This window comes from Lontra canadensis, unplaced genomic scaffold, assembly GCF_010015895.1.
Source record: "Lontra canadensis isolate GAN:19392208 unplaced genomic scaffold, GSC_riverotter_1.0 scaffold36, whole genome shotgun sequence".
Lineage (NCBI taxonomy): Eukaryota > Metazoa > Chordata > Mammalia > Carnivora > Mustelidae > Lontra > Lontra canadensis.
In genome coordinates this window covers 3355393-3426011 of record NW_022631030.1, presented here as the reverse complement: position 1 = coordinate 3426011, position 70619 = coordinate 3355393, and the positions used below count along the sequence as shown (strand labels likewise).

At 43.7% G+C, this 70619-nt stretch overlaps 3 protein-coding genes across 4 annotated transcripts in view; 2 read left to right on the top strand and 1 right to left on the bottom strand.

Annotated features, from left to right (window-relative positions):
• CD3E (CD3e molecule) overlaps window positions 1-6024 on the bottom strand; it is an 11757-nt gene extending 5733 nt beyond the window's left edge. Inside the window, exons 1-3 of the mRNA XM_032868620.1 lie at window positions 5914-6024; window positions 5691-5802; window positions 3648-3671 (exon numbers count right to left, since the gene is read on the bottom strand). Coding sequence (XP_032724511.1) covers window positions 3648-3671; window positions 5691-5739 — 73 coding nt within the window. The 5' untranslated portion in view covers window positions 5740-5802; window positions 5914-6024. The remainder of the gene's footprint in view (window positions 1-3647; window positions 3672-5690; window positions 5803-5913) is intronic.
• Window positions 6025-33657: 27633 nt separating this feature from the next.
• MPZL2 (myelin protein zero like 2) lies at window positions 33658-46109 on the top strand. The gene is made up of 6 exons (XM_032868618.1): window positions 33658-34076; window positions 35103-35269; window positions 35701-35911; window positions 39098-39245; window positions 42412-42487; window positions 44269-46109. The coding sequence occupies exons 1-5, from the start codon at window positions 34019-34021 to the stop codon at window positions 42473-42475; spliced, it is 648 nt and encodes a 215-aa protein (XP_032724509.1). The 5' UTR covers window positions 33658-34018; the 3' UTR covers window positions 42476-42487; window positions 44269-46109.
• Window positions 46110-47390: 1281 nt separating this feature from the next.
• Window positions 47391-68826, top strand: MPZL3 (myelin protein zero like 3). 2 transcript variants are annotated; one of them, XM_032868616.1, is made up of 6 exons: window positions 47391-47517; window positions 56166-56332; window positions 59453-59663; window positions 60990-61155; window positions 63080-63143; window positions 67197-68826. In XM_032868616.1, the coding sequence occupies exons 1-6, from the start codon at window positions 47445-47447 to the stop codon at window positions 67221-67223; spliced, it is 708 nt and encodes a 235-aa protein (XP_032724507.1). In that variant the 5' UTR covers window positions 47391-47444; the 3' UTR covers window positions 67224-68826. The 2 variants fall into 2 exon arrangements, with proteins under 2 accessions (XP_032724507.1, XP_032724508.1); XM_032868617.1 differs by lacking the exon at window positions 63080-63143.
• Window positions 68827-70619: the final 1793 nt, after the last annotated feature.

Genomic DNA, 70619 nt, shown 5'->3' with positions numbered 1-70619 from the left:
GGTTCAGGTCATGATCCCAGGGTCCTGGGATTGAGTCCCGCATTGGGCTCTCTGCTCAGCGGGGAGCCTGCTTCCTCCTCTCTCTCTCTGCCTGCCTCTCTGCCTACTTGTGATCTCTGTCTGTCAAATGAATAAATAAAATCTTTTTTAAAAAAAAAGTAAATAGACATTTCACTCTGCTTGGTGTGTTTGTTTGAAAAAGAAATGCAAAGAATGCAAAGAAAATTGCTCAGGAGTTTTATCAGCACAGAATTTGGTAGCGAAGCTTAGACATACATATTCAGACGAGGGCCTGGATGTCTGTGCCTAGAAGTAGTTCGAAAGCTCACAAAGACTTGATACACATCCAGAGACAGAGATTTATGATGGTTAAGAAAATGAACTTCAGGAGCACCTGGGTGGCTCAGTGGGTTAAAGCCTCTGCCTTTGGTTCAGGTCATGATCCCAGGGTCCTGGGATCAAGGCCCGCATTGGGCTCTCTGCTCAGCGGAAAGCCTGCTTCCCCCTCTCTCTTTCTGCCTGCCTCTCTGCCTACTTGTGATCTCTCTCTCTCTGTGTCAAATAAATAAATAAAATCTAAAAAAAAAAAAAAAAAGAAAATGAACTTCAGTATCAACTAAATCTGCATTTATATTTATCTCGGTGTTTGGACTATTTATTTTCTAAATCTTGGTTTCCTTGTCTGTAATATAGGGACATTAGGAGAATTAAATGAGAAATTTCAGGTAAAATATTCAGGGCAATAAATACCTAGAATATGCATGCTTAATAAACTCTACTGCTTATTACCTAGTCGGTATGCTTCCCATATAATAATAACGAAAATTTACCCATTGCTTCTATATGTCAGATCATGTTCTAAGTGAATCACTTACTCCATCCTTAACACAACCTTACAAGCTAGGTGTCATTATCATTTCCATTTTATACACAGTGATGTTATAGCACAGAAGAATGAAGTAAGTTATTCAGATACTCAACAAATAAGAAGTTGATCCAGGATTCAAGTACGGCTGTCTAGCTTCTTAACCTTACACTACACAGCCTTAGCTCCTCTGCCTAAAATATCCTTCCTTCTAAAATACAAGTTTATCCTTTATTATTATTATTATTTAGAGAGAGATAGAGAGAGAGAGTGCATGTGAGCGGGGAGGGACCCTGATATAAGCCTCGATCTCATGACCCTGGAGTCATGGCCCAAGCTGAAATCAAGAGTCAGACACTCGGGGCGCCTGGGTGGCTCAGTGGGTTGAGCCTCTGCCTTCGGCTCAGGTCATGATCTCAGGGTCCTGGGATCAAGCCCCACATCGTGCTCTCTGCTCGGCGGGGAGCCTGCTTCCCCTCTCTCTCTCTGCCTGGCTCTCTGCTTACTTGTGATCTCTGTCTGTCAAATAAATAAATAAAATCTTAAAAAAAAAAAAAAAAGAGAGACACTTAACTGACTGAGCCACTCCAGCATCCCAAAGCTTATCCTTTAACACTCAGCTCAAGAATCACCTCTGGGGAGGCTTCCCCAGCCCTCCTCCGTAGAGCTGTCCACTGCTATTTTTATAGCTTGTTTTACCCATGTCACAGCACGCAACACACTGTGTTATTGGTTATTTGTCTCTCGCACAAGACCATCAGCTTCTTGAAGAAAGGGAATTAGTGATCACTTACTCATTCAAAAAATGTTTGCTGGGCACCTACTATGTGCCAGGCCCTGGGCCAGGTAAATAAGACACCATCTGTGCCTTCAATGAACTCGTGATTTGCATGAAAATTCAGTGGTGGCTCCCACCACACCCACATATGTTTTCTTCCCTGAAAGCATGCTCAGGGATCCATGATAGAGACAGACATAGGCACATTTCATACAGATCCTACCGATAGACAATTGTATTTTTCCTCTGGTAGTTCTGGTTCTCAGTGTTTATTACTATGATTGCCCTCCATACCATTTTGTTCCACACTTGAAAAGGGATGGTGTAGAGTGAAAATCTTCTTACCAGAAGGTTCCTCCATATCTGAAAAGGAAATGATAAGCCACTATTAGCTACACTTATGTCAGCTCCTGAGACCAGACCCTGCTCCCTTGGGTTAGGACCTTCTGAAACTAATGCAACACTGTGTGTCAACTCTATTCTAATAAAAATAGAGAAAGAAAAAGAAAAAAGGCTGCATTGTGGCACTGGATCAGCCTGTCAGCAATGTTTATGACAGCTGAAATGATTATGGACAAGTTTATATTAACTTTCAAACTCTCTTACAGTATTAAAATGTGATTTTCTGGGGATCCTGGCTGGCTTGGTTGATAGAATGTGGGACTCTTGATCTTGGGGTTGTAAGTTTGAGCCCCACATTGGGTGTGGAGGTTTCTTTAAAAAAAATCTTGGGGTGCCTCTGTGGCTCAGTGGGTTAAGCCTCTGCCTTCGGCTCGGGTCGTGATCTCAGGGTCCTGCGATCGAGCCCCGCATCGGGTTCTCTGCTCAGGCAGGGAGCCTGCTTCCTCCTCTTTCTCTGCCTGCTTCTCTGCCTACTTGTGATCTCTGTCTGTCAAATAAATAAATAAAATCTTAAGAAAAAAAATCCTAAAAAATTAAAAAAATAAAATGTAATTTTCTAAATTAACAAAAAAGAGGAAAACAATGGATATCCAAATTCCTTCCAGTTGTATAGGAAAAGCCATTTGGGGCCCCTACACCCTACCTTAAACAACTAATGGCAATTTACAAAAATGGATCCTAAGTAGTAAGTTTGCAATATCAATGATTACATCATACACCTTAAACTTACATTGAGTTATATGTCAATTATATCTCAATAAACCCGGGGAAACAAGAAGATACGTACTGCATGTAAATCAATGATGAAGAAAAATCAATTCTAACTGGCAGAAGCATGCAGAAGAGATTAGTTACCCTTAAGCACACGAGTGTTCTACCCTTAAGCATGCAGAAGAGATTAGTTACCTTAATAAGGTAACATTAAAGCATGCTGCAGGATAAAAAAGGAAAAAAAAAAGGATTCTAAAAACATTGCCAGTGGGGCAGTGTCCCAGTGTGTAGACGGGCCCGGTGGCCGCCTTTAAACACAAAACTGGGTCACTCAGCTCAGAGGAGCTGATTGAACAGAAAGGCTTCCAATGTTGGGACACTCCTGCCTCTACCTCTCTGATCGGGAAGTCTGTCCAGACCAGGCACACTCACACTCGTGTGCACACACGAGTGTACATGCACACACATCCAGAGCATTTGGACAAGTGACTCTAAAAGGTGCACCTAGATGATGCCCCAGAGGCTTAGTTCCCACATCCCCACACATACGTTCATACCCTCTACAAAAGCCCACATCAAATACGAAATGTAAGCAAAAAGAACTTTTGGCACATTCAACTCAACAGTCTCGATTTTTTCCTTTTGAATGGGTAAGACTTGTATTTCCTGTGATCTCCATTGCTTATCCTCTTCTGGGCTGGAACTAACTCTAGACTGATCAGGAAAAGGCAAAAGAGAACGTGGTAGAAACTCTTTTTATGGGTGTCTGGGCAAGCTCTGTGTGTGTGTGTGTGTGTGTGTGTGTGGGTGGGTGGTCTTAGAGAAAGTTCCGTTCATAAAAACAAAGAATGCCAGGTTGATTTCATAACAAGGAAAGAAAGCATATCTTACCTTCTTCCTGTCCCCAAGAGCCAACTAGAAAATTAAAAAAAAAAAAAAAAAGGAGTTAGTAAATGTGGGCCCCTGAAATTCCAAGCAGAGAAAGTGATGTGGTCTGGTCTCACCATTTCTGAACAGCGAGAGCCTTTCCCAACCATCCCCTGATCATACTCATTCCTGTACCCCAGGTAAGTGACCCGTACTGGGGTTCCCAATCAGCTGGGACGAAACAAAACAAAGCATCTAGCATTAAACATGAACACTTAATATTTGACACACAGGAGTTAGAAAAAGTTAAGGCTACTTTTTGAGCCACTGGAGAAACAGCAAAAGAATTTTGCAGCCAAGCCTCCATTTTGAAAATCAGACTGTGGAAGAAAACAAGCTCTCAGTTAGGCACACACATTGAGATTCTCACTCTGTCTCAGGCTCCAGCTGGCCTGATTGTTCAGTTTTTCCATTTGTTTTCTGCTTGACTCAGAGACGAAGATATTTGACATTCCCCTTACTCATCAAGTAGAGCCTGTGTGTGGAAAAGCCTGGGCTCCTCACTCAGCAATACCTTGGATTCATTGTGATGACCAGTTTCCCTGATGTTGCCTCGAAGTTTTCCGTATACCTGGACCTCCCTTTTATCAACAGCCTCTACATGGAGTGAGACCCCTCTACCCGCCCAGCGCCCATCCATTTCCAGAGCAGAGGGGGCACATCTCATGATGCCAGATCTTGAGGGGTGCTTGGGACTTTGATATGTGGTCTTTGTCTCTCCACCTTCCTCACCCACTCTGCCCTGGGAAAGCATAGTTGATGTTATAAGCCTCTAAGAAAATGCCTGACCACTCCTTGCAGGGGTCACATCCTGCCCCTTGACAACCTCAGAATGTTTTCCTTGGACCAGTCGCAGACAGAGAATCCCGAGAGCTTGTTAGCAATGCGATTTGTAAGCCCCATCATTCCAGTCCTGCTGAGGTAGAAGCCGCAGGATGCTGGGAGATGTGTGTGAGGCTTCCCTCCTGAGAGACGCCACAGCCAGGCAGGAAGTGGAGACATCGGTGCCCTGGCTCTGAGAGAGGAACAACAGCGATAGGAGGGTTGCCTTGCCTAAGCTGCTGAAATAAAACCATCCCGAGCCATTTTATACCATGTTAGCCACGTGTAGACAGACGGTGCTCCCCAGGTCAGCTTTTGCTCTTACTAGCTGTGTGGCTTTAAACAAGTTATTTACTATCTTTGTGTGTCAGTTTCTTTGTCTGTGAAGTAAGGGATGGAACGTTTACCTTCCAAGATGGAGGTAAGAATTCAATTAGTTGACAAATGCAAAGAATTTTTTTCTTTATACAGTCTCTGGCACTTAATAAACGGCAACTTTTTTAAAAAAACTCATCTCCTGGGGTGCCTGGGTGGCTCAGTGGGTTAGGGCCTCTGCCTTCGGCTCAGGTCATGGTCTCAGGGTCCTGGGATCGAGCCCCGCATTGGGCTCTCTGCCTGCTTGTGATCTCTCTCTGTCAAATAAATAAATAAAATCTTAAAAAAAAATCTTATCTCCTTTGGGATGTGGAATTGCTTTTGGTTATTTATCAACTTATACTCTCTCTTGCTTCAAAAGGACTAACTAAATTAATTGAAAGCTCTTAGTCATCAGAAAGGGACTGAGGGTTACGAGGTGTGTATAGTCTCAGGGATCAACCCCTGCACGGTTCGAGTCCAACGATCTGCTCTCCTTACAAGGAGGGGTGGAGATTAGCTCTTCTAATCTCTTTTGTGTTAGTTCTTAAAGCCTGGGTTGATGAACGAACTTGTTCTTGGACGCAGAGAGACTTCTCTGATTTCAAAAGCTATGATCCCAAATGTTTTACTTTGCTCCCTGAAGACCCTCTCGTGCATCTTTCTCATTAGCCTGCAGTCTTAGATGCCAGAGCCCTAACGTCGCACAAAACATTCCTTACATCTTCTGGTAAATGAGCCTCTGTGGGACCACTGGGCAGCATCAAGGTTGGCTGTGAGCCTTCCCACAGTCTGGAAAAATATCACCCTTTCTCCTTTCATCCTACTTACCTAATAAGAGACAGAGTCCCAGAATTCTCCAGAGGCTCCCCGGCTGCATCCTTCTCTCACTGGACGGACCCTTGCTCTACTTAAGATGGCGGAGGCCGGCGGCTTATTACTTCTGAAAAAGAAACCAGAGGACTTTCCCAAAACCCCTGCTGAAGGTGAGGACCCTGAGGTCATTGTTCCCAAAGCCGGGATGAAAAAGGGGACCCGTTAGAGGGAGACTCACCATTTTCCGAAGCAGGCATCTAAGGCTGGGAGGGGAGGCGAGGTTCTGAACCCCACACAGGAAGTGTGGAGGGGCCTCTGGGCCTGTAGGGTTCTACGTCACTTGGAAACGTTCGAGGCAGAGGCAGCCACCTGGGTTGGCTGGGGAGCGATGGGCCCCATATCTTCCCATAGCACAAGCGATGGGGCTGTGACAAAACCTGGAGGGAGGATGAGAAATACCGGCAATTTCTCTGTGCGGGGCCTGGTACGGTGATAATGCCATGGCTGGGACTCCCTTCGCCAATATCCCGCCCCCCAAATAAATTGTGACAAGGAGGGGGAGCACTTAATATTTGCTTTTTTTTTTCTTTTTTATTTATTCATTTGAGAGACAGAGAGACAGACACAGAATGCACAAGCAGGGGAGGGACAGAGGGAGAAGCAGACTCCCCACTGGCCAGGGACCCTGGACACGGGACTCAGTTCCAGGACCCTGAGGTCATGACCTGAGCCCAACGCAGACTCTCAACCATCTGAGCCACCCAGACACCGGATATTTGTTTGTTTGTTTGTTTAAAGATTTTATTTTATTTATTTTTAAAGATTTTATTTATTTATTTGAGAGAGTGAAAGGGTGTGAGAAGGCAAGCATGAGCAGGGGAGAGATGCAAAGGGAGAGGGAGAAACAGACTCTCCGCTGAGCAGGGAGCCCACCTCTGGGCTCTAAACCAGGACGCCAGATCCAGACCTGAGCCAAAGGCAGATGCTTAACTGACTGAGCCACCCACGTGCCCCTACAGATCTTATTTTTAAGTAGTCTCCACACACAACGTGGGGCTCGAACATACAGCCCTGATACCAAGATTTGCCTGCTCCAAGGGCTGAGCCAGACGGGGGCCCCCTGGCTTTCTTTGTGGTGTGCGCATCATGGAATGGCAAGGTGCAGATGTCTCATTAACAAAGCCCATTGACTTGAAAGTACACGTTGGCTTAAAACCATGAGATCCCCCCGGCTTTCTGGCCTATAATATTTACAAAAATATATATGCCTTTTTACAAAAATATTTTAAAACACAACATTCAGTGTTGGAAAGGGTAAAAGGTGACAGTATCAAAATCCGGTGATTTCAGTGTATATTGATACATTTCTTTATTTTTTTTCTAAGATTTTATTTATTTATTTGACACAGAGAGAGAGATCACAAGTAGGCAGAGAGGCAGGCAGAGAGAAAGGGGGAAGCAGGCTCCCTGCTGAGCAGAGAGCCTGATGCGGGGCTCGATCCCAGAACTCTAAAATCATGACCTGAGCTGAAGGCAGAGGCTTAACCCGCTGAGCCACCCAGGCGCCACTAATTTCTCATTATTTTAAGTACGCTCCCACTTTGCAAACTATTTTAAGATCTACTGGATCCAGTGTCAGGTGCATTCCTACAGGTGCTGTGGGAATGATAAACAGTTTGAGGGGCCGCGAAGTTCTCCTTGAGAAACTGACACCCAAGTAGAAATCTGATGGCCGGAAGAGGAGTGAACCAGGTGGAGGGAGGATGGCTAATACATTCAGGCAGAGCCAGGTGTGTTTGAAGCCCAGGTTAGGAAGATAGGCCCATTTGAGAAAGTACGAGTCCAGAAGGGCGCTAACAGAGAGAGTGAGGTAGGAAAGTCCACAAGCGCCAGTAGGGGAGGGATTGTGAGCCATGTTAACAATTCTCAAGGGTTATTCTAGATGCAATGGGAAACAATGGAGAGGTTTAGAACAGGAGAACGATAATATCAAATTCTTTAAATTAAAAACATCTGGGGGCACCTGGGTGGCTCAGTGGGTTAAAGCCTGGGCCTTTGCCTCAGGTCATGATCGCAGGGTCCTGGGATCAAGTTCCGCATTGGGCTCTCTGCTCAGCAGGGAGCCTGCTTCCCCCACCCACCTGCCCGCCTCTCTGCCTGCTTGTGATCTCTGTCAAATAAAAAATAAATAAATAATTTTAAAAACATCTGGGGCGCCTGGATTGCTCAGTTGTTAAGTGTTAAGTGTCTGCCTTTGGCTCAGGTCGTGATCCCGGGGTCCTGGGATCGAGCCCCTCATCAGGCTCCCTGCTTGGTGGTGGGAAGCCTGTTTCTCCCTCTCCCACTCCCCCTGCTTGTGTTCCCTTTCACTGTGTCTCTCTGTCAAATAAATAAAATCTTAAGAAAAAACCAAAACATTTAAGTGAACAAAGATTTTAATGACAGAAGGGCATAGAAGGGGATATAACGACCAGTCTCCTGCCCCTCCTCGCCTTGCCCTGTTCCTCTCCAGAGAGAAAACCACTCTTAACTTTGTGAACTGGTTTCTTCTGGTGGTTCCCTTCTTATCTCTGAACACACACTGCCACCGTTTGGGTTCTCTGGGAAACAAACTTTGAAGATTTGTGTGTAGGAGGCCCACCAAGGGGGTGCAGGGACAGCACCTAGAAGGGCAGGAAGCAGGATTGGGGGCTGCGGAGTGGGGGAAAGGTGAACTAAGTCAGGGTAGCAGCAGAGAGCTCGGCCAATCCCACAGAGAGCTTTCAGGCTGGGATGACCTCCCAGGATGGTACGGAATTGAGGCAACGGGCCCATCGTCTGGTCTTGGATATGAATCATTCTCAGGAAGGGGGTAAGGACTTGGGCAAGGCAGAGGCTTCTGTTGAGAACTGCTGAGCTGTGAAAGAGCTCAGCTGAGAGCCCCCAGGGGACACAAGGCCCCAGAAGCAGTGAGCAGTCCTCAAGGGAGAGCCTGTTCACCCCTTGCCCTGCCCTGGCCCACTTGCTGTCCGATCATTTCACTCTATCCTTAAACAGCCTTCACAGGACCCTGCTTGATCTCCTCCCAGAGAAGCTTGTATATAAACGGGAAGTTAATGGGCCTCATTAGGGTTCCACTATATGGCGGTTCTGGAGCCCCATCTGGTAGTCCTCACCCTCCTTTATCACCCATTCCAGAGTGCTCCCAGCCTCAGCTAGCGCTTCTGCTAACCTAGGGGAAGACGTAGCTTGAGGAATCTGAGCCCCAAGAGCCTGGTGACCTGGCCTTCTCAGGCTGTGAACCCTGGGGTTTTGTATGAAGTCTTCCTGCTCCCTACAGCCCTGACTCCTCCTGATGATAAGGCAAGATTCCTTTTGCTGGGACAGTGAATCTTCTTTAAAATTTTTTTAAAAAATTTTATTTATTTATTTGACAGAGAGCGCAAGAGAACACAAGCAGAGGGAAAAGTAGAGGGAGAGGGAGAACTGCTCAACAGGGAGCCTGATATGGGGCTTGATCCCAGCACCCTGGGATCATGACCTGAACTGAAGGCAGATACTTAACAAGCTGAGCCAACCAGGCGTCTCCCACATTTTTTTTTTTTTTAAAGTAAGTGCTACGCCCAATGTGGGGCTTGGACTCAAAACCCAACCCCAAGATTAAGAGTCACATGCTCTACTGAGTGAATCTTTTTTTTTTTTTTTGGTCTCGGGATCTCTTGGCCATGATAGTGAGCAGGTGTAGCTTAATTCAATAGAACGCTTGCTGTGTAATGCTGGTGGAAGCATTCTGCTTCTGGAAACCATGACCTCTAGAAACTCAAGAGTCTAGAGTTATGGGGACAGGAAGGATGCATTTCCTGAATGGTTCCCTGGGAGTAACGGTAAGCGTGGATGCTCGTACTAACAACTCTTAGTTCCTGGATGCATGTGTTATACTTCTTAAGGACACAGTACCGCATTCTAGTCATTGATCTAAAATGTATACGCATAGTGCTCCAGACTGCAGGGTGTCATCTCTGAGCTGATACCTTACCTATGTTGTCAAAAGGTTTTTCCATTGATCCATAAGCTGGCAGCTCCAGGGAGGTGAGGGATATGAGAGTACCAGTGCATCCCACGGTGACATGTCCATATACTTTAGTTATAAAGTGGGTCCCGTGGTCCCTAGTGATTCTATGCAAGATTTAGAGCTGATGTGACAGTATGTGAACTCTCTGATAGTAGCCTTTGCAGGCAAGAAACTCAAAACTCAAACCCACGCCCAGAATATGTATCAATTCCTATGAAATGAATCAAGCCTCTTCCAGGTCTGGTTTGGAGGGGACCCAATATAATTAACTTGCCAAGACGTGGCTGATGGGTTTCCTCGAGGGATGATCCCAAACCAGAGCCTCAGCGTTGGACTGTTTTGGCAGCAACTGTGGCTAGATCAGCCCCAGCGAGAGGGAGCACCTAGTGTTGTATCCAGGTGTAACCTCCTCCATTGTCCCCGTAGTGACTACATTTATAACCTCATTGTCCCTGTTTTGGGATGGCTAAGGTCAGAGGCTAGTTGACTCTAGCTGGCTTAGTCATTGTCTTCTACTTGGTGTTGTAGTGCCTCTTCCATGATGGATGTCCTCTGGTGGGTGTTCTTTGACACAAAGACCTTCACATTTTATGATTCCCATAGGTTTGTATACACACACCTCTTCTCCATACTTCCTTGTCCCCAAGCTTCTAATCTTACTCATTCAAGGGGCCCTGGCCAATACATTAAGCCATTCACCACTGTCCATGAATCTCTTTATGTTGTAACACCAGGCCACTTCTCTTTCCACTGAAAGGAAGGAGCATGGACAGTGCCAGAAGCTCTGCTTTTGGGGAGGATTTCCCCTCACTACTGTCTCTCAAGGGCACTTCTGAGTGCACTCAGGGCTGCAACAATTCATTCGGGTTTGCACGCCATACGGAGCTGACTGACATCTGCCCTACCCCACTGTTCCTCTTTCAGCTGTTTCCCTGGTACCATTGGAATTCCGCAGTAAAGAGAGTGCCTGAAATCCTCAACCTCTTCATACAATGCTTTTCCCCATACCTCTAATCTTGCAGAAAGCTTGGTTCCTCTTCTCTCTCCTTCCTCAGGACATTTCTTTTCTTGCTTTTCCTCCAAATGTCCTTATCTCTTGGAGGACAAGAATCAAAAGTTTGCCTCCTTGTTCTTCATCGTCTCTTCTGGCCCATTGAATTTCCACTCTCCAGCACAAACAGAAAACCCTTGCGCAGATGCTTTTGGTGTCTAATGCCACATCCCCTTAGCCATCTATGACTGCAGGCGCCCCTCTGTGGTCACTTCTGATGCTCACTGATGTCCCATCCTGAAAGCCTGTGTGGGCAGGCACGGTTCTGAATGGGCAGGAGAGGGGAGGGGCTTATTGCTCCTAGAGGCAGCCCTGAACTAATAATGGGAGAGGAGATAGTGGATTATCACCTAACCTTCTATCTGTCAGAAGATTGATTCCTTTCTGAAAGGCATTCTACATGGTTTCTCGGAGGATCTCTTAAGATACTTTGAATCACAGGTGCCCAGAGTAGTAACCAGCTCAGGGAAACACTCTTCATCTGCTCTTTCCTTTCTTGTCTTCCTCTCCCTGCAAACTCATTTTGGCTTGATTGGATCAATTCTGTAATAAACAGCCAGTTCTTAAGTCCTGCCTCTGGCTTTCTCCCCTTCCTCTTTTGAGGTTTTGCCAACCTACCCCTCCAGCATTCATTCACATTCACTAGTGACTTAAGCACTTGGTTTGTACCTTTTCTCTCTGCCTTCAACATTTGAGTTACACCCAAGGGGCCATCATCCTTCCCACTCTGGCTTCACACGTTCTTGACTTCCCCTGATTCTCTGGCCTTTATCTCCACCCCACTTCAAGTCCTCCCCAAGACACACTTGTGATTTCTTGACATCTGGAATCTCAAATTTTCTAGCTTCTTATTTTTTCTTTGTACTGTTTGCAAGATGTTCCATTGACTAGAGGTACTGTTATTTATTTAACCAATCCTCTCCTGGTCGTTTAGGTTGTAGATACCTTTTATTGTTATTTTTTCAAATAATGCTGCAAAAATTTCATGTTTGCATATCTCTCAGCAAGTATATCTATAGAATAGGCTCCAAGAAGAGAGATCACTGGACCAAGGGATATGTGCCGTTAAATTTTGACAGATATTTTCAAATTGCCCTCCCAAAAAGTATATTAATGTTATTTTTCATCATATTTTTGTTAATGCTTGGACTCTCTATTTTTTAATTAAAAAAAAGATTTTATTTATTTATTTGACAGAGAGAAACACAGCGAGAACAGGAACAGAAGCAGGGGCAAAGGAAGAGGGAGCAGTAGGCTTCCCACCAAGCAGGGAGCCCCACACAAGGCTCGATCCCAGGACCCTGGGATTATGACCCGAGCTGAAGGCAGATGCTTAACGACTGAACCACCCAGGTGCCCCGAACTTATTTTCTCTTAAAAATTTTATTTATATTTTATTTATATATATTTTTTTAAAGATTTTATTTATTTATTTGACAGAGAGAGATCACAAGTAGACAGAGAGGCAGGCAGAGAGAGAGAGAGGTAAGCAGGCTCCCTGCTGAGCAGGGAGCCCGATGCGGGACTCCATCCCAGGACCCTGAGATCATGACCTGAGCTGAAGGCAGAGGCTTAACCCACTGAGCCACCCAGGCACCCCAAAATTTTATTTACATTTTAAAAATGAATCTATATTTTTAATCTAAATAACACAACAAATTAGTACTGAAAGACTCATAATGGAAAACAATAATCTCTTGCCTGCCTCTTCCACCCCTTAAACCATTTGGAGATTTTTGTATACGGTGTAAACTAGGAATTTATCATTCCTCCACAACTGTCCACTCTTCAACAAATGTTGCCTAAAATACTGAGGTCTGTTTCTTCGAGTTTGCATTTCCTTGTGAAGGCTCCCGTGTCACATAAAACTTAAATAAATCTGTAGGGTTTTTCTCTTGTTCATATGTCTTTGTCAGTTTTGTTTTCAGACTCAGCCAGGAACTGACAGGAGCTTTTGCTCACCTACACTCTGTTGTAGGAACCAAGGGGAAGAATTTCAGGCTATAGCTGGAGCTTGCAAATTACCATGATGGACAGCTTTGGATTTTAGCTGAAGATCTTAGACAGAAGACACAGAGTGCCACTGGGGCTCCTGGGTGGCTCAGTGGGTTAAAGCCTCTGCCTTCAGCCCAGGTCATGATCCCAGGGTCCTGGTATCGAGCCCCACATTGGGCTCTCTGCTTGACGGGGAGCCTGTTTCCTCCTCTCTCTGCTTGCCTCTCTGCCTACTTGTGATCTCTGTCAAATAAATAAATAAAATCTTAAAAAAAAATAATAAGAAGAAGACACAGAGTGCCAGAGAGGAGCACAGAAGGATAGCTGATTTAAGATCTTATCAATATTGAGTGTCTCATAAATGCTTGGTGTTTCGTGTGCCTTGTGACCATTCAATGCTGACCTAGTTGGTCCATCTCTTCGTATCAGCAGATACCTGTTCTACTCATCAAGGTCTAGTTTGTACAAGCTCTCTGCTTCTCCACTTAATGTCATCTATCTTCCTTATTTGTTTCATTCTCTTATTTTCTATAGCAGAATTGAATATTCTTAACAGTCTTAAGTGATAATAGCAAACACGTATTACAAGCTATGTAATGTTTGAATGTTGGTGAAGTCTGGAGCCAACAGCCAAGGAAGAATTCTTGAGACATCTTTGGTGCAAAAAGGTGATTTTATTAAAGCACAGCGACTGGACCCGTGGCAGAAAGTGCAGCTGCTCCAGGGCTGTGAAATGTAACTGATTTTATACTTGGGAGTTGGGGGAGGTAAGGAGAAAGGGAGGTTTTCAAAAGAACTTTCCTATGCTAAAGAGGACCTACAAGATCTCAGAGGTTGTGCCAGTGTCAAGTTCAGGTGGTTTTTCTCTCTAGCATTAACATTAAGACAGTTGGGAGTTTCCTTCTGGAAGTTGGGTTATTCATAAGAATGCTTTTTATCTTGTAAATCAGCGACATTTGTAAACTGAGGGAGAGTCCTGTCTTGCAGGACTGTAACCTCTGTAAATTAGCCATTTGTTTGTCCTTCCCTTTGTTTTATGGCTCCTGAGAGTGCCTGAAGAATGTCACCCATATCCCATCTGGGGGGTGGGGATTTGGGGGGGGGGTGTCAGATTGTGCTTTGCCCCAGCTTGCCCTCTTTTTCTTCTTCTTCTTTTTAAAAAGATTTTATTTATTTGTGAGAGAGAGAGATCACATGTGAACACGAGGTTGCACACACACACATAAGTTGGGGGAGGGACAGAGGGAGAAACAGGCTCCCCGCTCAGCAAGGAACCCCAGGTGGGACTTGATCCCAGGACCCCAGGATCATGACCTGAGCTGAAGGCAGAAGCTTAGCTGACTGAGCCACCCAGGTGCCCCTCGGCTTACCTTCTGCTCCTTCATCACAAGGATTCAGCAGCCTGTTTGAAGACGGTCCCACTGGTCAAAGATGGCGTGATTTGAGAATCAATAAGGATAATAATTATAATGGTTGATATGCATCAAAGATGTTTGATGACATGAGTTTATAATGGCACTACAGATAAACAAGGACAAAAACAAATCTTTAGCTGGTAACCATTGGACGATGTCAGCAAACCAACTCATGCTCAAAATGGGTCTTTCCTATAAGAACTATCCCACTGGGTGACTTTTAGAAGATGAGGAAGTTTCCCTTCCTAGGAGTCGTCTAGCTAGGACAGGGAAGCAGGAATGATTGAATATCACCATTTTGCAAGACCAAATGAATGACTAGATCCAGGCGCTAAGCACCCAAGACCATTAATATCACAAAAAGACAACCACACATTATGTACCTCTTTTTCAGAATTGAAATTCAATTAATTAACATATAATGTGTTACTAGTTTCAGAGGCAGAGTTCAGTGATTCATCAGTCACATAGAACACCCAGGGCGATAGGCACTTCTGGACAGAACAACACATTACCAGGTGAGGTAGTCTACCACACAAAAAGTTAATTCTGAATCTGAATGAGCCCCAGCTGTCGTTTACATCATTGGTTCTGGGTGTGGTCAGCATCGCCTGAAATGCAAATTTGCAGGACTGCCCCAGCCCAAGGTGGGGCCCCAACAATCTGTCTTAACAAGCCATTCAGATGACTCTGATCCTGTTGGGAAGGACTGAGAATCACTGATTTAAATACAATGCTGATTTATAGTTAATACAAAGGAACATACTACACAACGTTGTGCTGATGGGGCAGAGAAATCCAGACTGTGGAAAACAAGTGACCCAGTTTCTTTACATTTAAATTGTATGGAAATAAAAAGATATGAAGGGGAACCTATATATTAAAAGAGGGCTGGGGAGGACATGTGAACCAATGGCAAATTTTGGACCTGATTTGGACCCTAATTCAAATAAACAGAATGTAAGATTTTAAAAAAGATTTTATTTACTTATTTGACAGAGAGAGAGAGGCAGGCAGGCAGGGGGAGAGGGAGTAGCAAGCTCCCCGCTGAGCAGAGAGCCCAATGTGGGGCTTGATTCCACGACCCTGGGATCATGACCTAACTTGAAGGCAGCCGCTTAATCGACTGAGCCACCCAGGTGCCCCCAAATTATAAATTTTTAAGTAACATTTATGAGATCATTGGAAATTTAAAAACTGGGTATTTGATATTTAGGAAATGTTAATTCTTCTTAGGCATGGTGGTGGTATTGAAGTTATATTTATGGGTGAAATGATGTCTTCAATTTGTTCAAAATCATATTGGATGGTTGGGTGGAGATATAAATGGAAAAAGGTTGACCATAGGTGGATGATAAGTGGGCCCAGGTGAGAGGTACCTAGGGTTCATTATACTATTTTGTCTAATTTTGTATATGTTTGAAAATTTACATAGTAAAAACTTAAGGAAAGAATTGCCTTTGACCTTGTGAGTCTTTGGGTGAATCTCTTCATGTCTGTTATCCTCATTTTCTTTATCTGTAAAATAGAGTAGTGAGAATTACATGATACAGTGTGTTCAAATAGAGCTTTGGGAAGGTTCTAGTATTCATTGACTGAATTCTTTGAAGCCAAAGTGGCATCTTCTAATATTTTTTTTCAGTGTTAATAATATAACAGGTGCTTTCTAAGCATTTAGTTTCAGTATTCTTATTCAATTAAATCATTATTTATCAAATGAATGAATATATAGGTCCATCCCAGATTCTAGGTTTCAGACCCCTAGATAATTTATTTAGTAATTGTTGACCATTCATTCAATAATTAAGACATTAGGGGCATCTGGGTGGCTCAGTGGGTTAAAGACTCTGACTTTGGCTCAGGTCATGATCCCAGAGTCCTGGGATCGAGCCCCACATCGGGCTCTCCGCTCCGCGGGGAGCCTATTTCCTCCTCTCTCCCTGCCTGCTTCTCTGCCTACTTGTGATCTCTGTCTGACAAATAAATAAATAAAATCTTTTAAAAAAATAATTAAGACATTTAATGGATGACTGAAAGTAGGAGACACCTTCTGACAATTATTGTTTAATGTTACATTATACATATTCAAATAGAATCTATTTTATATATGTATCATATATTTATATCTATTCTATATTATAGATTATATTTGTTCCTCCTATATCATGATGGATCCTAGGCTGAAAACAGTGGAAGATGGGAAGCTCTCGTGCAGTGTATTTTTCTGACTTGACAATGTTCTTCGTAGAAATAAGCAAAGTTTAAGCTGGGGCTGATTTAAGGTCGTTACTCTTGGTGCTTCCTTGGGTTCCACCAGAGGGCGCTCCATACTGCTTAGCTTCCCAGGAAACTATACAGTAGTGCTAACTACGTGCCTAGCAGTTTTAGGTGCTGGGTTGCCCAGATGAGTAAGACGTGGACTCTGCCCTAAAGGGAGTGGAGATGGGGGACGCCTGGGTGGCTCAGTCAGTTAAGCATACAACTCTTGATTTTTGGCTTAGGTCATGATCTCAGTGTCCTGGGATGGAGCCCCACCTCGGGCTCCCTGCTCAGTGAGGAGGAGTCTGCTTGCGGATGCTTCCTCTCCCTCTGCTCCTCCCCCGCTGACTCCTGCTCTCTCTCTCTAATAAATCTTCAAAAAAAAAAAAAAAGTGAAGGCAGACGTATAAACAAGTAATGATGTTATAGCGTAGCAAGGGCTGTAATAAAAGGGTCGCGAGGTGTTAAGGAAACTATTGACTCTGACTGCAGGGGCAGGGAAGTCTTCATAGAATGTGAGCTGAATTTTGAAAGGCAAATCAGGGTTCATCAGGTGGACACAGAATGGATGGATGTACATGCGGAGGTAAGAGCAGCACGGGATTAGTCTGGCATGGCTAAGAACAAGGTTCAAGGAGACTGGAAAAAGGGGACGTGGGCTGGGTAGTTGGTGGGGCTGGATCATCAAAGGCCTTAATCGATGAATGGAGAAGAGCCACAAAATGGGTACATCAACTCAAAAACTGTACAAGAGATCTTAAGCTCTATGAGAGATTATACCCTTGTCACACTTAAGCACAAAATAGTTGTTTATTTAAAAAATTTTTTTTAAATTTTTAAGTAATTGCCATATCCAACATGGAGCTCAAACTTATGATCCCGGGATCAAGAGTCACATGCTCTGGGGCACCTGGGTGGCTCAGTCGGTTAGGTGTCTGCCTTTAGCTTGGGTCGTGAGGGTCCTGGGATGGAGCCCCATCTCGGGCTCCCTGCTCAGTGGGGAGTCTGCTTCTCCCTCTCCCTTTGCTCCTCCCCCTCCCCCAGCTCATCCACTCTCTTGCTCTCTCAAATAAATAAATAAATAAAATCTTTAAAAAAAAAGAGTCCCCCCTGCAAAAAAAAAAAAAAAAAAGTCCCATGTTCCTCTGACTGAGCCAGCCAGGCACCCCTAGGTCTGTCTTTCTTTCTTTCTTTCTTTCTTTCTTTCTTTCTTTCTTTCTTTCTTTCTTTTTTTAAAGATTTTATTTATTTATTTGACAGAGATGACAAGCAGGCAGAGAGGCAGGCAGGGAGGAGCGGGGGAAGCAGGCTCGCCGCGGAGCAGACAGCCTGATGTGGGGCTCAATCCCAGGACCCTGAGATCACAACCTGAGCCGAAGGCAGAGGCTTTAACACACTGAGCCTCCCCAGGCACCCCTAGGTTTTTGTTTCTTAATGGGTCCTCAGGGACCATTTACACCCTTCACAAGATCATCATTCTCATGATTTTATAATCAGTGCCCCATTTAGTCACTCACTTTTCCTCACTCTCTTAAGATTTGATCTGTGTGACTTAACTGTGTGCAAACATCAAATTCACTCTCAAAAGCATGAAGATTTGCCATGATTAAGGATCTCAGAAAAGCTGTGGTTCAACCTTCTAAGACAATTCCAGAAGAGTCCTTCTAGATGTGTTTGGGAGGATGTCAGCTTCAATAGAAGAAAAGCTTGCACTGAGCATGACAGCTTTAATGAATGAATGAATTTTATTTTGAAAACTGAAATATAGATGATATATGATGTTATATTGGTTTCAAATGTTTTCTTACTCTATTTAGTTTTTTTTTTTTAAGATTTCGTTTATTTATTTGACAGAGAGAGGCAGACAGGCAGGCAGAGAGAGAGGGGGAAACAGGCTCCCCGCTGAGCAAATGGGGGACTCGATCCCAAGACCCTGAGATCGTGACCTGAGTGGAAGGCAGAGCCTTAACCCACTGGGCCATCCAGGTGCCCCTTTAGTTTTTTTTTTTTTTTTTTCCCTTTAGTTTTTTTTAACTGAAGTGCTGTTGATAACCAATGTCAGGGTGACAGCTTTAAATTATAATGTTTTTTTCTTTTTTTAAAAGAAAGACCCTTCCTCTGGTTACTTACTTGCTGCTACTGGGGTCTAGCACACAGAAACAAAGTTCTCCCTGAGCCTTCCCCGTTCAGAAGCTGGGGACAGACCCCCACTGAGAGAGACAGGAGTGATTTCCCTCTCTGGCTCTGACTCATCTGAGAAGACTCACATCCTGTTTGCCTGGGCAAGTGGCTGGCTGCCCTTTCCACCCAGAAACACTCCTGAACCAACAAGTCCAGCCTGTTTGTTCCCTTCAAGGCATCAGGCCTCCTGGGAAGAGGAGGGGAGGGCAGAGGCTGAAATGGCCTAGCTAACTTAGCACATTTGCTGATTTTCTGCATTCAGCAGATCTGTGGTGGTAAACAGTGGTCCTGAGCCCTGGGGGCAGCTTATTAGTGAAGAACAACATGACTTTAATTTTGTTTGAGTATGACTGAGCTTGGAGGCAGAAGCACTTCAACCCAGAGCAGTAGACTCTTTGCGGGGCGCCTGTGGGTTAAGCCTCTGCCTTCAGCTCAGGTCATGATAACAGGATCCTGGGATTGAGATCCCTTCTCAGCAGGGAGTCTGCTTCCCCCTCTCTCTGCCGGCCTCTCTGCCTACTTGTGATCTCTGTATGTCAAATAAATAAATAAAATCTTAAAAAAAATAGACTTAAAAAAAAAGTAGACTCTTTGAATGGGAAGGGCTGAAGGGGTTCCTGGAAGTCACCTGGTCCACTCCCCTCGTCTTATAAACCTGGAAACTGTGGACCCAAGAGTTTAAAATAGGGTGACTCTACCTCCCAGTGTCTCTGGGACTGTCGGGCTGTCTGCCTGTTTTTCCCATATAAGTAGCAATAAGGTCACTTTCACCCTCAGAAGTGTCCCAGTTTGGACGATAAATTACATGGCCACCTACACTCCCTGACTTAAAAGAAAAGAAAGGCTATGAATAGGTGGGGAGCAGAGAAAGAAAGGTGACAATGAGGAGACAGTATGAAAAAGGGGTAGAGGTGCATGTGACTGGCTTAGTTGGTAGAGACTTTATTTAAAAAAAAATAAATATTTTTAAAAGATTTTATTTATGTATTTGACAGAGAGAGACACAGCAAGAGAGGGAACACAAGCAGGGGGACTGGGGGAGGGAGAAGCAGGCCTCCCACCGAGCAGAGAGCCCGATGCAGGGCTTGATCCCAGCACTCTGGGATCATGACCTGAGTCGAAGGCAGAGACTTAATGACTGAGCCACTCAGGAACCCCCAGAGACTGGGATTCTTGATCTCAGGTTCCTTTGCTTGAGCCCCACCTTGGGCATAGGCGTTACTTTTAAAAATAAAAGGGGGTAAGATGGTTAAGTGTCTGCCTTTGGCTCAGGTCATGATCCTGGGGTCCTGGGATCGAGTCCTGCTTTGGGCTCCTGGCTCAGTGGAGAGTCTGCTTCTCTCCCCACCTGTGCTTGGGTATGCATGTGCTCTCTTTCTCGCTCTCAAAATAAATAAATAAAATCTTTTAAAAAAGAAGGGTAGAGATGAAAGTAAGAATGAATTTAGCATCTTTTTCAGTGATTCCATTGCTAAATTACATTTTCTTTCACGAGTTTTTGTTTCTCAGGTAAAAGAGATAATAATAAACATAAGGGCACCTGGATGGCTCAGCTGATTAAGGTTGTGATCTCAGGGTCCTGGAATGGAGCCCCACCTAGGGTTCCCTGCTCCCTGGAGAGTCTGCTTCTCCTTCTGCCTCCCCCACCCCTCCCCCTGCTCTCTCTCTCACTGGTTCTCTTTCTCTAAAATAAATAAATAGCATCTTTTAAAAATAATAAATATAAATTTAAAAATTTTAGATAATGTGGGGTGCCTGGGTGGCTCAGTTGATTAAAGCATCCAACTTCAGCTTGGGTCTATGATCTCCGGGTGGTGGGATCAAGCCCTGAGTGGAGGCCCCAGGTTGAGGCCCCAGACAAGCTCCAAGGGCTCTGTGCTCAGTGGGGAGTCTGCTTGAGTTCTCTTCCTCTCCCTTTGCCCCTCTACCTGCTTATGCTCTCACTCTCTCTAACATAAATAAATAATCTTAAAAATTTTTTTCCATTAATTTGGAATTTTCTGATTACTAGGTCTATGATTGAGTTTGGCTGTTAAAAGCAACTGGCTACTGATCCTTCATATAAGAATACCAAAGAAACAAAGTGGGCAAAACACTCAACATGGTAGTGGCTTTCTTGGTAAAAGAACAACGTGACTTTGGTCCTGTTCATGAAGAAAGAATTTTTCCTCAAAACTTACGCTTCCGCCATCATCCTTAAAAGAACTTGCTTCGGCTAAACCGAGGTCAGTTTGCTCACTCACCAGTGTGCCGGGAACGCCTACCCCGTGTTAACGTGCTGTGTTGGGTCAGTGAGATGGGGCACTGCTTTTCAGGAAGCTGATAAACTTTTAATGGCCGTGTGTCGCGATGAACGTTTACAAATATTCTATAAGAATGTCACATCCGTCTCGCGGTTTAGAATTCTTTTCGTTCCACTGTACCTTTCATTAAAATGTAAGGTCATTGGTGTAGAGAAGTTTTTTTTTTGGGGGGTCAGGTTTTATTTTTTTTAAAGACTTTATTTATTTATTTGACAGATCACAAGTAGGCAGAGAGGCAGGCAGAGAGAGAGGAAGGGAAGCAGCCTCCCTGCTGAGCAGAGAACCCAATGCGAGGCTCGATCCCAGGACCCCTGGGATCATGACCTGAGCCAAAGGCAGAGGCTTAACCCACTGAGCTGCCCAGGCACCCCTTGGTCGGGTTTTATTGACATAGCTGTAGAAAAGCATGTAATCAGACGTGTGCAGCCTGATGCGGATATCCCCACGGGATGAGAACCAGGAGCGAGAAACAGCAGTTCGAGGACCTCAGGAGCCATACTCATGCTCCTTTCCGGTCACGGTCCTCACCCCAAGGCTAACCCCCATGCTGCCTTTTACCCCCATAGATAAGTTTTGCCAGTTATTGAGCTCAGTATAAATGGAATCATATAGAGAACATTCACTGGGTTTTAAAAACACGTGTGTTCATTGACCGTCTTTACAGAGTGGGTTATTGAAACCAAAATCCAGATTTCTTTAAAATAAAAGATGCTACAGGACCTTAAATAAAAGATGTGGTGATGGAAATGTTCTGCCTTTTGGCTGAATCGATGTCAAGATCTTGGCGGTGATGCTGTGCTTGAGTTTTGTGGTGTGTCACCATTGGAGCAAACTGAGTCACACCATCTTTGTTATTTCTAACAGCAGATGTGACTCTACGAACATCTCAGCACAAAAAGCTTAATTAAGGAACGTATTAAGAATCATTTAAAAAGTTTTAGATTTTTCATTTTCATTTTATTTTTAAAAATTTTAAATTAAAATTAAATTTTTATTTATTAAAAAGATTTTATTTTTTGACAGACAGAGATCACAAGTAGGCAGAGAGGCAGGCAGAGAGAGAGGAGGAAGCAGGCTCCCCACTGAGCAGAGAGCCCGATATGGGGCTTGATCCCAGGACCCTGGGACCATGACCTGAGCCGAAGGCAGAGGCTTTAACCCACTGAGCCACCCAGGCACCCCTTAAATTTTAATTTAAATTAATTTAAAATTTAAAAATTTTAAAACATTTAAAGGAATGACGTGCTAGGCCTGCCATTTTCCTGGCAACATACGGCTGGAGCTGGAGAGCAGCTGTGTCCGTGGACCAGCACGTGTTCTTTCTGGTTTGCCACAGTCCCTGCTGGCTTCTGATGGTCTCATCCTTGGTCAGGTTCACTCATTTGTTACCTGCTCCTGCCTGGACCTGGGTCAATGCTAGACGAGGGGGGGAGCTACAAATGGTTTTCCCCCTTTTTTTCAGGCATGTGTGACTTCAAGATGGAATTTCCTCAATCTAGTTCGTTATGGAGATTCTAGGCATTAGCTTGGTCTGTTTGACTTCGTCTCACATCTCTGTAGCGTTGCTGGGAGGGGCTGCGTGGCGATTTGCGAGCTGCTGGACGCTACTGACCATCAGAATCGCCATCGCGTAATCTTTCTTCGTGACATTCTCTTATTTTTAAAATTTCTACTTCCTTAGCAGGTTCTTCTTCCATCTGGCTCCCCCAGCTGGCAAACCCATAGATTCATCCCTTGGACGCAACGTTTTCTAACCCAGTGCTCAGCCCGCTCTGGAGTACGACCCATATGTGGTACTATCGCCTGTGCTTAGTACAAGGCTGGCACCATATGCTGCCTGCGGAGCGATCTGCGACACCCACACTGTTCTCTACCCTGATGACGACGGTCTTCTGAGCATGGCCTGGGATGCGGCGGCCACGTCGAGTTCCTTATAAGAGCTTTAGACCCTCAGTCTCAGGTTTTGTGTTTTTCTCCTTGAGGACCTACAGTTTCCAGGTGGTCTGCAGATACCACTTGGAGAAGCACTTTCCTCAGTTTTTTCATGCACAGAAAATTCTGGAAAGATGAATAGGTGACGTGTAAAAGAAAAAAAAATTTTTTTTGGCTAACGTATTAAAACCCCTGAGAAGTACTGTAGCTATAAACAGACAAACCCAAAGTTTGTTTGATTTCATTTGGCCTCGAATTTCCCCTGAGTATAGAATCTTCTTTTCATTTAACACCTGGAGGAGGAGTGGTGTTTGTTTGAATGATCATTTAGGGCATGTTCGTAGTAGTGACATATCACCAAGATTTCTTGCAGTTCTGAGTTGGACTCCTGATCCTCTGCTCTCTGTCTCCCTTCTCCCTGGAACAGACACTGTCCTTCTTATTGCTTGATTACATATGCTGTGCTTCTCTGGCTGGGATGTCATCTTTTTTTTTTTTTTTAAGATTTTATTTATTTGAGAGAAAGAGAGAGAGAGCACAAGCAGGCAGAGGGGCAGAGGGAGAGATAGAAACAGACTCACGGCTGAGCAGGGAGCCTGATGCTGGGCTCGATCCCAGGACACTGGGATCTTTTCTTTTCTTTCTTTTTTTAAGATTTTATCTATTTGACAGAGACACAGCAAGAGCGGGAACATAAGCGGTGGGAATGGGAGAGGGGGAAGCTGAGCAGGGAGCCCGATGTGGGGCTCCATCCTGGGACCCAGGGATCTTGACCTGAGCCAAAGGCAGACACCTAACTGACTGAGCCACCCAGGCGCCCGGATGTCATCTTAAACCCAGTGTCTCTGCAACTCCCTTTTCCGCTCGAGGTGATTGCTGAAAATAGTAAAGAATGAGAAGTGGGTTATGAAGACCCAGGGCAGAAGAGTGCTGAGGCTGTGGCCAGAGGAGAACAGAATTGCTGATCCGGATTTCAAGTCAAGACTTGCGGCGATCGTGTTTGGGAAGTCTCCACGTGGATGGGTTCCGTAAGCAGGCTAACTGCAAGTTCAGCTTTCTTCCAGGAAGATTTGGTCTTTTTTTTTTTTTAAAGATTTTATTTATTTATTTGACAGACAGAGATCACAAGTAGGCAGAGAGGCAGGCAGAGAGAGGAGGAAGCAGGCTCCCTGCTGAGCAGAGAGCCTGATGGGGGAATTGATCCCAGGACCCTGGGATCATGACCTGAGCTGAAGGCAGAGGCTTAACCCACTGAGCCACCCAGCGCCCCTCGGTCTGTTTTCAAAGGTAAAGCATGCTATCTCCACGGTGTTTATGGAGCAAAATATTTGAAGGTGTTGGAAAAAGTGAAGCTTTTTCCCACTCAGCCTGGCACAGTGTGGCTGGCGTGGAGACTCCTTGTTTTAATTAACCAACAGATTGTTTTCTACCCTATTACTGTTATAATTCAGTGGGTGCTTGATGCAACCACTTTTGATTATCTATCCTTAAATCTTTAAGTGGGTGTAAAACCCGTTAATAATGTCTGTTCCTTTAGGAAAAGTAAAGCCTCCTTAGCGTTACTGACAAGTCCATATTGCCTTTCTCTTCTATTCGTATTTAAAATTTCCATTACTGGGGCACCTGGCTGGCTCAGTGTGTGGAGCGTGTGACTCTTGATCTCAGGGATGTGAGTTCGAGCCCCACAGTGGGTGTAGGGATTGCTTAAAAATGAAATCTTTAAGAAAATCAAATCAAATTTCCATGACGTATTAGAAATCACCCTACATTTTCAGAATTTAACCGAGAACCCTCGTAATACAATGGAGACAAAAGAATCTCACCTTCCATAGCTCCTTTCCTGCTGTTCTGCTCTTAAATCCTAAGGTTGCTTTGTAGGACCACAGGGTTTGGAATTAAAACCTACCTACACCTGGGGTGCCTGAGTGGCTTAGCTGGTTGAGCGTCTGATGAGCGTCTGATGAGTGTCTGACTTCTTGGTTTCGGCTCAGGTTGTGATCTCAGGGCTCTGAATTCAGTGGGGCATCTGGTTGGGATTCTCTCTCTCCCTCTGCCCCTCTCCGCACTTGGGTGTGTGAGCTCTGTCTCTCTCTCTCAAATAAATGAATAAATCCTAAAAGAAAAAAAAAATACCTAGCTACACTATCTCCCAGCTACGTGCGTTACTAAATCTTCCAGGCTCATTTCCTTAGCTGTGAAATGGGGATATTAGGGGCGCCTGGGTGGCTCAGTCAGTCAAGTGTCTGACTCTTGATCTCAGCTCAGGTCTTGATCTCAGGGTTGTGAGGTCAAGCCCTGCACTGGGCTCCATGCTGGGCATGGATCCTAGTTTAAAAAAGAAGAAGAAGAAAATAGAAGAAATAGGAATATTAATAAAGCTACATGATAAGTGATGGTTCTTGCTATTACCACGCTCCAGCCTCCTACTGGAAGTTCCTACACAGGCCATGCTGTTTCAATCCTTTAATTTTTTATTTGACAGAGAGAGAGAGAGCACAGGCAGGGGGAACAGCAGACAGAGAAAGAGGGAGAAACAGGCTTCCCATTGAGGAGGGAGCCTGATGTGGGGCTCGATCCCAGGACCTTGGGATCATGACCTGAGCTGAAGGCAGATGCTTAACTGACTGAGCTCCCCAGATACCCCTCAATCCTTTTTTCAATTCAATTAGTCAACTTACAGTACATCATTAATTTCCAACGTAGAGTTCCATGCTGTTTCAGTCCTAATGCCAAGGTGTTGGCCCAGAGGGCCCCACCTTTTTGTTAAGTGGACGCCAGCTATTGTTGAAACTTTTCAGAGCAGACTTCCTTAGTGCTCCCAGGAGGAGTCTGTCCTAATTCCTGTGCTGTCGCTAGCACCTGGCTTGGACCTTATCATTGCAAAGCACCCCGGGACTGTGACTACTTGTTAAAAGCCTGATGGCTCCTGGAGGGCTAAGATCTTATCTTTTCCTTTACCTTTGGATTCCTAGGAACAGCACCTGACTCTTAAGAGATCGGCTCTGGCGATGGCCCGAGCTCTGGCGATGGCCTGAAGTTAGGCGGGCCTGGTTTTGGATTCTGGATATGTCACTAGGTGGGTCCCTGCCCTGTAAGTCTCAGACATGGGCAAATTTCCTCTCTCATTCCTGTCACCAACTCTGGCAGACCTCCTCCTTTCTCTTTCAGATGTCTGCTTCTCTATCTTCTGTCTCACTCGAGGAGCAGTGACTGGTCTTTCCTAGGAAATATATGAAGGAGAAGCCATTAGGTGAGAACTCCCTCAAGAGGAGAGAGAACTTTATAAGCACGCACAAACACACACACACACACACACACACACACACACACACACAGAAGAAAACTCCTTCAGTTTTTGTTCCTGACCCTTTTACCTCAAACTTAGCCTTCTCTGGGCCCATTCTGGGGTTCCCCTTCTCTAGGCCGACCACAGAAATTATCTTCCAAACCGTCACATCTGAGTGTCAAAGGGGTGCTGTGAATCATCATAGCAGGGTAGCAGGCATAAACCAGGACACTCCTAAACAACCAAAACATTCTTTTTCTTTTTAATTTTAAAAAGATTTTATTTATTTATCTGAGAGAGAGAGAGAGAGGTGAAGTGGGGTAAGAGGGATAGAGGGAGGGGGAGAGAGAGAGAATCTCAGGCAGACTCCCGGCTCAGTGTGGAGCCAGAATCAGGGCTCGACCTCATGAGTCTGAGATCACTACCTGGGCTGAAATCAAGAGTCGGAAATTAAATCCATTGAGCCACCCAGGTGCCCCTTGAGTGATCTTTTTAATACATAAGTCAGATCAAGTCATTTTGATTGAAAGTTTTCAGTCTTTCTACTGTCTTCAAGATAAAGTCTAAACTCCTTAACCCTTATCAAGAGCTATCAAGAGTCTGGCCTTTGATTAGATTTTCAACTTCACCCCTGGTTAATAATTTCTTTTCTCTCTACCTGCACTGGGCTCAATAGATATTAGGAGAAACAAATCTCTCTGAGTCAAAGACCGATGCTTCATGACTGAGCCACCCATGCGCCCCCGGAAATATCCTTTTAAAAAGATTTTATTTATTTACTTGAGAGAGTGAGTGAATGAGCGAGAAAACTTGAGCAGGGGTGGGAGGAGGGGGGAGGCAGAGGGAGAGGGAGAAGCAGGCTCCCCGCTGAGCAGGGAGCCCCACATGGGCCATCCCAGGACTCTGGGATGGTGACCTGAAGGCAGACGCTTAACCCATGGAGTCACCCAGGTGCCCCAGAAATATTTTTTAAATTAATGATAATTTCTTTATTTCTTTTTTTTAAGATTAAGAAAAAGGTTTTATTTATTTGAGAGAGAGAGAGAGAGAGGGAGGGCACAAGCAGGGGGAGCAGGAGAGGGAGAAGCAGGCTTCCCCACTGAGCAGGGAGCTGGATGTGGGGCTCGATGCCAGGACCCTGGGATCATGACCTGAGCTGAAAGCAGCCGCTTAACCCACTGAGCCACCCAGGCGCCCCATTAATGGTTATTTTTCTTCGTTAGGAGCTACCAATATTCTAAGGAATGATGTCTAGATTAGCATAATGTAAATGAATAATGAATAATTAAATAATGAATCTCAAACACTTCATAAACATTTATTTAATGTTTGGTCAAAGAGGGAATAGATTTTGCCAACATCTCACTATGAAGATTTCAAACATGCAGAGAAGTGGGAAGAATTTTACACTGAACACCTAGCTTCTTCAAGTAACATTTTATTATGCATGTTTTGTCACGCATCTGCTCGTTCCTTATCCACCCCTTCATCTACCCACCCATCAACACATCTTACTTTTCTGATGTGGGAAGTCTGCTTGTCCCTCTCCCTCTGCCATTCCCTCTGTTTGTGCTCTCTCTCTCAAAATAAATAAATAAAATCTTAAAAAAAAATTAAATTGCAGACAATAGGACACATTCCACTGTGTACATTAATGAGTCCAATATTTGTTTGTAATTTTTAAAAAATATTGGAATAAAAGTTTCATATAATGAAACACACAAAATGTTAAATGTATACCATTCAAAGAGATTTTTCAAATGCACAAGTCTGTGTAACCCAAACTCCTATCGAGATGCAGAACATTAATATCACTCTAGAAATTTCCCTTGTGCCCCTCCTATCAACCCCTGTCTCCACTTTCCCAAGGGCAAACACTGTTAGGATGTTTTCCACCAAAGATTAGTTTTGCCTGTCCTAGAATCACATACATGGAACCAAAGAGTAGGTACTACTTTCTATCTAACTGATTTTGTCAACATTGTATTTTTGAGATGTATCCATGTGGGTGAATGTATCAGAAGCTTGTTTGTTTTTACTGCTGAGTAGTAGCCCATCGTATGAGTATTCTACAGAAGTACCCATTTTTCTGTTGATGGATCCCTGGGCTGCTTCCAGTTCGGGATGACATATAATCTTAATTTTTTTTAAAGATTCTATTTATTTATTTGACAGACAGAGATCACAAGTAAGCAGAGAGACAGGCAGAGAGAGAAGGGGAAGCAGGCTCCCTGCTGAGCAGAGAGCCCGATGCGGGGCTCGATCCCAGGACCCTGAGACCTTGAGACCTGAGCTGAAGGCAGAGGCCTTAACCCACTGAGCCACCCACCTTAATCTTAATCTTAATAAAACAGACAATCTTCGTCTTAATAGAACTTCTACAGATATTCTCATATAAGTCTTTTTGTGGCTATACACCTTCATTTCTCTTGGATTAATACCTAGGATGGAATTGCTACGATGGTTAGCTTTATATGAAACTTGGCTTGATGAGAAACTCTCAGACCTCCTCCCAAAGTGGTCATGGGAGCAGTTTGCAATATCGTAACTAAGTCTAATCACAAACAACCAAATTTGCTGTTTTTGATGGGCCCCGAGCGTATAGCTGTATGTTTAATTACAGTATTTCATCAGATTCTTACACCCAGCCTTCTGGGCAGGTAGTACTGGTCTCATTTTGCATATGACACGGTCGAGGCACAGAAAGTGAAACACCTGCCCAAGGCCTCACAGCTGGTCATCAGCCAAGCGTGCATTTGGGTCCAAGCCGATGGGATTCCAGCTCCGGCCTCCTGTCTCCCACTACATAGTAATAAAAAAAACAAGTGGCTGGATCTTTTCTTGGAAAATGAATTCATTTCCTAAGAGTGGAAATTGGGCGTGGTAACCAGAAGATGCTATATTCATCAGTAAACATGACACAGGTATGAATTCTCACCCATGATTTCAATGTGGTACCTACGGTGAACTGGGAGGTCCTTCAGTTATCTTCAAAGACATCCATCTCTCCAGTCCCGTGCAAATCCCTCTAGCATCTCTTCAGAGTAAAGTAAGGGTTAAACTTCACAGTCGCTTCTGTGGGCCAATTAATAAGAGCAGGATGCCCTCCTCTATAATTAGGAAAGGAGCCCAAGGCTTTACTGGGGAGTATCTAAGCTGCAGTGATGGGGTGGGGGTGGAGGTGGGAGGAATGGGTTGGGGGAGAGGCGGGGGAAGAGATAGGAAGGCATTTCCTCCCATGGTTCCCCCCCCCCCCCGCCCATGGTTTTTCTAAGCTATTAGAGCTCAGTCTCAAATCCAGACTTGGCTTTGGAATATCTCTAGGGAGAGCAAGTCAAGAAGGAGGACCAAGGGGAACATACCACTTCTTTTGGGCTGAGAGCCCCCCTCTCATCGGGGACTCTGACATCCTAGCTCTCCCCCAACCCCCATCTTTGAGAAGCTCACCAGAAGTTTAGAAAACAAAAAAAGGAAACAAAGGAGTTATGGATTGGCCCTGCTGTTGGTAAGGGTGTCTGGGAGTCCCTGTGTCTTCTGCAAATGAGTATTAAGTTGGGACTTTTAATTCTGGCTCTTAGGCCAGGGGGTGTATGAGAAAGTCGCTTGAGTGTGCGGTTGTCGAGGTCCCAAGGCTTTTTCTCATTATTTTTATTGGTCTGGTAAATATCAAAGTAATTCCACCCTTTTTGGGTTGTATCTTAGTTACCTCCAAATGGTGTATTTGTCAGGATTGAGTCCATACTCCCCAGGATGGAGAATGAGGACCGTCGATATCTGGGCCCAGCCTCTCTTTCCAGCCTCCTGACCTGCCACTCCTCCCTGAGCACTGGGTTGAGAAATCATTTGTAGGTCCCGTGGAGACCATATTTCCTGCTTAGCCCCCTTCCGTTTGTTTCAACAAGAGAACCTCTGTTTTTCCTCTCTCTCCAGAATTCTCATTTATCCTTTAAGGACCCATTTCAGGAGTTCTGGGTGGCTCAGTCGGTTAAGGTCTGACGCTTGATGTAGGCTCAGGTCATGATCTCAGGGTCATGAGATTGAGCCCCACATCGGGCTCGTGCTGGGTGTGGAGTCTGCTTGGGATTCTCTCTGCCCCTTCCTCCTGACTCTCTCTCTCCACTAATATGGTAATTATTTGTTAACATACACACTGTACCTCCCAATCTTCTTTGGACTCCAATTTTTCTCCCCAGGCAGAAAAGTCTTACTCTACTTTATGTCTTGCCTGACATAGAACAAAAATTAAATATAATCTTTCCTAATAAGGAAACATGCAGACAGGAAGTTTTGAGTAAACAGACACTTTATCTGAACCACCCAAGAGCTAAATCATTTGTTTCCCTTGGTGATTTCATCTTGTGAGAAAAACCACATTTTTGCCTTGGATGTTAACAAGACAACTTTTACAAATACTGAGTTGTCCTTCTTGTCTTTTGAGCCCCCCCACCCCGGTGCGTTTCCTCCTCCCCAGTGGGTTTCTAGGTACCCCATTAGAAATATTTTTGGGAGCACCTGGGTGGCTCAGTTGGTTGGGCATCTGCCTTCAGCTCAGGTCATGATCCTGGGCTCCCAGCTCCGCAGGGAGTCTGCTTCTCCCTCTGGCCGTCTCTACTCTTATGCTTTCTCACTCTCTCTCGCTCTCTCAAATAAATAAAATCTTAAAAAAAGAAAAAAGAAAAAAGGAAATATTTTTGGGAAATGTGTAGGCAGTTGGGACAGATGAGGTACTTTCAAAACCATTGGTACGCCATCCATTTTAACAAAAATCAGGATTTTTCTCTGGAAAAGTTTAGGAAAAAAGTGATGTTTCTGGAAACTTTTCTCTTCTTCCTTTTCTCCCATTTGCCTAGAGACTAAGTGCATTTTAGACCTTACCTAGAAGCCTCCAGTTTTGATCATAGCCCCGCTGACGGGCACCCTGGGGACTCAGGGGCAAATGTCTTTCTTAACTCAAGTGTTTTCTTGACAAGGAGTCTAGCCATTGGTCTCCTCCCTCCCCTCCCAAGGAGGGGAACTGGGTGACTCTGGAGCCACTCCCGTTCACTGGAAGGAAGGAATTGGGCGTTGCTGGGCACAAAGCCCGGAACTTGAACTCTGCTGAAGAATGGGATCTGGGCGGCTGCTGACCCTCCTAGCAGGGCTGGCAGCCAGCTCCCAGGGCATCTGGCTACCTGGGGGAGAGATTCTTCTGCTCCAGACAACAGGCAGTTTGTTGAGGCTGCCTGCCCTGATTCCTCCCCTGATGCTTTTCTCTGTGTCCTTGAGGTCTTTGGTAACTCTACCTCTCACCAAATTTTGCAGTTTGCCCTAGACTTCAAAACCTCAGGCTCTACCTACCCCCTTCCTTGAGAGCTGCATTTCTCTCTGCAAGTTAAAAGCCAACAAAGAGGATCACGTTTCCTTCACCCCTTTCCTTTTTTTTTTTTTTTAAAGATTTTATTTATTTATTTGACAGAGATCACAAGTAGACAGAGAGGCAGGCAGAGAGAGAGAGACAGAGGAGGAAGCAGGCTCCCTGCCGAGCAGAGAGCCCGATGTGGGGCTCGATCCCAGGACCCTGGGATCATGACCTGAGCTGAAGGCAGAGGCTTTAACCCACTGAGCCACCCAGGTGCCCTTTCACCCCTTTTCTTTCAGGCTCCTGCAGCTGAGCTCTACAGACCTACATACTCCAGAGTCTCTATTTTATCCCATCACCATTTTTAAGATTTTCCCCAGCATGCTGATTTTTGGTTGATCTCTGACTTAGAAGCTGACAAAGGAGCCACTCTATTTTCAGGAACACTCACCTTAATAAAACATTCATGCTAAGACACCGCTGGTCTTCATTTGGGGTAGCCCCTGGGTTTCTTTATTCTAGCAACTGTTTTTTGTTGTTCACTGTTTTTCTTTCTCTCTTTCTTTCTCTCTCTCTTTTCCTTCCTTCCTCCCTCCCTTCCTTCCTTCCTTCCTTCCTTCCATCCATCCATCCCTCCCTTTCTCCTTCCTTCCTCTCCCTTTCTCTTTCTCCCTCCTCTCCCTTTCTCTTTCTCCCTCCTCTCCCTTTCTCTTTCTCCCTCCTCTCCCTTTCTCTTTCTCCCTCCCTCCTCTCACTTTCTCTCCCTCCCTCCCTCCTCTCCCTTTTTCTCCCTCCCTCCCTCCTCTCCCTTTCTCTCTCTCCCTCCCTCCTCTCCCTTTCTCCCTCTCTCTCCCTCCCTTCCTTCCTTCTAGGGTCATGACATCTTTCTCCTGCTGCCTGCCTGCCTTTCTTTCTTTCTTTCTTTCTTTTTTTCTGATTTTATTCATCTGTTTGACACAGAGAATGAGACATCGAGAGAGGGAACACAAGCAGGGGGAGTGGGAGAGGGAGAAGCAGGCTTCCCACAGAGCAGGGAACCCAGTGCAAGGCTTGATCCCAGGACCCTGGGATCATGACCTGAGCCTAAGGCAGAGGCCTCACGACTGAGCCACCCAGGCGCCTCTGCTTTTCTTTTCTTTTTTGGCTTTTCTTTTCCACTTCTGTAATCTGCCTCTCCCTTGATGGAATTTTCTTCCCTCTTTATGAAGTTTTATCTTTTCCAGTCAGCCTGTCCCTTCCTCCCTTTTCTGGCCACTTCCCCGCTCCAGGGTTTAACGAGGAATCCTCAGTTTCTATCTAGGTTGCTAACCCGGGGATTAGGGTAATTCTTTTCTGCTCAGGGTTAGATTCCTGCTCAAGCTGCTTCTTCATTCAAGGTGTAACCTTCGTTTGTCTTCTGGGGCTGTTTCGAGACCTGCTTCGTTGATCTGTCACAATTAGCCACCCTCTTTCCAGACAAGGAGGCACCTTTTCTCATTTAAATTCCTCAGCTCTCCAGATTTTTTAGGCAGATGGCTGCCCTAAAAATGGCAGATGAAATCTGAGGCACAGAAAAGTTATTATGAAAACTTTTTCCTTGAGAGTCCTCTGCGTCCATGGTTCATGCTGGGTGTAATTTTGCAGGAAGAGCATTAGACTTAAGAGTCACAAAAGTTCTGGTTTTTACCAGCTGTGCAACATTGGGCAAATCACTTACCTTCTCTGGGCTCTTAGTATCCTCTTAACAACACTTCATGGGAATATTGGGGAGGTGAACTGGGTTGAGCTAGTAGCTTACATGGGCAAGGTTGTTGTCCTGCTTCTTCTTGAAGTTCTTCAAAGTGAAAGCATCATTAAACATGGAGATTTGTCTGGGCCGGTTTATTTTAGGTGGGTGTCTGGAGAAAGCTACAAACTAGAAAAGGCACAGAGATCCTTGTGCTAATGTTTGACTAAAAACTGAGGGTATAAACTGGAGGACTTTTTGTCGGAGAGGGCCTTAAGGCATTCGGAGTGCTTTGGAGTCGGGAATCCGGTCTAGGCTCCCGTGGCCCCAGGGAGGTGCTGGGGAAGCGGAATCATTTCGAGGTGATTTCAACAATCACTTCCCAGGCCAGCGGGAAGCCCGCTTAGAAAAAACCGGGGTGTGTGTGGGGCCAGACCCAAAGCAGCCTGGGACGTTCCAGATTGGTATCACATCCTATGGCTGGTTCTGAGGCCATCCAGAAGCCAGAACCCCATCAGAGGAACTGGAAAGTAGAGAGTGGACTGCAGGGTTTGGAACGAAGTGCGGACTGCCTGTAGCAAAGAAGGCGGGAGGGAGGAAAGGAGGAGGGCAGTAGGGAGCTGAGGCCCCACCTATCATTCCAGCAAAGTGCAGCAGCGGAGCAGGGGTGAGTCAGAGGCACTGGAGCTCAGCCTCCCAGTAGGTGAGGGGCTGGCTCTTCTCTCCGGGGAGCAGCGCGGTTCTGTTCTTACCGGAGTGGCCTTGGCAGGCTGCTGGAGCCCTCGGTCTGCCCGGTCTGGTCTCCGCGGCCAGGGCTGGGTTCCCTCATGTATGGCAAGAGCCCTTCGCGTGCTGGGCTGCTTCTCCTTGGCATACAGCTCACAGGTAAGGGCCGGCGGGCTTCTCTCAGCCTCTGCTCCTTCCCTGCCTACCCCAGAGAGTTAGCTAAGTGTCTCCGAAGTCGCAAGAGCTTTGTGGGGGAGCCTGAGCCACAGTGGCTGTGCGTTCTGGTTTTGACTTTACTGAAAACTGAAGTTGGTGGGTTGTTTTGGAGAACTGATTTTGGACAAACAGGTTTAGGCGTGTTTTGGCGGCTGGTGATTCCCGCACAGAGAGGGCTTTTTAATCTCAGGTTACAAGCCTTTTTTCTTTTTTTCCGTCTGGCTACTCTCAACCTCCCACTGCAGGCAAGACTTGGCACCAGGATTTCTGTGTGTGAGTCTCATCGGGGACTCGCAGCAGCCCTGGAAAAGCAGAGAATTTAAGGAGAGAGGACCCTCCCCTCCCCCTCCGTAATTTTGAAACTGCCCCAACGTGCAAGTTCTCAGTGTAAATGTCATGGTAAAACAAACAAACAAACAAAAAAACCAAAAAACAAAAAACCAAAAAAAGCCATGTGGTATAGACGTTCCAGGGGTGCAAGCAGAAGCTGGCGGGGGTTGATGAACTCAGTTTCCGCAGAAGGCTACCAACAGTATGACATCATGACGTAAGAAGGACCCTGTCCGGAAAACTTCTAGGGGACCATGATTCACACGCTACATAATGCTTAATCTGAATCTATGTCTGATTCATGTTATGATTAGTTTTGATTTGTTTGTTTCTGCTTTCAATTTTATTTACTGACATCTGTAGTTCCTTAGAACAGCTTGGAGGGGGTACCCCGAGGCTGGGGTACGGTGCCGTGGAGAAAGTGAGGGCACTAAGAAGGCTCGCTGAGTGGTATTCTTAGTTGTTCTACGGCACGGGAAGGTCCCAGGGGCACGTAGGTGGGAGTATGCAGACTCAGGATGAAGTAAGTTTGAGAGCTGGGGCATCTCTGGTTTCGTGCCTCGCTCGGACATTTATTTTGGCAGTGTTCCCAGAAATTCTCTTAATACACATCTTCCCTTTTTCTTTTCTTGGCGGCAGCCCTTTGGCCGATAGCTGCGGTGGAAATTTACACCTCCCAAGCGCTGGAGGCTGTCAATGGGACAGATGTTCGGTTAAAGTGCACTTTCTCCAGCTTTGCCCCCGTGGGTGATGCTCTGACGGTGACCTGGAACTTCCGGCCTCGAGATGGGGGGCCTGAGCAGTTTGTAAGTAGATTATTGTCATTGGCCAGGGGACCTTGGTTGGGAGAATAAGCCAGTTTGTTTCTCCTCGCCCTCCCTTTGCTTTTCTTAGCAACAAGTGCAGGGCAAAGCTGAGAAACAATTCTTGGGACAGAGACAGAACTACGAGGTCCATCAGTGGGAGAGCAAGAGAGAGCACATGCAGGAGAAGTGGGAGTGGGAGAGGGAGAAGCAGGCGTCACGCCAAGCAGGGAGCCCAGTGCTGGGGTCCATCCCAGGACCCGGGATCATGACTGGAGCAGAAGGCAGACGCTCAACGACTGAGCCACCCAGGCGCCCTGAGAGCAGGAGATTCTAGGCAGAGAGCTGCAGATGGGGCAGTGAGTCGGGCTAACTCCACCTCAGCCTTCTTGCCCACGTACTGAAGAAGACTTTTGGCTGCTTCTGCCTTCTAGGTATTCTACTACCACGTGGATCCCTTCAAACCCATGAGCGGGCGTTTCAAGGATCGGGTGGTGTGGGACGGGAACCCTGAGCGGTATGACGTCTCCATCATCCTGTGGAAGCTGCAGTTTGATGACAATGGGACATACACCTGCCAGGTGAAGAACCCACCTGACGTTGATGGGCTGATAGGAGAGATTCGGCTCAGCGTCGTGCACACTGGTAGGTTGTGTGGGGTTGGTGGGGAACTGTCTGGGGAAGGGTGAGAGCATGTTGAAAAGAGAGGGGTAATCTTTTGTGATGGCTAAAAGGGTGGAGAGCGGGGCTAGCCCTTCAGATCCGCAATCTACAGAGGGAGAGTGAGGAGTTGAGGGGTAAAAAGAGAAAGGCTTTGTTTGGCTGTGGAAAGAAACAGAGTTAAGCAAACTGAGGAGGGAATCTGTTACAGAAATGGCATTGAGACTGTAAAACGGAAAGGAAGCAATTCTCTGGTAAAAGGCTAACATCAGATCTGTTCATTCACTCATTTATTCTCCAGATATGTATTGAGTACCTACTCTGTGTCAGGCACTGTCCCACACTGGACCCACACTAGCTCATTTTTTTTAAAGATTTAATTTATTTATTTGACAGAGATCACAAGTAGGCAGAGAGGCAGGCAGAGAGAGAGGGAAGCAGGCTCCCCGCTGAGCAGAGAGCCCGATGCGGGGCTCGATCCCAGGGCCCTGGAATGATGACCTGAGCCGAAGGCAGAGGCTTTAACCCACTGAGCCACCCACGTGCCCCAACACACTAGCTCATTTAACTCATAGGACCATGCCAGGCGGCACATACCAATATCGAAAGCTCTCCTTTATTAAGTCCTGCAACATGCCAGGGTTTTGCATATTTCCATCTTTATATATCACATCAGTTTATTGTGCTCTCAGTGCTCTCCATTTTACTAATGAGGAAACTGAGGCTCCCAGAGATTAAGTCACTTGTCCAGATTCATGTAGAACTCAAACCCAAGCCATGTAGAACTCAAACCCAAGCATCTTTTAACTCCAAAGCTGTATGAATGCACTGTATCGCTTGCAATCCTGTAAAGGCAAACCCGGGAACCGAGCCAGATAATAAAAAGCAAAGACCATAAAACTTCAGAGCTGTAAATCTGGGTTTGAGCCACTGTTATCATTTACCAACTGTCAATAAATCTTTTCTTTCTCTCCTTACACTAAGAATAATAGAGCGAGGATTATGGTGAGGATAAAATGAGATAATAGATGTAATAGATGTAAAAATTCCCTAGATTCTCACCTGCACTGAATAAAATATGTTTGCATTGAAAATGATAATAGTGACCACAGATTGAGTGTTTATTACGTGTAGACACACCATGGAAAAATTTATACAATTTTTTTTTTTTTAGTTTACTTATTTTAGTGGTTGCTACACCCAATGTGGGGCTTGAACTCACAACCCTGAGATCAAGAGTTGTGTACTCTTCTGACTGAGCCAGCCAGGCATCCCAGGAATAGATTTTTTAAAAAGAACTCAAGAAATGGATATTGTTACCCCTGCTTAATACCTTGAAGAAACTGAGACTCAAATAAGTTAATTACCCCAAATCACACAGCTAGCAAATGGTAGAGCTGGTATCTGGACCTAATTCTCTCTGGTGCATGCTCTTAACCAACACATAATATTACTACCCAAAATATATAAGCCTGTAAAGTGGTAGGGTTTTTCCTCCTTTCATTCCTAGTATCATCCTTGGGGCCCCATCAATAGAGCTCTGTGACCTTGGAGAAGTCATTTGAATACTGAAAGGAGTAATAGAATGTCCTGGGACCTCAGTTTCTGAATTCATCTGCCTCTAACCTGCATGAACAGGTTAGACAAGAACATGTGGTTCTTAAACATACGGTGATCACTGCTCTGAGAATCTAATGAAATCTGCAACTCTGCTTCCCTCAAAAATGTACACATACACATAATATGACATGGAGTTTGTGGACTTGCGGCCCCCCTTTCTCCCCATCCTCCTTCATGGACTCCAGGCCAGGAACCCCTGGGCTAGACATTTTTCTTTTTTTTTTTTAATTTTACTTTTATTTTTTATTTGTATAGACATTTTTTCTAATGTCTTTTCTGGCACTGAGGGTTTACTGAAGTTTATTTATTTAATTAAAAAGCTATTTTTAAAACAGATCTTATTTATTTGTTTGACACAGGGAATACAAGCAGGGAGAGCTGCAGGCAGAGGGAGAGGGGAAGCAGGCTCCCTGCTGAGTAGGGAGCCCAGTGCAGGGCTCTATCCCAGGACCCTGGAATCATGACCTGAGCTGAACGCAGATGCTTAACCAACTGAGCCACCCAGGCAACCCTTTAAACAAATATTTTATAAAAAAGATTTTATTTATTTATTTGACAGAGAGATCACAAGTAGGCAGAGAAAGAGGGGGAAGCAGGCTCCCCGATGAGCAGAGAGCTCGATGTGAGGCTCGATTCCAGGACCCTGAGCTCATGACCTGAGCCGAAGGCAGAGGCTTAACCCCCTGAGCCATCCAGGCACCCCTAAAAAAAGATTTTATTTATTTTACAGCACAGAGGGAGAAGGAGAAGCAGACTCCCCGCTGAGCAGGGACTCAGGTCTCCATCCCAGGACCCTGAGATCATGACCTGAGCTGAAAGCAAATGCTTAACGGACTGAACCACCCAGGCACCCTGGGTTTACTGAAGCTTAAATCAGAAAACAGACTAAAAGCCAAGAGACCCAGGCTTCACAGGTTCTGCCTGGTTTAGGGACCTTTCCCTCTGGGTTCCCTCTTGCATCATTTTATCTACACTTTATCTACTATTTCTAGACTATAGTTACTGATTAACTTGCCTATCCTCCGGGTGGGCAAGAGTTCCCTGAAGGTAATGCCTTTTTTGGCTTTGTATTTCCATTGCAGTGTCTGAACATAGTAGGTCCTTAATAAGCTGGAATCAATGACTGACTGAATGCCAGGGGTGAGAGGGAATCGAGGAGAAACGGCTCTGGGTTTGATGAGGTCAGCACTAACCTTACCCCACAAAGTGGTTCAACTGGCTCGGTGGTTCTGGAAGTTTCAGGCTGCAGCAGAATCACCTGGAGGACTTGTTAAAACAGATTGCTGGGCCCCGCCCCGCCATTCAGCAGGCGCCTGATAATTTTCATTTTAAAGTTCTTAAGAGCGCTCTGCTGCTACTCCTGGCACCGTAGTTTGAGAATCACTAAAGTAATTCATGTGGTTTGCTTATTGCTCCTAGAAGTCACATGGTCATACTGTAGGAGAAAGGAAGATTCCATTTAGTGGTGAAAATACATCCTTCTTCTCGCTTTAGGTTTCATCACGTCCCTTCTCTTTTTAGAAACATGAGATCCGCCTTTTCTCCTTACAGTCCGCTTCTCTGAGATTTATTTCCTGGCCCTGGCCATTGGCTCTGCCTGTGCACTGATGGTCATAATCGTAATCGTGGTGGTCCTCGTCCAGCATTTCCGGAAGAAACGATGGGCTGAGAGAGCTCATAAAGTGATGGAGATAAAACCGTAAGGCTGGGAAGTTCTGGGAAGTCTTCTAACACTCTTCTATCATGACTCTTGGTATTTTAATGATTGTTGAACAGATGTTCTTCCCTCTGAGTAAGTCTTGTAAAAAATTTAAATTCACAGGATGGATAAATTAGGGTGTGATTTAGTAACTTTACAAAAGCTTTCTTAATGATAAGGAAGATTTCGTTATAGGCTTTATTATGGAGGATTTGATATTATCAGAATCTGCTTACATAAAACTTTTCTAGGCTATTCCTTACTTTTAATGTAAAGTGTACATTTTTGTGAGGACCACTGGGCAGTCAGCAGGGGTCAAATCAGTGTCTAGGAAAGGCAGCCATGCTGATAGAAGGTGATCAATAAATTCATTGTTTTTTTTTAAGATTTTATTTATTTATTTATTTGACAGAGAGATCACAAGCAGGCAGAGAGGCAGGCAGAGAGAGGAGGAAGCAGGCTCCCCGCTGAGCAGAGAGCCCGATGTGGGGCTCGATCCCAGGACTCCGAGATCATGACCTGAGCTGAAGGCAGCGGCTTAACCCACTGAGCCACCCAGGCGCCCCAATAAATTCATAGTTTTTGAGATGAAATTGACCTTCCATAAATATTCACGTTTTTAATGTTCACAAAGTTGTGTGACCATCACCACTAATGCCAGAATTTTCAGCACCCTCAAAAGAAACTCCATACCTGTTAGCCATTACCATTGTCCCCTCCACCTGCTGGTGGCAGCTACTAATCTTTCTGTGGATATGCATATTGTTCAAAGGTGAGGAGAATGTAGAGTGCCCCCCAAGCTGAGGAAGCACTTTGAAACATTAATGAAGTAGGCAACCCCATAAAGAATACACCGAGTTTTATGTTGAGTGATTACTGATGGGGGGGTCGAGAGGACCGCCATCTGGACAGCTGCACACGTAGTCTCCTCAGAAGTCCCACGTTTTAGTTTGCTGGTTTTATTTATTTGTTTGTTTGTTTGACAAAGAGAGAGAGCACAAGTAGGCAGAGTGGTAGGCAGAGGGAGAGGGAGAAGCAGGACCTTGGGATCTTGACCTGAGCTGAAGGCAGACATTTAACTGACTGAGCCACCCAGGTGACCCTCATTTGCTGGTTTTAAAGGAGCGGGACATGTGGGGGAGTGTCATATACACGTGATTGGTTGCTAACGTTTAACAGACTTTCTGGCACTTCCTGTGCCTCTGTAGAAAACTCGTTATCTGCACCAGTATCTTAGTGGGGCCGTTGAAATCCAGAACAGGCTCCCTGGATATTCTGGTTTTGGAATGTTGAGTATGGAGTTTTCACATTTAACTTTTTTTTTTTTTAAGATTTTATTTATTTATTTGACAGAGAGAGAGATCACAAGCAGGTAGAGAGTCAGGCAGAGAGTGGGGGGAGAAGCAGGCTCCCTGCAGAGCAGAGAGCCTGATGCGGGGCTCGATCCCAGGACCCGGAGACCACAACCCGAGCCGAAAGCAGCGGCCCAATCCACTGAGCCACCCAGGCGCCCCACATTTAACTTTTACATTACATCTTATGCATTACTCTAGAACGTGTAGCGATGAAGAGGTCATCAAGGAGACTACAATAAGATGGTGGGTCAAAGATAGAGTCAGCATGGCCAGCATTCCTACACCTACTCTGGACATTCATGTAAATGGATGATCATACAGTGTGGCCTCTAATTTCTGCTTCTTTGATTTAGTATAATATTTTAGGTTCATCCACGTAGCGCATATAGTAGTAGAAGTACTACATTCCTTTTTATGGTTGTATAATATTCCACTGCATGTACATACCACACTTGGTTATCCATTCAGTTGATGGACTTTTAGTTTGTTTTTTACTTTTTGGCCAATATGACTAATGCTGCTATGAACACTTATTTATAAATTTTTGCATAGACATGTGTTTTCAACTCTCCTGGGACTGGAATTGTTGGAACATATGGTTACTGTATGTTTACCTTTTTGAGGAATTGCCAGACTGTCTTCTAAAACAGCTACATCATTGTATACTCCTACCAGCAACATAGGAGCTTCTAACTGGTCCGTGTCCTTGACATCACTTGTTGTCTGACCTTTAGATTATAGCCACCTACTGGGTGTAGAGTGGTATCTTACTGAGGTTTTGATTTGCATTTTCCTAGTGACTAATGATGTTAAGCATCCTTCCATGTGTTTATTGGCCATTTGCATATCTTATTTGGAGATCTATCTATTCAAACATTTTGCCTATTTACAAGTTGGGTTTGTCTTTTGTGGGTTGCCTTTTCACTTTCTTCTTCATGTCCTTTGAAGCGCAGAACTTTTTAATTTTGATGAAGTCCCAATCATCAATTTTTTTCTTTTGCTGCTTCTGCTATTGGTGTCATACCTAAGAAACCATTGGCTAACCTAAGGTCCTGAAGATTTATGATTATTTTCTTTTTTTTTTAAGATTTTATTTATTTATTTGACAGGGATCACAAGTAGTCAGAGAGGCAGGCAGAGAGAGAGGGGGAAGCAGGCTCCCCACTGGGCAGAGAGCCCGATGTGGGGCTCGATCCCAGGACCCCGGGATCATGACCTGAGCTGAAGGCAGCGGCTTAACCCACTGAACCACCCAGGTGTCCTTTGAGTTAATTTTTGTATATGGAGTAAAGTAGGAGTCCAAATTCATTCTTTTGCAATTGCAGTTTTTCAGTTTTCCCAGCACTGTTTGTTTCTTTTCCTAAAGAAATATTTACTGAAGTAAAAAGAATTGATTTTAAGATGCCCAATGAAGCCAACTCTGACATTAGAGATTGACCACAAAGCAATAAAGATGGCTTTTAGGTCAACACAGAACTTTTTCTTTTTTCTTTTCTGAATAAGGAATGGAATTAGAGGCCGGATACTAATGATAAACTAAGGTGTCTGCTTTACCTCCTTCAGGTTCCCATCTAAAAGTATTCTGAGGCATGTAGAAGTTCAGAGACCCAGGGTCATGTGGAGGCATGTGTATTATTAGATAGATGGCACTAGTGGTGTAGCTTTCTGTAAGCTTGGATCTGTTCCCAGATGCAGGTAATGCTTTCCAAAATATGGGAGAAAATACATCGCCCGGAGCTTGCTTTCTAAGACTTGCCTCCTTTGCTTCTTATAATTTTCACCTGACATTGGTTTCTACTTCTTTGTTACAGAAAAGAAGAGGAAAGGCTCAATCAAGACAAAAAGGTCTCCATTTATTTAGAAGACACAGACTAACATTCTTAGATGGTGAGGCTCATAATGAGTTGATTTCTTTCCTTAGCTTTCTCGTCTGGCCCACATCTAATGTGGATCTCCCAGATTTTAGGACTGTTAGGTGTTTCCTGCATGAAACTGGAGGAGCCGGGTCAGGGAGATATAAGTCTTCTACTAGTGTTATGGACAGCTTCCTCTTTGGGTTTTGTGCAAAGGATGAGGCTGTTAGACCATTGAAGATGGGAGAATTCTAAGATTATTCAAGCGTTTGTGGGTATGTTTACCACGACCAAGAATAATTCACTTTCAACATGTAAATAAATCTTTATTTTTTTAAATGAAAGAAGTGATATCTGCTTGTTTTATTTTGTTGTAAACCAATCGTGCATCAAGAGAATGACTCAATAGATATGTCTGACATTTTGACAGAACTTTTATACTACTTGGAATTGATTTCAACTCCATTCATCTAGTTATTGGAACTATGAATCTAATTTTAGTACTGTATAGTTTTATTTTCCCGTTTTCAGGGTTTTTTTTAAAGATTTTATTTATTTATTTGACACAGAGAGACAGAGGGTTCACAAGTAGGCAGAGAGGCAGGCAGAGAGAGAGGGGAGAAGCAAGCTCCCTGCTGAGCAGAGAGCCCCATGGGGGGCTCGATCCCAGGACCCTGAGATCATGACCTGAGCCGAAGGCAGAGGCTTAACCCACTGAGTCACCCAGGTGCCCCCATTTTCAGGTTTATTATGCTTAAAGGGTAGGATGATTTATTTTTTGTTTGATCAGAATTTTTTCTATTTTCTGAAATAAGTCCACTATTATTATTTGCAAAAAGAGTCACATTTTTGTAGCCTAATGTTCGGGGAAAGACCTCAAGGATTTATAAAACAGAATATGGAAAGAAATTATTCTATTGTAAAACCAGAAGAATTTGTAAAACCAGAAGAACTTGATATCAGAGAGAGATTTTACTGAGGGCAGTTGCCTTTTTAAAACCAAGCAGATATGGTTTTTATAAAACTTGGATCAACAAAACAAAAAACAAACATCATCTAGGATACCGAAAGGGTCTAACAGTCAGGGTCATGGAAAATGAAGATGGAAATGAAAAGAAATTTAAGGAACTAACACAATCAAGTGCAGTGTGACTGGATGTCCTCACTGGATGGATACTAGGTTTGAAAAAACCAGTTGTAAGAAGATTTGGGGGGGACAATGGGAGTCTTTGAAAGTTTGAATATGGATAATATTAGGGAATTACTGTTAATTTTATTAGGTATAATAAAAGTATTATGGTTACAGAGAAAAATGTCCCTATCTTAAGTATACATTTATATGTAATATACATTTATTAGATATAAATTTATATATGCTTATATGTAACAAATTAAAAACCAAATAAGTATATGGCAAATAATGCAAAAAATGCTTTAAAATTAGATGATGGGTAAATTCTAAACACTGTCTTTTCTATTTTTCTATGTGCTTGATTTTATTTATAATAAAAGAGGACAGAGAGAGAGAGAGAAAGAGAGAGAGAGAAAGAGAAGGCATGCATGTGTGTGCGTGCGCTACGGGTCTTCCAAATATCCATGGAAGGCAGAGGCTATGAATTCACGATACTGATACTGAGAAGTATATAAGGATCAGAAACACATTTTAAAAGGTGAATTAGGAGGAGAACAAGTACATTAAGAATATTTTCCATCACAGTGGAGAACATGCCTAATAATATATATTTAGTTTGTAACTCCAGGTACCTCTCTGCACTCTTCCCAAATGTGTTACCCATTTAAGCTTTTATATTTCAGGAAGCTGAAGATTCCCAAGAACAAGAACCCTAGGATAAGTTGAAGTTAATGGAAGATTTCTTTGGCTTTTCCAGTTGTGACCTGGCTTCCAACCAGCTCTGCTGTACATAACCATCTCGAGGAGCAACATCTCTCTGGAGCTGGCGTAGGGCCCTTTTGAGCAGATATCAGACTCACACACAAACTATTACTAAGGTTTTATTTAATTTCAAAGTGCAAATATTTTTCAAATGCTCATTATTAGCCTTTTGTACTAAGAAGCTATATTTTTGCCCTTAGACACTCCTTGTGGATGATTAATTGTACACACATACATTGGTATCCAATGAGATGAAAGCCAACGTGTCTGTCACGACATTTCCTTTAACATGTTAGTTTCTTTAGAGTAGTACTTTTGCTACTAAAGTTAATGTGTTTACTCTTTCCTTTTCACTTTTAATTAAAAGTGAGCTAATTCTCCCAGCTATTTTTGATTGATTAACAGGAAATCTTAAATTCAAACTGTTAAAGAACAATTTGATTTTTTTGTGGCTATCCTTAAGGATGGGACACATCTTGTTTTATTAACTTTCTTTCAGTATCCCAGATGATGTTTGTTTTTTGTTTTGTTGATCCAAGTTTTATAATAGCACAAATCTAAATTACAGAGTAGCTAGAAAAGTTTATAAATGCTTGTAGATTGACAAGTGCCACCCCAGGATGAATTACTTGTCACCTTTTTTTTCTGTGTTGTGAAAAACAACCCATAATGCAGGTTTTTCATGAGCAGTGACTGCTGCTTAGCTTACTACTACTCAGTTATTTTATAACAACAGAGCAAAATCTATGCTCACTTGAAGAATGGAATCATTAAGCAGTTACATGGGAGGATTCTGAAATAGTAAATTATGACTGTAAAAATTTAGGGCTGGTGAAAAAAATCAACCTTAAGTGATGATAATTTTGTACAATGTTATATAAAAAGCTCTGAGAACTGTATGATATTATTTATTTTCTCCTTTTCTTTATCTTATTTTATTTTGCTTTAGTTTACTTCCTTACTTTGTGGGAGGGAAGATTTGGTATGGGGCAAAGAAATACCAAAACTAACAATATGAAACTAACTTTGTTTTTTTCCTTTATACTAGTAGAGAAAACAAACTTTTTAAGTGGGCTTCAGAAAGAAGAGTGCTTTTTAAAGTGTTTAATCTCCCCAGTGTCTTTACAAACCTAAGCTATAGCAGCATTTATTCAAAATGTACAAAACTTCTGAAAGTTTAGTTGCCCTTCTCCCCCATCTTTATAGTCTAATATTTTCGGGTTTTATTGACTGGGCCAAAAGTGTTCTTTCTTTTAACAAACTGGAATTTTCAGATGGGTTACCTGTATTTATACATGCTGAACTTTGATTTTTTTTGAGTATTTTTAAAATAATTGGTACAATTTACACATGAACCTTGATTCTGAATTCATTCCGTACCTGTCTTATTTTGTCTATTACACTGAAAAGTAGTTTTAATACTTAATTTTGAAACTAAAAGTTAGATTTAAGGTTTATGCTATCTTTAACTCACATTTTCTACTTTTCTCCATAATTCAACCTTTGAAAATAACATATTTTTTCCAAACAGTTGGCTTGGATGATATTCTGTAAGTGTAATGAAGAAGTGGTTAAAAACTCATGGAAAGTCTTTTCCAGTAAAACTCGTAGCTTGTGTCTTGGCTAAATATTATTCAGGGGTTAATATGACCCTGTTGTTCAGTATCTTCTTCCTAAATATAACTTTTGTATTGTAATTTATTTTTTATTGTGCCTTAAACACATGTGTAAATAACCTTTAGTAATAAAGAATTATCAGTTATATAATTTGCTTATATACAAATCTAAATATTTAACACAGCAAGTACCAAAAAAAAAAAAGATGGTTATATATTTTATCTTCACTGAGGAATTTTCTTAGAGGGAGCCTGGAAGTCAATAATGGATGAAATTAGTTTATACTGGATAAATGTGTATTCCACATTGCTTTGGACAACCAGGAATTGGGCACAACAAACTACTTAGTTTGGGAGCTCTTCTGAAGGAAGGGTATCATCTCTTCTGCTCAGTACTCTTACGTTACCTTCTCAATAGAGAACATCACTAGCTTTCAAGTCTGGTAACGGAATGGGAATTGAAAAATGAGAGCTTATTAAACTTTCCCGAAAGCTGAAGCATACTTCTGTTCCCCTCGTTTTCACTAAATACACGCAGATTCCGAGAGGATAGGTTGACTAATGATCGGAGCAGGGTACCATCCCATCTCTTTTTTATTAGAATGGGGCACTATTACTTCATTTCACTCCCAGCACTGTAAAAACATTACTTTCTCACTTTTCCCACCAAAAGAATTCCTTTTTTCCTCTATTATATGTTATAGTCATTTCATCATTGCCACCGCGAACAGCAGTTTAATAATAAAATACCCAATTTAGGGGTGCCTGGGTGGCTCAGTGGGTTAAAGCCTCTGCCTTTGGCTCAGATCATGATCTCAGGGTCCTGGGATAGAGCCCGGCATGGGGCTCTCTGCTCAGCAGGGAGCCTGCTTCCTCCTCTCTCCCTGCCTGTCTCTCTGCCTACTTGTGATCTCTGTCTGTCAAATAAATAAATAAAATCTTTAAAAAAAATACCCAATTTACATAGGTACTGAGCTGGATGCTGTGATAGCTAAACACAAAACACGAACCAGAGACACTTGACGTACACATTGGTCACGAAGGCCTAATACCTATTTGTTGACTGATCCTGTATAATCGCCTAGGTCTCTTCAAAGTCTAAATTTATAGAAACCTATTTTGAGATAGTTCAAATAAAATAATCTGTAGGGAGTAAAAAATGACTTCTGAGGAGAGTCTGAGGATGAGACTCATACGACAGAATTCCATACAAATAAATTGTTATTTTAACAAAGTCTGTGTATTACTTCATTGTCAAGCAAAAGTGAATAGTTGATTCCTACTCAAGGTTTAAAAAAAAAAAAACCGCGGGTCGGAGCAGGTTCAGGTGTGGCTCTGGAAAGATGCCATGTTGCTATGGCAACTTCGAGTCGCCATTTTAAGTGTTCTCGCGCCTCCCGCCCTGACGTCACTTCCGGTATCACCTGTGAGGTTACCGGGAGCCGTAAACAAGGTGTGCAAGCATCCAGAGAGCTGTCGGGATGCAGCAGAGCGGAGCGGCTGGAGGCCGTGGCTGCGCTCTGTTCCCACTGCTTGGCGTCTTGTTCTTCCAGGGTGAGAGCGCCCGCTGGGTCCTCCAACTTCCGGCCGGGGAGGGTGTTAGGGGAAGACGGCCGGTTTTCCGGTTCCGGTGGGGGGGTCTCAGGAAAGCCCCCATACCGCTTCTAGACGTGCAGGCTGTGGGACGGTGTGGGCAGCGCGTTTTCTTGTGTTTACCGCCCACCTGAGGCCGTTGGCAGCTTCTCAGTGCTTTCCTGAGCCCCGGGGGAGCTCGACCACTTTGCGTGACTGCTTTGTATTCGGGTGATCACAACAGGCTCTGGTGTTGTGGGGACCCCGTGCTATCTTGTGTTGAGTTACCAGCGGTCGTCTTTGCTGTGGTTTTGTGGGCTGTATGTCCTGATTAGGAAGGGGCAGTTCTAGCGTTCAGGAGTTCGTCTCAGTAATTTTGCGAAAGAAAATCGTGACTGTTGGTACTTTTATTTTTTGTAGGTGATTGTCAGGGCCTCGGAAGTAAAATGTTTATTCGTCCCAGAAAGGGGTGTGCTGTGATTTCGTTAAAGTAGAGACGCATTTTGTTGAGGAAAAAGCAACTGCTGTAGCATTTTACTAATATTTTTGAAATACAAGAAAGAGCCTATCAACTCTGTTAAAAATTTTAATCTATTAACCAATTATCCTAAGTACAGTTTTCACACTATGGCATATTCGTAGAGTTTGGATAAATTTTGCTTTCATGCAGTTTTAAAATTGCATGAATTTCAGCTCAACCTAATTACCTTCATTTTAGGGCGCAGTTATGGATTTGTGTGTGTGTGTGTGTGTGTTCTCAGGAACTTGTGTGTTAATAGAGCTACAATCAGAGTGAATTGTTAACTTCATAAAATGTCCCTGTGGGTAGGTGGGAATTTCTGAAGAGGGCCTTTGACATAAAGAGTTCATTTGTTCTAAATCTCAGCGGGTAAGGCCAGGAAGTTACTTATTTGATGACTAATATTCATGTTGCCAGCACACTCCCTGATCCCTCCCAGCGCTCTATCATCACAAGTGTCCAGTTTTTCAGCTGATTCTTTTGCAATATAATATTTAGGCTGACCTACTATTACTCCGAATAATTATTGAATTATTCCAGTTTCATCTCTCTGTCCCTCTCACAAATACTCAAATATTGTCCCATTGAGGAAAAAAAAAATGCTAGAAAGGATAGGTGGTTTCTTAAACTTGATGCCATTTCATGTTGAAAAGCATCCACCAAATACAGCAGACCAAATAATTCAAAAGTAAAAATTTATTTTATGACCCATATGTACTTGAATTATCTTTTGTTTTAAAAAAAATAGCAGCTTTATTGAGATAGAATTCACATGCAATACAACTTTCCTATTTAAAAGGGAAAATTGGGTGGTTTTTCATATATTCACGATTTATGGCATCACTACCACAGTCAATTTTAGAATATTTTCATCATCCCAAAGAAAATCTCCATACACAGTAATAGTCACTCCCCATTCCTCCCTTCCTTCACGCTCTGACAGATACCAATCTACTTTCTGTGGCTATGACCTGTTTATTCCGCACATTTCACATAAATGGGATCATACAATATATGTTCCTTTGTGGCTTGTTTCTTTCACTTAACATGTTTTCAAGGTTCACCCATTTTTTAATTGTTAGGCAATAGACTTTGGGTTTATACCAGTGTTTATTTGCTTTTCCTCTTCAAAGATAGCACCCATTAAATGATTAGCCTGTCTGAATTCTCCAAGTTATAAACATGGTCCTGTTACATCAGTTGTCCTAGTGCATAGAAACAACAGATCAGGTAGCTTAGGGTTCTTATACTTAACCTCCATTTAAGTATGCACTTTTATGAACCAAATGTTGACAGATTGTATTTTGGAAAATTAGGTGTACAAAACTGGGGGTTTTGTTATATTTTTTCATTCCTTCTTTGTATAAAATTACATATATTTAAATGTGATTTTCTTGTTTTCCTCCAAAATTTAAAAAATTGTTAATTATTATTATTAAAAATTATTATTATTTCTATTGTTGACTATTTTGACCTGGCAAGAATGTTTTTTTACTCAGGAGAAAAGATAAATATCCCAAAGTACATTAGGACTAGGATGAAAAAAAAATTTTTATTTTTAAAATTTATTTATTTTACAGGGAAAGATACAGTGAGAGAGGGAACACAAGCAGGCAGAGTGGGAGAGGGGAAGCAGGCTTCCCTGTTGAGCAGGGAGCCTGATGTGGGGCTCAATCCCAGGACCCTGGGTTCATGACCTGAGCCGAAGGCAGACTCTCAACGACTGACCCACCTAGGCACCTGTAAGACAAAAATTTCTAAATGAATGTAACAGTGGTTTAGTAATTTTTTTTCTTATTTAATTTATTTTTTTTCCTTTTTTTTGAGTGGAGTAGACAAATTATTTTACATTTGTTGATTGTAAAACACTTTTAAAAAAAACTTTTTTTTTTTTTTAAAGATTTATTTATTTATTTATTTGACAGACAGAGATCACAAGTAGGCAGAGAGGCAGACAGAGAGGAGGAAGCAGGCTCCCCTTGGAGCAGAGAGCCTGATGTGGGCCTTGATCCCAGCACCCTGGGATCACGACTCCAGCCGAAGGCAGAGGCTTTAACACACTGAGCCGCCCAGGTGCCCCTCAAATACATAAATCTTAAAAAAAAAATTTAGTTTCAGATGTAATAAATGTTGATTTGTGAAAAATAAATTACCTTTGACTTTAGTCTAAGATCTTACCTTAGCTGAAATTAAGAGTTGGATGGTTAACTGACTGAGCCACCCAGGCGCCCCAAAACACTTTTAATTTCAGTATAATATATATATAGAGAAAAATGAACATATCGTAATTGTACAGCTTAATGCATTTTTAGAAACTGAACACACCTGGGTAACCAGCACCTAAATCAGAATATAGGATGTTTCTGGTATTTCAGAAGCCTTCCTTATACTTCCTTCCAGCCATTATCCATTCTCTCCCAAGGGGAACCAACATCCTGACATATAGATTAGTTTAGGTCATCCATGGATCTTTTCTCTATACATTTAAGACCCACTTATCCAGTGTTTAGATTTCAGCAAAAATGACTTTAGATATTGATAACTTTGTGGCAAAATTATGCTCATGAATATGAAATTCATATATATTAACAAGAAGTTGGTTGGTAGGTAGATTTATTAATGGCGTACTTACTCTGATTCAGTAACCAAGTTTTGCTCAGAACTTGAAGTTTTTATGCTTATTTTGCAATAATTTTTGTTTCATAAAAAGGAAACCGTTAGTTTGGTTCAGTTTAATATTACTGAGCATCCACAGTGTGCTAGTTTCTGTTTTGAGGAGCTCAGGGTCTATTGGAGAAGATAGACAAGTCAACAGATTATTTTACTTTTTAAAGGAAGAGGTTTTTTTTAAGATTTTATTTATTTATTTGAGAGAAAGAGAATGAGAGAGAGAGCACGAGAAGGGGAGTGTCAGAGGGAGAAGCAGGGAGCCTGATTGGGGACTTGATCCCAGGACTCCACGATCATGACCTGAGCCAAAGGCAGTCGCTTAACCAACTGACCCACTCAGGCACCCCAACAGATAATTTTAGAATCTGGTACTAAGAAATGTGGAAGCACAGAAGAGGTGCCCTGAATCTGCTTTGAGGATACAGGGAAGACGTCCTGGATGTGCCACCAAAGTTAAATCTTGAAAGAAGAGGTTAGAGATAGGGCATGAGTAAAATTCCATCATAGAGAGGAACATGACAAGGCATAGAGGCATTAAATAATTTTCCAAGCAAATTTTCTGAAACTTATACTTCGATTGGGTTAACTCAAATCACATGTGGAGTTTGTATGCGTATGTAACAATCAGTGTGCTGAGTTAGCTAGAGGATGTTAATGAGATTCTGACTTATAACTGTGACCTATACATTTCTTCTTTGCTCTAAACCAGGGCTGGCAAACTTTTGTGAAAGGCTAGAGAGTAAATATTTTAGGCTTTGCGGGCCATATGATATCTGTTGCAGCTCCTTAGTTCTGTCTGAGTAGCACAAAAGCAGCCATAGACAACACATAAATGAATAAATATGGCTGTGTTCTAATAAAACTTTATTTACAAAGAGACATTGGAGGCTAGATTTAGCTCAGGGGCCATAGTTTGCTGACCTTTGCCCTACACCAACTATCCGTTGACATTATCTCTTGGCTATCTCAAAGGCACATTAAACTTACCCCAAATCAAGCTCATGTTCTTCCCTGCCCTGCCTGGTACTTTTCTAGTCTTTCCTATGTCAGTGAATGTTATCACCAAGTCAGAAACCTGGGAGTCATCCTTGATACCTCTGTCTCCCTGACATTCCACATCCAATGTACCACCAATTCTTGATGATTTTACTCTAAGTATTCTTAGTTCTTTCCATGTCCACTATCACCAACTTAGTTCAAGCTTTATTTCTCATATGACTATTGTAGTAGCCTTCTAAGTTTTCTCCTTGTATTTACTGAACACTTCCTAAGTGTCTTCCCTAAAGTGATCTTTTAAAAATGAACACTTCATGTCTCTTCTCCCTCAGTCCCACATTTTCTCAGTATTTTCTATGGCTTTCCCATTACTCTAAGAATAAGGGCCCATATCTCTGAAGTTCTGCGTAATCTGCTTCCCGCTTACCTCCTAGGCACGTCTTTCTTTCTCTCATGCTTTTTGTGTTGGAGCCATACTGCCTTCCTTTTGGTTCCTTGGCTGACTGTGCTCCTTCCTGGCACAGGACCTCTGCATATGCCTGGAACGCTCTCCCTCTCCTCACCTTGTCACCCTTCCTTCAGAGCTCAACTCAGAAAGTAACTTTTGTAGAGAAGCTTTCGTTAACCAATCCCTGCCCCTCCATAACTGATGAAGTTCCCATAGTCACTCTTTGTCTTTGCTTCTAGTACTTATCAGATTTGTAATTATACATTTGTCTTTGTGATTATTTGATTAATGGGTTGAGTTTTTGCTGTATTTTAAGGTCCAAAGTTGGGAGTGTATTTATTTTGCTCGCATTTAATTCCAGGCGCAGAGGGTGGCACAAAACAGATCCTCAATAACTATATGTTTGAAGAATGAGTGAATGAATAAGAGTATTGTCATGGAAGCCTGGGGATAGAGAAAGAGAAGAGGAAGAGGTCACTGCGTCAGAGAGATCCAGTAAGATCAGGGTAGAAAAGTACCTAGTGGAGTTTTTAATCCCTTGGGTTTTGTAGTTTTAAGACATGACACCCTTTACCAGAAATGGTAGTAGAGTGTGTGTTTTGTACTCTGTGGGGTCCAGAAGTGAATGGGAAGGGAGGAAATGGGAATGCCAGGTGTATACTGCTCTTTCACAAAGTTGGCTTAGAAAGGAAAGAGCGGGCAGTAGTTGGTAACACGTAGTATCACAGGGTTATGGAGAGATTGTTATTATTTTGTTTTATTGTTATTTATTTTTAAGGATGGGAGAGACTTCTTTGTGTTTAGAGGCTAAAGAGGGAGAGAGCCCCTCTGGAAAGGAAGAGTTTGAATAGAGTAGAGAGGGTTTTTATGCTGAAGCAGGGCTTGGAGGGGAGGAATCTAAGGGCAGAACCAAAGGGGTTGCCTTGCGTTGGAAAAGGGATACCATACCCTTTCACTTTGGAAGTATGGATGGGTGTAGACACAGGAGAGTGCCTGGCTGGGCAGTTTGTATAGCCTTAAATTTCTCGAAAGAGTAAGAGGAGACATTTTCTTCTGAGAATGAGGGATTTGGAGGTTTCACGGAGGGTAGTGAAATGGAAGAAGTTGGAGGAATTAGAAAGAGGAGCTGACCGAGGCTGGATAAAGGGTCATCATGCTTCCTTAAGGGCTCAGCTGTAGATAGACTCCATGAATTGCTTATGGTAACGATCCATGCATTTGTGTGATTTTTTTTACCTTCTTTGTACACCAGCCATTGTACACCACTTCTGTAGTCTAGAAGTGGTCATCTAGGACTGAGCTTTTCCTGAATGGGTTCACTGGAGAGAGAGGAGCGTACAGGACTTAAGAATGTTTGGAAATACTGTATAAATGGAATAAGAAGAGAGCAGGTGACTGATGAGCACTTTGTTCCTATACTAGAATTTTTGGTGACCTGTCCACCTCTTTCTCTCAGTCTCTGTCTGCTCCCTTCCCTCTTGAATTTTTGCCTTCCAGGTGCTTGTGTGTTACAGGGGAAATAGTCTTTACAAATTGAGGTACATGTGCTTATTTGGCCTTATGGACTAAATGTTATGAGAACAGTGAAGAAAGAGCAGTGAGCTGTACCAGGGAATTTGGGAAGGCATCCCAGAGGGGACTGCTGTTTGAGCAGGTTTTTGAAGGCTTGTGAGCATTGGGGGGTGTGGTATGGTAGGAACAGGCAGGATTGGTAGAAATGGGGAGAGCCTTCCAGACAAAACCATACTCAGAGAGAGGCACAGTGGCATGAAAGGACAGAGTAAATTTGGGAAGTGGTGGACATTCTATGCATGGTGAAAGGGATGGGATGGGTGGGTGGGTGGAGTGGTAGAAGTTTGGGGCCAGATTGTCACTTTATGGATTTTATTCTATAGCCTAAGAAGGAAATATTGAAGGTTTTTGGATATTTGTGGTGTTCATTTTAATAACAGCAGCTAACATTTATTGAAAGGTTCTCTTTTGGATGCTGTGATAAGCATTTAAAAAAAAAAAGATTAAAAAAAATTTATTTATTTGACAGACAGAGATCACACATAGGCAGAGAGGCAGGCAGAGAGGGGGGAAGCAGGCTCCCCGCCAAGCAGAGAGCCTGATATGGGGCTCCATCCTAGGACCCTGAGATCACGACCCAAGCTGAATGCAGAGTCTTAAGCCACTGGGCCACTCAGGCGCCCCTGTGCTAAGCATTTTATGTATTATCCTATTTAATCTCATTGGACCCTCAAAGTGATCCAGTGAAGTAGGTCTGGTCATTCTGCCCATCTGCTGAGTAAGGAAATTGAAACTGGGACAGGTTAGGTAACCGTGATTAAAATCTTACAGCTGGAAAGTAGCTGGACTAGAATGCAAGTCTAGGTCTATCTACTTCTCAATCCATGTTTTCAAATCTCTCAACCGTACTTACATTTTAGGGATAAGGAATAGAATGGGGGAGAGTGTGGATTATCCATCGATTTCCAGCTTCCAGTTTTAGAGCTGGATCTTGAATGGTGTGTAGCGTGGGTCGGGAGTAAAGGCTTGGGAGAGAGCAGGGGCTGAGGGATGAAGGCTTTCCAGGCAGAGGAACAGCATTTGCCAAGTCACAGAAGGAACGACAAGTTTAGCATGGCAAAGTCAGAGTGGATGCTATGGAGGAAGCAGAGGCGAGCCTCATTTTTGGGATGGGTCAGATGCTTATTAGAGCTGTGAGCTCAGTCTTGGTCTCCTCCTTTTCAGAAGAATGTGAACAGACTAGATTGTCTTGAGCGGAGCAAGAAAAACGATTCAGAGCAGACGGAGCTGACGGTGTTGATGACTCACGGCTGTGTCTGTGATGGGGCAGGTTGAGGGAGGCCAGGCAGAACTGAAGAGGGGCTTGGAGCTCTCACTCTGGGGGGCAGGCAGGCTTTCCACTGTTACACCTGTTTTAACGCATTTATTCCTCACACTGACCTAAGGTAAGTGCAGTTATTAGCATTCTCAGCAGGGTGAGAAACTGAAGAGTCAAGTAACTTGCTGAGACCACAGAGCCCCTAAGCCGTAGTGCTGGGATTTGCATCCTGTCTCAACCAGAGGCACCGCGGGTGTGTGGCTGGTGTGTGGGTTTGCTCTCTTCTGAGTCCTCGCAGCTCTGTGTGCCTTTGGCCTGCCAAAAAATCAGGGTTTGTTGCAGTGTAGAAGAAAGCAGAAAAAACAAAGTGCTGGTGACTTTGCTAAAAAATGGCTCCCTCCTGGAAGATAAATTTCTACTCAGTATTTCCTGAAAGGGGATTGGTCAGAAGAAAGGGGGATCTGTGTTTGGGGGGAGCTGGAATGCCAAAGCTGGATATATGAGCCCGTTTTGGCAAGAGTCAAATCTCTAGAGAGTGTAAATATGGTATCTGATTTTTACATTTTAGAGTGCATTAAATTGTTCTGTTTTCCTTCCCATGATTTACTTTTAATGGATGCAGGATTCATTAACCAGTTTTAAGAGAGGAGAAGGTAAAACACGACTGGATAGAACAGTTTTCTAAAATTCTTGAAAAAGTGCCCTCTTCTTATTTCCTGTTCTCATTTTGCTGGCGGTTGAGAAAGTGGTAGCTTCAGGTTACAGCCAGGCTGTGCTCGTGGTAAGTCCCTCAGACCACAGCAGCTGCTATGATTCCTGGGGCGTCAGTGTGTCACCGAGGGGGGTGCATGGCATCGCCTTTTAGCAGCTGTGGGCGGACCTACTTATTGTACTGCATTTAACCACAAGTCTGTGTTTGGAAAAATGCCGTTGTGATCAGGTTTCAGATTTGTACTCAAGCACCCATTTAATACTATAAAATGATAAAAATGCTACACCTGATTCAGGCAGATACCTGCTCCTTGCCCTTCTGGGCCTCCCTGAGAAGATACTCACTTATTACTCCGAGAGCCCAAAAAATGATGGTGTCTCTGTATTATTCCCTCACATCTTATCCATCCCACCTAAATGCATACCTTTTAAATGTTTGGACTTGCTTTGATCAGGTGTTCACATCGTCCTTTCCTTGGAGATTAAAGCAGATGCCCACGTCCGGGGTTATGTGGGCGAGAAGATCAAGCTGAAATGCACCTTCAAGTCGACTTCATCTGTCACTGACAAACTCACCATAGACTGGACGTACCGACCCCCCAGCAGCAGTCGAACAGAATCAGTGAGTGTTTCCTGTTAAGGAAATATCTTTGAGTCTTCAGTGGTCAGCAGCTCTGGAATCCTTTTATTCTGAGTCCCAGGCATACCTCGCGCCTTCGCATCCGAGAATCAGACGTGAGCTTCTGTATAAATAGAAGAAGATGAGCTTCTACCCGATATGGCATTCATTTGGTCACATAGGACTCTTTATCTTTCCATATGAGAATCTTGTCAATAAGCTATAGGAAAAAATTGTCAGAAACTCAGAGGAAATGTGGTTTAATTTTCTTCCCCCTTTGTTGTTTCCTTTTGTGTGTTTTCAGATTCAAGGTACTAAAAAGAGTACCTCCAGGACTGTTGGATAGAAAAATTTTGTAGGGCCCAATCATAAACATCTTTTCTCATAAAGCTGCTCATTTCCTGCAGTATGAGGTTGTCTCAGTGGGTGTATCGATTCGTGGATCTGTACTCTGTGGATTTATCTTAGCCTCGTCTCCTAGTATATAAACACCTGCATTGATTTATATGGTTCCCTTTGAAGGAGATGGTGACACCTCGTGTGGATGACAGATACTGTTGGTGACAGATGGTCTTGCAGTATTAGAAGCAGTATAGTTTATACACACATATAAAACCCGTTTATGGTTCAGATCCCATTGTGGATGTCTAATTGAAGATTGCGGTGCTATAAAAAACCCTTTCTCTTTACGCTTCCAGCAATATCTTTAGTTCAGGATAGATGCTATCAAGAATGTGAATGTTGCTATATGTAAGATTGTATTTTTTCCAAGTATCTTTAATTCTTTTATCCTGTTTTCTTCATTGGAGAACTTTCTCTTTGGTTTTAATATCTAAGCTTTGAGTTTTGTTTTAGGACCCATTCGCGAATGCCATGTAGCTAGGAGCCAGGAGGGGGCTCCAGCCAAGGCAGCAAGGCTGTATTCGTGGTTACTTTTCCTTTAGATTTAAAACAGTTCACGTTATTTCAAGTGGTCAGAAAACTACGGCTGGCCTTGTTTGACTTGGCCTCCTTGGCCAAAAGTAGGACAGAGCAAGCAGCAGGGGATCTTCTTGGGTCAGAAACCTTAATTGCAAACAGCACTTCCTGTATGGTGCTGTCTTCTGTGAGCCTGGTCAAAAAGCAACGCACGCACATTGTAAATCCATGGACCTTTCAAGTCATGTGACGTGACTGTCACAGTCAAGTGATAATTGAGGTCACGTCAGTCAGGAGTCTGTCAGACTAATTGGTTGGCAAGGATTTGGGAATCACCAGTTTAACTCGGAACTTGTAGGTTGGATTAATCTTAAAGATACATAGCAGGCCTCGTTTTGTCAGTAAGGAGTTTCAAACCCTTTTATATAGATGCTGGTAATCATTGGTAGTCATTCTTTACCTCCCTCTTTGTGTGTGTGTGTGTGTGTTTTAAAGATTTTATTTTTTTCTTAAGATTATTTATTTATTTGTTTGTTTATTTATTTATTTATTTGACAGAGATCACAAGTAGGCAGAGAGGCAGGCAGAGAGAGAGAGGAGGAAGCAGACTCCCTGCTGAGCAGAGAGCCCGATGTGGGGCTTGATCCCAGGACCCTGAGATCATGACCTGAGCCGAAAGCAGAGGCTTTAACCCACTGAGCCACCCAGGCGCCCCTAAAGATTTTATTTTTAAGTCATCTCTACACCCAACATGGGGCTGGAACTCACAACCCTGAGATCAAGAGTCACTGCTCCACCAATAGTGCCAGGCAGGTGCCCCTTACCTCCCTCTTTGGAACACTCGTCACACATGTTATTATTTCTTAATATCTGTCTTTCCCCTTAGACTGTAAAATCTGTGAGAGCAGGGACTATGCCTGTTTGGTTCTCACTATATGCTTGTGCTTAACACAGTGCCTCGCACATAGTAGGTGTGCCGTGACTCGTCGTTGAGTGAATGCGTGAATAAACGAAGTGAGAAGTGATTCAACAACTTCTCTGGGAAGTTGCTCTTCAAAATTGGGCAATTTAGTGGTTGTAAATGGGGGAGGTACCAAGTAAACAAAGAAAGAGGAAACACTTGAACCTTGCATAAGAGAGAAAGATCATATTGTCTTGTAGTCCCTGCCTGGCCTACCACCCGATATAATGAGGTGCTTTGGGTGACAAAGTGTCTGATCATCAATCTGAAATAGCACCATTTAAATTCAGCATCCATTCATTGAGTCCTGGTCATCATTTGGCTTGGGATTTTTATTAATTGCCAAGACAGATAACCTAAGACAGGCTTGATTATATTGTACCTACAAAAGTACAAAAGTTTATCCTCAAAATAAACAAAAGCTTCCTCTGCCCACTTACGACCTGTGTGCCTTTGAGTAACTCACTTAATTTTTGGCCTTGTTTTCCTCATGCCCCATGGCTCAAGTGAGTAAACCTGTGGGAATCATTTGCAAACCAGAAAGGACCACACAAATAATAGATGTTACTTTAGAATAGGGTTTCTCGGCTTCGGCACTGTTGACATTCTGAGCTGGAGAATTCTTTGTTGTGGGGGATTATCCTATGCATTGTAGGATTTTTGTCAGTATCCCTGACCTCTGCTTGCTAGATGCCAGTAGCACTCTGCCCAGACTGTCTCCAGATATTGCCAGATGTCTCCTGGAGGCCCCCTTTGCCCCCGGTTGAGATCTACTGCTTTAGGACTTCACGGAGAATTTAGAAGATTTTTGAGAGCTATGATCCTAGGACACTTCCGTCAGGCCTTTTCCTGATAAGTTGTATTTTTTTTTTAAGATTTTATTTATTTATTTGACAGAGAGAGATTACAAGTAGGCAGAGAAGCAGGCAGAGAGAGAGGGGGGATGCAGGGTTCCTGCTGAGCAGAGAGCCTGATGTGGGGCTCGATCCCAGGACCCTGAGATCATCATGACCTGAGCCGAAGGCAGAGGCTTAACCCACTGAGCCACCTAGGTGCCCCCCGATAAGTTGTATTAACTTGTCTTTTAACTTAATGATGGAAGTGAGCAAAACATTTAAAAAAAAAAAACAAAAAACCCCAACTGAGAAAACCCATTATGCATTTGTATTTTATTTGGGACCTTTTTAACTTGACATTTTCAAAATTAACTTTTGTTTTGTTTTGTTATGGTGTTGCTTTCTCAGATTTTTCATTACCAGTCCTTCCAGTATCCAACCACAGCAGGTACATTTCGGGATAGAGTTTCCTGGGTTGGAGATGTATACAGAGGGGATGCGTCTATCAGCATAAGCAACCCTACCCTCAAGGACAATGGGACATTCAGCTGTGCTGTGAAGAATCCCCCAGATGTGCACCACAATATCCCTGCGACAGAGCTAACAGTCACAGAAAGGGGTAAGCTAACTGCCACTGACCTTCTCCTGCCAGGCTCTGTGACTGCTGTGCTGCCTACTGGAGAGATCTGGGAAAGCAAAACTAGCCAGTCTGCCATCCTGAATTGTCTACAAGAATGAATTTCTTAACTTGATTTTGCAAACTGAAGTTGTCATTCAAATATTGTTATAGTTTCCCCGTTATCTCTCCCTTATTTTAACTTCAGGTGACCAGAGGTCTTGTAGAACACGTGGCAAACCCCTAAGAAGATGGAGGCTTCTTATCTGTGTGAATTGATTTCCCCAGTCTGTTCATACCCTCAGTTATGAGGCCATCCTCTTGCTCGTGTGTTGAAAGGGTGCCCCTTCTAATGGTGGGAGGCAGCACATTCCTTTTATGTTGCAAAGGGCTGCAGTTTCCTTTTATCAAGAAACTGCAAAGAAGTAGGTTAAGGACTGATGTTTTTTCTTCATTATTCTTGGGTGACTACTGAGTGGTCATTCTCATCCTCAGTTGGACTTTAACCAAAGATGTACAGATACAGAACTGCATTATGGTTCATGCTTAACCATCTCCCAGGTCTTTCTCAAGTCTGTCCGTCTCTCTCTTTTTTTCCCCCTCTCTCTTTCTCCTTCCCTTTCCCTTCTTCCTCTCTCTTTTTTTTTTTTTTTAAGACGATAACTCAAGGTTTCAAAGGCAACAGGCATGTTCATGCTGCAGGCTGAGTAGGAGCTGAGTATAGTTTGGTCGCGTGACTCTGATGCCTTAACAGTATGTGCCCTTTGATCTGGGAATCCCATTTTAAATTTTATCTTAAAGAAAAAGAGGCAAATATGAGGATTTATGGACAAGGATGATCATCATAATGTAGCTTGTAGTTTCAAGGATTTAGAAACTGCTCGAGTGTCCAGCGTCTCAGGATTGGTTCAGTAAATTACTCAGTGTGGTAGAATATAAAGTGCACCCATGATAAAGTAACACTTGGAAGGAGTTTTTAATGATGTGGGAAAAATTGATTATCTATTACACAAAAAAGGAGCTTAGAAATAGTCTGTAAAATACGATCCATACTTCTAAAACTAGGCACTCTTCTCCCTGTCTGCAGACTCATACCCGCATACTCCTAGAAAGAACACCGAGTGGGTAGATACCAACGTGTCAATCCTATGTAGTGGGATTATGGGTGCATTTTGTTCTTTGTAATTTTGTGTACTTTCTACCTCTTCCACAATGAATTTATTCTTGTTAAATCAGAAGAAATACAAGAGCAAAAGTAAAATGTAGCTTATGTCAAAGGAGGCCCTTTTGCACGTCCCTCCCTCTCACCTTCCCTTTTTCCTCTTCTAGGTTTTGGCACCATGCTGTCCTCTGTGGCCCTCCTGTCCATCCTTGTCTTCCTGCCCTCCGCTGTGGTGGTGATTCTGCTGCTGGTGAGGATGGCGAGGAAGTCTGCAGGGCTGAAGAAGAGGAGCAAGTCTGGCTACAAGAAGTCGTCTATTGAGGTTTCCGATGAGTAAGTTCAGCTGGAGCACCGAGCAGTTAACCCCTTTCCTCTTCAGAGCCCTGCTTTGTGGATAGTCCCTAGAGCCCTGATCCACCCCTTTTCTCTTTTCCCAGGCCAAGGTTAGTTCTAGGAGTACTGGAAAGAAGGTTGGAAGTGAAACTAGTGGATATTAATATGGAGAGAGAGATGGAGGGGTGAATGTAGGGTCCTAGTCTCTGCTTTGAACACCAGATTGTACTATGCTATGGTTCTTTTTTTTTTTTTTTAAGATTTTCTTTATTTATTTGACAGAGAGTGAGAGAGGGAACATAAGTAGTGAGAGGGGGAGAAGGAGAAACAGGCTTCCTGTTGAGCAGGAAGCCCGATGTGGGGCTTGATCCCAGGACCCTGGGATCATGACCAGAGCCAAAGGTAGACGCTTAATGACTGAGCTACTCAGGTGCTCCTATGCTGTGGTTCTGCATATAAATTCTGAAGTGGTGGGGGTGTCTGCCTCGCTCAGTCGGTTCAGTGTCCCACTCTTGACTTTGGCTCAGCTCATGATCTCAGGACTGTGAGATCAAGTCCTGCATCAGGCTCTGTGCTGGGCATGACGTCTGCTTAAGATTCTCTCTCTCCGTCTCCCCGTCCTCTCTCTTTTTCTCCCCCTCTCTGAATAGATAAATAAAAATTCTGGAGTGGCTCTCACATTCCTTCAGATTCAACGGGCAATTCCGACAAGTCAGTTACTTTTCCCTTCTTGTTTTGGCACCAAGCTGATGTGTCCCAGTAGAAGATGCCTAAGCAATGATGACAGCTTTAAGGATAGTCTTGGACAGGAAAACCAGTTTAAATAAGCAAGATGTGTTCTTGGTCAGCCGATGCTCAGAAGGGCTGATGGGATTGTGATTATCAAAGGCATTTATGAAACATGTTGCCAGGGAACAGGCCTGACCCAGTTTTCCCTGGGAATAAATCTACTAAAAACAGGTGACAAAAGTCTGCATAAACCCCATTTTGATTCTCAATCGTCTCTATCTGAGGCTCTTGGCCTTGGGAGGAAGTCTTCCCTGGGGAACATTTTCTTTTTCTTTGCATGTGTGCACATGTGTATTTGTGCATGCATGTTTATTTCATGGGAGAGAGTGCCCTTTACAGGAATCTCTAGCCCCCCACAAAAGGTAAGGCACTCTCGGTAGAAATACCAAGATGTCTATTTCTAAGCGCCATCTAACAAGATTCCTGTGCTCCAACCTTCAGGCCCCTTGTTCCATGACATATCATCTCATTCACTCCACGGGCCAGATACATAGCATATTTTCTTCTCTAAATAAGCCGCACTCACTCAGATCTTTTTTCTTTTTTCCCCCCACATGCTTTTCTCTTGCTTGGAATCCTCTCCTTCCCTCTTTTGTTTGCCTGGAAAACTTTTCCCGATCCTCCAAGACCCAGCTGAAATGTCCCCTGTCTGGAGTCTTCCTGAGTCCTTCCCGGAGAACAGGTCACTCCCTCCTCTTTCCTACCCTAGCAGTTTGACTTTAAGCTTATTAAAACATTTTATTACATTGTGTCATAATGTACTTGTCAGGTTGCAACAGGTTCCTCACACCCAAGAGGCTGTGAGCTCTTCAAGGGGCAGTGTCTTCTTTATGTCTTGGTCCCCAGCCCAGCATAATGGCTCAGATGTGGTTGGTGCTCAGTACATTTCTAAGCAAATGATTGGGTCCAGCTCCGACTTACTGGGCACTTGCTACGTGTCAGACACTGTGGTGCGTGGTTTGCATGTGGTTATTTTTTATCCCAGTGCTTAAGTAACCTGCCTACTCACACTCCTAGTGAGTGGCAGAACTGGACTTTAAAACGAGACCTGTCTGACTTGGACAGCTGTGCTCTTACATCCCCTACTGTATGGAGGACAGTAATTATTCAGATTTGCTTTGTCCTTTTTCTCTAGCACGGACCAAGAGGAAGGGGATGACTGCATGGCGAGGCTTTGTGTGCGTTGTGCTGAATGCCTGGTAAGCCTGTGCCATTTCTCTGTTCACCGTTCATGTCCCATTTTCCCGCTTACTTAAGGGGATCCTTTCCCCTCAGGGCAGCAGAGGATATGCAGGTAAGGTCCAAAGCAAGGTATGAACCAAGGTACTCCCCAAAAGCATTTTGGTCTCAGGGGACCGATTCTGACCATTATTTTGTTTTCTATTGCATGGGTATAGGGTGGTGTCCTTAGGTTGGGGAAGGATAGGGAAGTCTCAGCTTACTGACAGAGCACCCTGAAAGAGGAGGGCCTGTGCCACCAAGGTCGTGCTAGGAGACTTTGGCTGGCTTGACTCAGAATCCTTTTGAACTAAACTTTCCTGGTGTGCCTCAGTTTTTTTCCCCAGGGAATTAGAGTGATACAACCTTTTAGGTGACTTATTGCTTTATCAGTAAGAAATACCCATGATGGAGGGGCAACCTGGGTGGCTCAGTTGGTTAAATGTCTGACTCTTGATCTCAGCTCAGGTGTTGTTCTTAGAGTTGTGGGTTCAAGCCATGTGTTGGGCTCCATGCTGGATATGGAGCCTACTTAAGAAAAAAAGAAAAAAAAAAAAAAAAGAGATACCCATGTTGGAAGACCTGAGTGTTGATTTAAATTTCAAGAGGCAGTTATCCCTCCATCTTTTAAGCTCTTGCTATGACTGGTAGGTTTGTGTGGCTGTCCCAGCAGCCTAGGAGAAGAGACTCTGATGTGGGGCAGTTGGAAACAGGTCAAAAGCAACTTATGATATATTATGAAACATACCTGTCTTTGCGGGGTTTAAACTTGAGTTCTCTTTGTACTCACTGCCAAGCTCAGCACTTGGCCGGTCGGCTGTAGCCCAGCTGTTCACTGCAGTGTCCTTTGTTTCTCTCTGGCAGACTGGAATGTAGTAGCTAAGATGAGAGGAAGGTTGAAGAGAATCTAACAGTAACCCTTCAGGGTTTGAATACTCTAATAACACAAAATAAGTTAGTGTCATGCTTATCACCATCCGTATTTCGGATATTAATTCATTTAGCAGTTATTTCCTGAGTATCTGATATGTGCCAGATGGGATTCTGGGTACTTAGGAAACACATGTGAACAATACTGACGAAAATCTCTGCCCTCAAATAACTTACATTCTTTTCCACGCGTAGAAAACTCTCATTCTTCAAGACATGGCTTCAATACCACTTTCTCTTGAATTGCGGGTACAAACAATAACTAAGTCTTTTAAAAATAAGCAAAACATGGAGTATACCAGATGGTACTTAATGCAGTGGAGAAAAACAAAATAGGGAAAGAACATGGGTTGGCTGGATGGGGGGTATGATGTAAACCTCACTGAAGTGATATTTGAGCAAACACCTAAAAGAAGGAGACAGGAAGCCGTATAGCTGTTATGGAGGAACATTCGGAGGAATGTTCTGGATGAGGAGATGGTAGGCGTGGTAACTCTGTGGAGAGGTCATGATGGGCACGTTCTTGGGACAGCAAGGAGACCAATGTGGCAGGAATGAAATGAGCAAGGTGAAGAATAGAGTTTTTTGATATCAGAGAGAGAATATCATGTATATTTTAAGATTTTATTTATTTATTTGACAGAGAGATCACAAGTAGGCAGAGAGGCAGGTGGGTCGGGGGAAGCAGGCTCCCCGCTGAGCAGAGAGCCTGACTCGGGGCTCGATCCCAGGACCCTGAGACTATGACCTGAGCCGAAGGCAGAGGCTTAACCCACTGAGCCACCCAGGCGCCCTGACAATACCATATCTTATGAACATAATAAGTGAATGGAATGAATTGGGCTTTTATTCTTAATGAAATGGGATGCGCTGGAGGTTTTTGAGAAGAGGAGCACTTTCTATTTCCGACGGCTCACTCTGGCTCCTGTGTTGAGAATGGGTGGTACCTTGGTCAAGGGACCATGACAGTCAGAGAGTCCAATTAGGAGACTTTAGCAATAACGCAAGTGAAAGAAGACGGTACTGGTTTGAACCAGGGTGGTAGGAAGTGGCTGTGTTCCCATTATAGTGAAGGCAAAGCAGGAAGGATTCATGGATGGGTTTCAAATATCTGTGAGAGGATGAGAGGAAACCAGAGATAATTCCACAGCTCTTAACTTGAGCAGCTGGTGGAATGGATGGAACGGGTATAGTGGGTGTAGCCTCGAGCCCTGGAGCTCTCCAAGGTTGATGACTTGGGAAGAGGAAGGGGATTGGTAAAGGAAGCTGAGAAGGGACATCCAGTGAGGTAGGAGAAAACCAGGAGGGTGTGCTATCCCGGGAACCGAGTGAAGAATGGGTTTCAAGGTAAAGAAGGTGATTAACTGGGGCGCCTGGGCAGCTCAGTGGGTTAAAGCCTCTGCCTTCCGCTCAGGTCATGATCCCGGGGTCCCGGGATCGAGCCCCGCATCCGACTCTCTGCTCAGTGGCGAGCCTGCCTCCCGCCCCACCTCTGCCTGCCTCTCTGCCTGCCCGAGATCTCTGTCAAATAAGTAAATAAAATCTTAAAAAAAAAAGTGATTAATGGTGCCCATTAATTGCTGCTGAGTCAGGTCAAGTAAGATGAGGACTGAGAATTGATTATTGGCTGATCTGGTGATGGGGAGGTCATAGGTGACCTTGGCAAAAGCAACTTCAGGAGAAGAGAGGGGAAGAAAGCCCGATGGGGGTGAGGTTGAGAAGGAACGCAAAGAGAGATATTGGTGACTGTGGGTGTAAACAGCTCTTGCAAGGAGTTTTGCTGTGAAGAGATGCAGAGAAGTAGGGTGATAGGTAGGAGGGAGATGTGTGTCAGGAGTTACTTTCTGTTTAAGATGGGGGAAATTATAGCACATTTGTGTGCTGGTGGAAATGATTCAGTAGAAAAGGGAAAAATGATGCTGCAGGAGGGCGAGGGGAGGTGGCTGGAGGAGCTCTAGGATGTGATGCTCAACAGGGGTACTGACCGTAGACAAAGGCGGGGAGGGTCCATAAGAAGAGTGAGGAGCGCCATGCCCTTGGGCCTAGATGCCGGTGAGTGCACATATATGGTGCTGGGAGCTCCCTGCTGACCCCTCTCTTCCCAGTGGCAGGAGAAAGCAAGGTCATCTGTGGAGAACAAAGTGAGGAGGAGGTGCTGGAGGTTTGAGGTTTAAGGAAGGAGGGAAAGGTGTGGAACAGTCGTCTAGGAGAACAGGAGAATGACGGGGCAGAGAAATGTGGTGTGCCAGGTAGTACTAATGGGTCACTTGAGCTTAGAAGAAGTGAATACAAGTTTAAACAATAAAAATAAGAACAATGGTAACAGTGGCTAATCTTGAATGAGTGCTTACACAGTGCTAGGCTCAATGCAAAGTGATTTCCATACACTGTCTCATTCAGTTTTCGTCCCCTTTCTATGACGAGTCTGTATTTTTATTACCCCCCCCCATTTTACAGACAAGGAAACTGAGGCCTAGAGACATTTAATAACTTTGCTCAAGGTCACACAGCCAGCAAGGGGTGGAGCTGACATTGGAACTGAGAGAAACTGAGAAACCCAGACTCCTGGCTGCAGTCCTCATGTTCTGATGCAGACAGCTGCCTTTTCTTTTCTTTCTTTCTTTCTTTTTTTTTTTTTTTAAGATTTATTTATTTATTTGACAGAGAGAGAGAGAGAGCACAAGTAGGCAGAGAGGCAGGCAGAGAGAGAGGGGGAAGCAGGTTCTCCGCTGAGCAGAGAGTCCAATGTGGGGCTTGATCCCAGGACCCTGAGACCATGACCTGAGCCAAAGGCAGAGGCTTAACCCACTGAGCCACCCAGGCACCCCAGACAGCCGCCTTTTCATGTGGGTTGAGGCTTTAAAAAATATCCACCATGGAAAATGGAACTGTTAGGGTTTCAAAGCATTAATTAGTCCAAGGACAGCAAATCTATTGCTGGTCCGTGAGGCTTCGTGGGAACACAGGTGCGCTGAGCCTGTGCTGTTTTCACTGATAATGTCACTTCATGCTGAGTTCTGTCAAGGGGTCCTAGCATGCCATCTTTGTCTAAACTCTGACAGTGGCCACGTATCAACACCACGACTGTTGTTCTTTCCCTCCAGGACTCAGACTATGAAGAGACATACTGATGACAGTCTTCATGACACAAGAAGAGTCACCTGCTAGCAGAAAATGTCCCGTCCCACTGGCAGCTAAAGCCTCTCGGAGAAGCAGGGCTGGCTTGGATGGCAGTGCTGGAGGATTCTAGAAGTCATCCGGAGAGACTTCAGGAACCATTTATTTATTGAAGAAATGTTCTTTTTATATTTATAAACTATTTAAGGACTCTTCAAAGAAACTCATAACTACCACTTTTAATGACTTACACTCTAGTTGAATGAAGGAGTTCTCTTCCTGGATAGAAAGATGGGTTTTGTTTCCCTTGTGTTCTTGGATGTATTACGTGTTTTCTTCCAGTTATTTTAGGGGAATCCTAAATGTTGGCCACACCGTGGATGCCAAAATATCTTTAAAAAATGAAATGGAGCTCGTAGCTTCCTGATAGGCTACCAGATGAAGTGTTTGTTGGGGATAAGTGTCCTTTGTTATTTGCTCCATGAACATTTTCAGCTGTGAATCAGCAAAGAGCCTACACTCCTTGGTTTCGTGACACCATTGGTTGTGTTTGGATGACTTGGAACCCTAATTTCTGTGGAGATGGTAGGGCTGGGAGTCCATGGTTTGCTTTGACTGGGTTTTTAAAGTATTAAAGTGTCATCAATTTATAATTAAGGAAGGGAATGTTGACCTAAAAGGATCCCTTCCTTTTGTCTTGCTAGGTGCAGTTTGTTACTTTACTCTCTTATAGCTGACTGATTGGTGGTTTCCTTCTTGATGTCCTGGAGCAGAGGCAAGAAAAACTCTTTGACAGGCTTTTAGTGGGGAATGTAGAGATATTTTCTGTTATTTGCAAGGAAATACTCTTTTTTAACAAATGCCACTCCAAAGTTCAGATGTTGGATTGGCTTTAATGAGGCTTCTATTTATAGGAAATAATCTTTTTGACCTAAGTCATGCTTTAGAACTTTTTTGTGTTCTAAAATGTGCCATTATGAGTGAGCTAAGGTATTTATATACGAACGGTTTTTACATAATATTTGACATAAGGAAGTGAGGTGGTACATAATGTTTACTCATTTCTGTTCTCTGATACCTTACATCAACTTCCTCCATTTTCCCGCAGCAAGCGATTTCAAACTTTAATTTACATAGGATTTTCTGTAAGCCATTAAGAGATACGTGTGCCATGTCCAGAAGGATCGACAGTGTAGTCCTCTGTAAAACAGCGATAGAGTTTACTTCTCAATTATGAGAGAGAAAAGATTTCCCCTCTTCCCATCGTCATTTTTTTAGCAGGAGAGTCCGAGATCCTTCACTAGGTGGCTCAGGCGGTTTCCATATTATAGCCTAATAGACTGTATACAGTATCCAAAAAAGTCACTTCCCCAGGATTTATTTTTAAAAAATGTGGGTTATTAGTTCTGGAAGTCATCAGTAAAGACTTTTAAAAAGATGGCATAGGTTTGGCCTGGCCTCTTTTGTCAATCTAGTCCATACGTAAGGGAGTCTGGTTAGTTAATTAGAAATTATGCTTTTGTCTGGTCACGTAAGGAAGTGGAAGAGGAAAAGACACATTGACTGTTTATTTCCAGTGGTTAAGCCTCAGACTCTTGAGCTGCTTGGGCTCGTCTGGGGCCAGTCTAGCGAGACGGTCTGACACCTCAGCAGAGAGGGGAAAATGTGTCTGAGCAACGAGAGTAAATACTTTGGGCTCTAGGAGATTGGAAGATAGAGATCTAATTGTGAGGCAGACTTCTCGTGGGTCCTCCTGTCTCTGGAGAAGAGATGGTGCTACAGGAACCCAGCTAAAACCGCATTTCGTGAATTGAGGAACTGGTTTTATCTGGGTTTTCTTGTAATTTCCCTTCAGGCCTGTGATGAGGATTAATCCGGGGGGGGTGGTGGTGTTTGTCCCTCCAGGTAGATGCTCCCGGGTGGAGACTTGGTCGTCCTTATTTTGTAGCCTTGATCATGATTTGAACAAGTCCCTTTCTTAAGTGACTGGACGGTAGCATCCTTCATGGGAAGAGAGTAAGCTGATTGATTATTCAGTCCGCTCCATGGCTTTAAAAGGTCACATCAGTCATAGGGCTGCTGTCCTCACTGATCTCTTATCCTGAGTCTGGCTTACAGCCGTACAGCATTTTTTCCCTCCTCTCCCCTCCCTTCTCCTCTCCCCTTTCCGTCCATCCATCCTTCCTTCCTCCCTTTCTTTCTCCCTCTTTCTTTCGTTCTTCTTTTTCTTTCTTCCCTTTCTTTCTTTCTTTCTCTCCTTCCCCCAAAGGAGCAAAAAGTAGTGTGTGGATACCTGCCTTCTTTAAGGATGGAAAGAAGATAAAGGTTTTTTTGTTTTATTTTGTTTTATCTTTTTAAATATCTTCTCAGGTGCTCTTCCCTCTCTTTTTATTTTTTTGCTGGTCTGGATACAGAGCACACTGTCTGAAGACCAGCCTTGTCTAGAAAGGAAATCTGATTCTGAAAGCTTCAGACAGGCTGAAAAGCCTTTCAGAATTTTTCTTTGGCTGCTGAAGGCTTTACTTGTGGTTACATTACCTTGTAAGTTTTGCACATTGAGCTCTTAATTCTGTTACCAAATGTGAATTTATAAAATGTTTTGTGTTTCTTATGTGGCCTGTTACCCCAGGCTTCTTAGAGGATATCTTAGTTCTCTGCAGCTCCCAAACTGGGCACTGGTGCTTCAAGAGGGAATGTTGTATGTCCCTGTGTAAAAAAATTGTTGGAGGCCAAATCCTGACTTTGAAAGTTCTATTGTGTCACTCTGTTACGGTTCCAGATGAGTGCTGTAAGAGGACCCGGAGGGAGCAGACCAAGGCGATCATTTAACTGGGCTCCTGGAAACTTGGCTGCCAGAAGGGGCGTCTCCCTTCCTTTGACCCCTGTGTGGGACTGTTGCAGGGTTAAGAGCTGCATTTCACTGTGTTTTTTGTTTTTGTTTTTTTTTTTGTAGGCATGTGTACACTGTTGGGTAATATTCACAGACATCATAATTCTTGAGATCTTTACCACATCATAATTAATAAACGGCTTTGCACTTTCTGGCTACTTTTTGGTATGTGTCTACATATAACATGAGAGCTGTCAGAGGCAAGGGGAGGAGGTTGTGGTTTCTAGCAGCAAGCAGGCATTCGTCTGTAAGCGGTGCCCCTGCAACAACCCGCATAGATTTGGTGGTTGTGGGAGCTGGCTCACAGAGCAAGAGCCGATTCAATTTTTAGGAATTTTACAAGCTTGAAACAGGCCATGGAGGGAGTATTTATGTACGTTGCTGGCTAACCATGCAACCGTGTAGCATAGTCCTGGGGGGCGCAAGTATTCAACAACTTTTCATTTTTAAAAGATTTTCTTTAATTTTTTTTGAGAGACAGAGAGCAGGAGCAGGGTGGGGGAGAACAGCAGAGGGAGAG

Coding starts and splice junctions, on each gene's coding strand:
- MPZL2 (XM_032868618.1), top strand. CDS start 34,019: ATGTATGGCAAGAGCCCTTCGCGTGCTGGGCTGCTTCTCCTTGGCATA. Junction 34,077..35,102: donor CCTTGGCATACAGCTCACAG/GTAAGGGCCGGC, acceptor TCTTGGCGGCAG/CCCTTTGGCCGATAGCTGCG. Junction 39,246..42,411: donor AAAGTGATGGAGATAAAACC/GTAAGGCTGGGA, acceptor TCTTTGTTACAG/AAAAGAAGAGGAAAGGCTCA.
- MPZL3 (XM_032868616.1), top strand. CDS start 47,445: ATGCAGCAGAGCGGAGCGGCTGGAGGCCGTGGCTGCGCTCTGTTCCCA. Junction 59,664..60,989: donor GCTAACAGTCACAGAAAGGG/GTAAGCTAACTG, acceptor TTCCTCTTCTAG/GTTTTGGCACCATGCTGTCC. Junction 63,144..67,196: donor TGCGTTGTGCTGAATGCCTG/GTAAGCCTGTGC, acceptor CTTTCCCTCCAG/GACTCAGACTATGAAGAGAC.